Raw genomic sequence first — 72,089 nt, forward strand, 5'->3', positions numbered from 1 at the left:
TATGCTAAATCATAGTTCAACTTTCAATGGTGCCTCAAAGGTAGGTGCCAACTATCAGGAGTAAGAATATCGGGTTTTGGATGGCTCCCCACCACCTATTTACGAGGAAATTTCTAGTATTACGATAGTACGAAAAATTTTTCATACTACCTTAACTTATTGTTTATAGTTTGCCTCATAAGGAGCTTTTAAGAATCATGTGGGATCCATGCAATAAATATTTAATAAATTCATGAATTATTTAATGATGTATTAAATAATCATTAGATGTAGTATGTACTACGGTAGCACTAAAAATTTTCCTCTATTTTCTAATTGACTCCATACATGAAATCCATGCAACAAAAGTCATCAATAGTGTCAGAATTAATAAGTATCATCTTAAAACACCATATTTTTTTCTAATGAAAATTGTAAGATTTTGGCCCTACAAAAAATTTCTAAAGTAAACTTAATTCAACGGTTTTAACTCAAAAAATTGCAAGATTTTAACCCAAAAAAATTGGATTTTTTTTTCTAGGGTTTAGAGTTTAAAAATGCTGTTAACTTTTGATCGTGAACTCAACAAATATCATTTGTATTCTTAACGAGTCATTCTGTCGATTTGTATGAATCAAGTACATGGTGGTTATCATTATTGAGATTGGCCATCGTGTTAGTGCATTATATATATTTTTTTAAGCATTAATGTAATTTTTTCTCTCACTCTCTAGCACATATTGTTATTATTTTTATTGGTCCCTTGGTTCCTTCCTTTGAGAATGGTCATTTTGTCTATTCGGAGTCTAATTACTTTAGTTGGTATTCTCGGTTTTGAATGAGGACCTTGTTAGTAACTAGCTTTTAAAAAAAAAAAATTATTTATTTTATTTTATTTTATTTTTAATTTTAAGTTTAATGAATTTCCTTTTCAAAAAAAACAAAAAAACAAAAAACATTGAATATAAGGTCAAAGTTGAAATACTTGCAAAAAATCTAACATTTTTTCCTTAAAAACAACACTTATAAATTTCATTTAAATAAACAAATTATAAAGTTATTTAAAAAAATATAAAGTTGTTACTCATTAGTTTAATAGCATTTTTAGGACCTGCTTGGTAGAGAATCTGAATTTTGTTTTATGTTTACAAATTCACATAAATATCTGTTTGGAAGACAATCTGAATTCTGTTTTCTAATACTATTTTCAGATTCTATGATCCAAACAATGCAAATTTTGAAAAAACATTTTTATGTTTTTCATTATATCTAACTTTTGATTTTAAATTTTAAAATGCATAACTATATTAAATAAAGATAAAAATATTTAGAAATACAATATGTTAGGTTAGAAACTCAATTCTTTTTTTTTTAATATAATATGTATTATGTAATATATTATAAATTATATAATATTGTAAAATATAATTTCACTATTTTTTTTAACATAAATCATATTCATAAATTAATTAATAACAATTTATTATCAACTAAATCAATGAGTAACTATAGCTAGTTTTATGATTTATAAATATATAGTATCAGACATATTTTAAACAATTGTTTAAATTAGAATCCAATTTTTAAATCTGCTACCAAACACATATCTAAAAACACGAAATACAATCCTGTTTTCATTGCACTCCTTGTTTTCAGATTTCTGTTTTCAAATTCTCTATCAAACAAACTCTTAATTTGTCTATTTTCTCTTAAAGTATGTTGTGCCAAGTCAAGTAAGATGCATTCATATTACAAGCATCTTATGAATTTAGATGGCTTGTCAATCTTATAGAAGTTCATATTTGAAAGTTAAAAAATCTATTAGAAACTTTTTAAAATTCCAGATGATAGTTATAAGGCTAAAAGTTCAAATACTAAACTTGTAATTTAACCAAAAATATCATGGCTTAAATCCGTTCACTATGGGCATTTGTTAGTTAACGAATCCCTTAACATTATTCTACGACATAAACCAATTTAAACTAATTTGATATGGTTATCTAATTTTAACTTTACTTCTATGTGAAATATTAGGTCGAGTCTGACTGCTTGAAAGTGATCCATCTTCTTTTTGATATTTTCTCGGATATCTCTGAGTTTCCTTCTTCATTATGGAAGCTAAGTTGGCAGTATTGAAGTTGGGTGTCATCTTTCTTCCACACGAGCCATGTCACAATTTCTTGGCGCACTCTCTTGTGACCCAGACATTGTTTGAGTATGATTCTATCTCTTTTGCTTTCTCCTTACCTAGAGAGGTTTGATTTAATGGTGTCTAAGAATGTTGTTTTGTTATTTGTTGTTCGTTTGTTTGCTAAAGAAAATGAATGAACACTCATCTTTCTTTTCTTCATTCGTTTGTATTTTATCATAATTTCTTGAAAGTAATTGATTCGACTACTCAATATATAACTTTTATTTAGTGAATTACAAGACTGAACACATTGCTTACAATTTTGTACACCCAATAAAACAAATCTTGTTCAAAGAACGCATTTCTCTTGCAACGAAAAGACAAAAGTATATGAATCTTCTCAAATAAATTTTATTGATATATTCATAACCCTATTATTTCATTACACTCATCCTAGAATGGCTAAGATAACCAAACGAACTCAATTTAAATATAATCAATATGAATATTACTTTGTACACAAAATACCAATAGCCTTCCTTGAGATAAAATACCTGTAACCTTCTTGAGGTTAAAGGTTTAAATCTCTCCATATTTATGGTTGATTATTAAATCCACAACCATCATTTAGATTGGTCAAATTTATCACCGAACAAACTCAACGCGTAACAAAAGTATTCATCCTAATATGTATCTATTTGAGAGAACTGGTTCTAGTTAAGTTTCTATGTCAATATAGAAAAACAAAAACTCAAAAAATTCAAGCAATTAAAGGAATGGAATGATATCTCAGTAAATTGAAGATGGTTGGGGTTTGGCCTCTATGGTTTTAGATGTCCTTATTCATGTATGCTTCAGATTGATATTAGCTTAGCTGATCTATAACAGAGTGCCTAACACTGCGTTTGCAATTTCTCTCAAACTTGTAGAAAGAAAATTAGAAAGACAATAGCATGAAGTGAGCATACCTTTCCACCGTCTCCCATTTTGTACTCGAGCACCGAGATCTGAAGCCCCCTCACATGAAGATAAAGATTTTGAGCATGATTTGTCACACCCCCTCTTGAGCTGACCACTCTAATCTAAAAGGAATTGTGAGGACTACAGATATTAGGAACTTCTACTGTCTAGGATTTTTTTTTTTTAGATTATAAAACATAACTGTGCTACTTCAGTTAAGAGTATTTTATACAATACATTATCGTTTATCAATGATGAAGTTATATTGCTACCATGTGTCTAAACCCTCATAATACAGCTGTCAAGATAGGATGCTTTCTGCAATCACTCCGTCGACTAGTCCTAAGCCAATTCTATCACCCTCTTTCTGATACCTGGGGAGAATTTAGAAAAACATTTGGAAAACATGAGTGAGAGTGCTCAATGAGTGGTAAGTTCAAATTAAAATATTATTTGCTTTCAAAACATTTTTGAGAAAGCAATATCACAGCATGTATAACCATTTAATATATATATATACACACACATTCAGTTAATAAATGAGACAAAGTTGGCATGATCACATAATCCTCCAATTACATAGCAAATCACCATAAATCGGTTTGACGAAACAATTTTCAGTACCCTAAACAACTCATCGAATGTGCACATGTCGACAATTCCTGCTAGACATACTGGAGCATGTGGATAACCCCAGCCAAATATATTGACAATTCTAGTCCAACGTCCACAAAGCATGCTAATAATATTTAGGTACAATTTCTAGTTTCCAGTCAAACAGATAGGAACAAACATCCAAGTCAAGCCTCACAAAGAAACATAACAATCATAATAATCCAAGAAAATATGTATTTTTATATCATGCCAAATTTACCAAACTGGTATAAATATATAATACATCTAACCATTCAAAAATATAAACCACTCACAGTCAATTTGTTTTCCTTTCGAACTCCCATCCTACAGGTTTTTGATAAATCCTGAAATTTAGTTAATATTCTCCTATTTATTCTCCGCATAGTCACAAACCAATCAATTTTGCTTAAAATGACTTAATTTTTCCCAAACCCTAATACCATCCAATTTTAAAGTTCTACTTTACACTTTCATACTCAAATTATCTTAAAATCAACTTAAGATTCCAAACTAATTCAATTCTAAGATTAAAACATTTTATTGATATCCATTAGAACTTAAATTAAGGTTGGGGGCACCTTAGTTAATATTAATCTTGTCCAATTCTGCAAAATTTTCCTATTAACCCAAATTACGGTTTTCTTTAAATTAACCCCTTAATCAACTTCAAAATTGACTTAGGATCCCAATTTCTTCTCATTGCATACTTAAAGCATCCTATTAATACCAATTTGACTCCTAATTATGATTAGAAGTACCTTAATTAACTTAATTTGAATTTTTCAACTTTTAATGATGGACAAATGATGACAAACAGAAGTCAAACCTAATAGGTCCACTCTTTCTTCAATCCACAACCCAAAATTTTCCAGATTTCGGCCAGCTTCTTCGTCGACCAAATTTTCTTAATTCAACCATACCCACACTAATGAACCAATACTATTCCCTTATTCATCATCTAAATTATCTTACCTTAAAGTTTGAACGTCTGATTTGTCCTAAAACGTCTGAAATCGACCAAACTTCCCACGGGTACCTATTTTTTAGTGAGAAATTTCAGAATTTAATTTCTTCAATTCTAGCTTAAAATAATTGAATTCAAAGCCACATAACATCCTACCTTTGAATTTGGAGTCTCAAATCACTCTTTAAGTCCACGAATTTACCCAAAAGTTGCATAACACCATGAATTTTGTGCGACCTCTGACCAGCGGTGTTTTCCTTTGTTTTCTTGCTCATTCCGCCACAATTTCTTCTCCCAATTTCTTTCCTACTAACTCCCCAGAGGTTTAACTTACTTTTCCCTCAAGGAAATGCTCTAATTGAGCATGTTTCAACTCATTTCCCTTCTTCCCCTTTTATAGGCCGAGAACCTCAACTCTTTCCATTCCACACTTCAATTTTCAGCTAACAGCTCCTAATTTCGATCAGTCCAACACCTAGCTGGTGCATATCCCACCTTTTGTCCCTCAAATCACAAATTAACAGCCCAATTCCTTGGATTTCTCAAGCTTTATAAAAAACTCAGTTCTATCTTATCCTTCTTGAATTTCCCCATTTCCCCTAATTCTGTTTAAATCCCTCAATTTCTCAAAAATTTTTAAAAAGTAACCAAGCGCTTCCTCGCTCGTGCCTGGCCCTTACTTGATGTATGATGACATTTACTCGATGCACGGTAGCCTTTACCTGATGCATGATAGCCCTTACTCAACGCTTGACAGCCTTTACTCGATGCACGATAGCCTTTACTCGATATACGATAGCCTTTACTCGATGTACGATGGTCACGATGGCCTTTACTCGATGCACGATGGTCTTTACTCGATGCACGATAGCCTTTACTTAAATATTAAATCCCTCATTTTACTAATCTCAACAATTAAATAAGGAAAGTAGGGTTCGGGTTTCACAATTACTTCCCCCTTATGAAATTTCGTCATCGAAATTTCCTAAAATTCTTAATCAACCAATCTATAAATTAAGCATGGAAATGATGTTTTACTTCAAGCATTTGGAAAGTACATACAGTTTCATATTTCTGGAGCCTTCCCTTTGTCCTCCAGCTCAAGTTCCTTCTGAGTGAAGGCGTACATCCTTCCCGAACGTCGGGTTAGTTCACTTGTTTCCCTTCCTTTCCATTCCCTTGGTCGTCCTTTACCTTCTATCATTGGTCTAACTTCTCGATTAACTGTGTGGGAGGTTGTCTTCCCATCGCTTGTCACTAATTGAGGACATTCTCTCCCAAAGTGTCCAATTTATCCACAGTTAAAACAAACATTTGTGTTTTCTGGACACTGATTACCCCAATGATACTGATTACATCTTGAACCTCAAGGCCTCCTAGTATAGCTAGTGACTAATTCGGAGTTGTGTTGGTTTGTACTTCTTATTCCAGGCTTTAAAGTACCCTTCTTTTTAAAGATTTACCACTCTTAGAGTAGACCTCCCGTCTCCTTCTTTCTTTAGTTGTTTTTTTATCCTACCATCTTCCTCCTTACTCTTTCCCATTTCTAGACCCATTTCTACTTGCATAGCTGTTTCTATAAGTTTGGAAAATTCTTCTCAGGCAACGCATGCTATTACCAGAGTCTGGATTTCTTGTTCGGAATCTGGATTTCTTGTCGTAGTCCTTCTTCAAACCTCTTGCAACATTCAACTTCATCATCTATAATACTTAGTGCATAACAGGACAATTTAGTGTATTTCTGCTCATATTCCGCTATAGTTGTGTTCCCTTGGATAAGTTGTAGAAATTCATTCTGTTTCATATCACGAAATGAATGCGGGTAAAATTTTTCATAAAAAGCTTCTCGAAACTCCATCCATGTAGGTTTGTTATTTCCTTTTCTTCGATTTTCAATCATCCTCCACCGATTTCTACTCGTCTTTACAATAAAAAGGTTGCTAAAGTGACCTTTCGGTCTCTAGGACAACCCATGACTCTGAAATATTTTTCAATTTGAGTAATCCACGCTTCAACATCTGCGGGATCTGTAGTTACTTCAGAAGTACCAGCTCCTAAGGATCTAAGTCATTCAATTCCAAATCTCTTTTCAGAGTTTAACTGCATTGCCCCTAGATTCTCTGTCAATCGTTGTGCAAACCTATACAAATACTGTTCCTCCAACATAACTTGTTCCTGAGAGTAACTAGCTTCACTTTCATCATTTCCACCTGTTTCATAGGCTCTAGGTTGGGCTCTTTGACTTGTATTCCTCAATATGTTTTCCATACAAAATTTAGGAAAGCAAGATTAGATTCATGGGTTACATTCAACTATTTACATTATTTTATTCCTTCATATATCACATAATACATTACATCCTACTTTCCTTTCTAAGATTCCTTATCTTACTCTTCTCCTATTTTCTTTTTCCCTTTTCCTAACATTTCAAATTTTGCTTCTGGTTTCCACACGCTAAATTCTAAAGCATGACCTGATTGTACGCAAAAGAAACAGAAAGACTTATATAGGTATCAACATCTTTTTCAAACAAGTTTTCCGTGTCATCCTCGTCGCTACTATCTTTGTTAGTCATTAGCATACAATCCTTTGCAGGTTGACTAATCTCTCTCATAATATGAAGTTTTCTTAGTTGTAATCCAAATTCCTCGTCTAACTGAAGTTCATCATTTCGGTGACGTGGAGGTATATACTTTCTTTCCGATCGTATCTGCTATCCTTTTTTCCCAATATAAGGACAATGTTTCCGCACGTATCCCCTCTCCCTACATTCAAAACAAGTTCTGGTCGGAGTTAGACAGGGTCCAAAATGTTTTCCCTTACACTTCTAACATTTTGGCACGACAACCTGTCTAATCTGTTCCATTCTTCGAGTGCCATGTATGGAATTGGAGTTCGATAGTATCGTCGTTTTTCTTCTTATATGCTTATTTTATAACTTATTGGTCTATTTCTCCTAAAAGAAATGTAATTAATTTAGAGAATTCATGAGTTTCTAACCTTCATTTCCAGGTTTCAAGGCAATTTTAACTTTCCTAGTTTTCATAATTATAGGTGCACTTATTCCTTCCAAGTTTTACATAAACCTTTGGAATCTACATTCCTCAGGTTTTCCTGAACTTAAATCTCATGTTTCTCAGAAACTTATGCTTTGATACCAACTTGTCACACTCCCTCCCAAGCTAACCACTCTAATCCGAAAGAAAGTGTGAGGACTACAGATATTAGGAACTTATCTAGGATTTTTTTTCTTATTACAAAACATAACTGCACTACTTCCATTAAGAGTATTTTATAAAATACATTATCGTTTATCAATAATGAAGTTACATTGCTACCATGTGGCCAAACCTTCCTAATATAGCTGTGAAGACATGATGATTTCCGCAATCACTCTGTCGACTGGTCCTAAGCCAATTCCATCACCCTCTTTCTGATACCTGGGGGAATTTAGAAAAACATTTGGAAAACATGAGCGAGAGTGCTCGATGAGTGGTCAGTTCAAATTAAAATATTATTTGCTTTCAAAACATTTTTGGGAAATCAATATCACAATATATATGACCATTTAATATATATATATACACACACACATACATTCAATTAATAAATGAGACAAAGTTGGCATGATCATATAGTCCTCCAATTACGTAGTCAATCACCATAAACCAGTTTGACAAAACAATTTCCAGTACCCCAAACAACCCATCGAATGTGCACATGTCGACAATTCCTGCTAGACATACTCGGGCATGTGGATAACCCTAACTAGATATACTGACAATTCCAGTCCAACGTCCATGAAGTATGCTAATAATATCCAGGTATAATTTCCAATTTCTAGTCAAACCAATAGGAACAAACATCTAAACCAAGACTCACAGAGTAAAGTCATCCAAACAAAAGAACAATAATTATAATCCAAGAAAACATATATTTTTAGATCATGCCAAATTTTTCAAACCGGTACAAATATATAATACGTCCAACCATTTAAAAATATAAACCATTCACCATCAATTTGTTTTTCTTTTGAACTCCCGTCCCATAGGTTTTTGATAAATCTTGACATTTTGTTAAAATTCTCCTAATTATTCTCCGCATAGCCTCAAACCAATCAATTTTGCTTAAATGGACTTAATTTTCCCAAACCCTAATACCATTTAATTTTAGGGTTTTACTTTACACTTTCATACTCAAATTATCTTAAAATCAACTTAAGATTCCAAACTAATTCAATTCCAAGATTAAAACATTTTATTGATATCCATTAGAACTTAAATTAAGGTTGGGAACACCTTAGTTTGTTGAGGATCTGTCTCTTATACACATCTAGATGTGTATAAGAGACAGGTACAATTTCCAGTTTCCAGTCAAACTAATAGGAACAAGCATCCAAGCCAAGACTCACAGAGAAACAGAACAATAATAATAATCCAAGAAAATATATATTTTCAGATCATGCCAAATTTACCAAACTGGTACAAATATATAATACATCCAACCATTCAAAAATATAAACCACTCACCATTAATTTGTTTTCCTTTCAAACTCTCGTCCCACATGTTTTTGATAAATCTTGAAATTTAGTTAATATTCTCCTATTTATTTTTCGCATAATCACAAATCAATCAATTTTGCTTAAAAGGACTTAATTTTTTCCAAACCCTAATACCATCCAATTTTAGGGTTTTACTTTACACTTTCATACTCAAATTATCTTAAAATCAACTTAAGATTCCAAACTAATTTAATTCCAAGATTAAAACATTTTATTGATATCTATTAGAACTTAAATTAAGGTTGGGAACACCTTAGTTAATATTAATCTTGTCCAATTCTGCAAAATTTTCCTATTAACCCTAATTAGGGTTTTCTATAAATTAACCCCTTAATTAACTTCAAAATTGACTTATACTTAAAGCATCCTATTAATACCAATTTGACCCCTAATTATGATTAGAAGTACCTTAACTAACTTAATTTGAATGTTCCAGCTTTTAGTGACGGACAAAAGATGACAAACAGAAGTCAAACCTAATAGGTCTACTCTTTCTTCAACCTACAGTCCAAAATTTTCTAGATTTTGGCCAACTTTTCCGACGAGCCTCCGGCAACATAATTTTCTTAATTCAGCCATACCCACTCAAATGAATAAATACAATTCCCTTATTCATCATCTAAACTATATTACCTTAAAGTTTGAACGTCTGATTTGCCCCAAAACGCCTCGACCAAACTTCCCACGGGTACCTATTTTCCGACGAGAAATTTCAGAATTTAATTTCTTCAATTCCACCTTAAAATAATCGAATTAAAAGCCACATAATTACCAAGGAACCCTTTAAGTATCTTAACTTTGAATTTGGAGTCTCAAATCACTCTTTAAGTCCACGAATTTACCCAAAAGTTGCACAACACGATGAATTTCGTGTGGCCTCTGACCAGCAACGTTTTCCTCTGTTTTCTTGCTCGTTCTACCATAATTTCTTCTCCCAATTTCTTTCTTACTAACTCCCTAGAGGTTTAACTTACTTTTCCCTCAAGGAATTACTCCAATTGAGTCTGTTTCAACTCATTTCCCTTCTTCCCCTTTTATAGGCTGAGAACCTCAACTCTTTCCTAATTTCGATCAATCCAACACCTAGCTGATGCATCTCCCACTTTTTGTCCCTTAAATCATAAATTAACAGCCTAATTCCTTGGATTTCTCAAGCTTTATCAAAAACTCAGTTCTATCTTATCCTTCTTGAATTTCCCCCTTTCCCCCTAATTTCGTTTAAATCCCTCAATTTCTCAAAATTTTTAAAAAAGTAACCAAGTGTTTCCTCGCTGGCGTCTAGCCCTTATTCGATGCACGATGGCCTTTACTCGATGCACGACAGCATTTACTCGATGCATGATAGCCTTTACTCGATGCACGACAACCTTTACTCGATGCACAATAGCCTTTACTTGATGCATGATGATCCTTACTCAACGCACGATGGCCTTTACCCGATACACGATGGCCTTTACTCGATGCATGATGGCTTTTACTCGATGCACGTTTTACTAATCTCAATAATTAAATAAGGAAAGTGGGGTTCGGGTTTCACATGATTTGATTTCTCGTCTTTGCAATGTGGAGAAACAAATGCATGACAAGTATTGAAAGCTGCAAAGGCTGGTCAATCCAGAACCGAGTCCTAGGAGGAACAAGGTTGCAAACTTGCTACCTAGCCAATCCTAGTTTACTATTGCCTCCATGTAAAAATGAACACTGCCTCTGGAAATGGAGGTTGGTGGATGAGCACATACAATGAAATAAGTGAAATTTAAGAAATATGTATAAAGCACTTTTTCAACAGGCAAACATTTCATAGGAATATTCCGAAAATTTGGCATCCTTTCTTCTTGCTCTTCTCAATTCATTGACAAAGGACAGCATTTACCGAGTGGGATCTGGTAATCTTAAAACTCAGTGCAGAAAACATGAGATGCTCAGAAAGAAACAAAACCATTCTTTATAACAGAATAACAGTATCTTTAAGTCGAAGATTGCAGTTCAAAATCTATGGAATGGAAGCCAAGCTCCGGAGTGGCTCTTTAGGCCATAAACCAATTGCATAGCTTACGAATCAGCAACATTTTGACAAGAAAGTGTCATTACCCTAGATTGTGATATCTCAGAAACTACTGAAGTAGACAATGGGATTAACATACCTGGAAAAGTTCTTGGATTTATCCTCACTTGCTCATCTTATCAATCCTGCAGTAGTTTAAAGAGTAGGCTTGAATGATACGAATAATTTTGGTTGCATGAATGGAACTTGGAAGCATAGTGTTCAGTGCTCTAAAGAACTCACTTCTGAGGACTAACATGTCAACAAGCTCATGTTATGGTCCTGATACAGCCCGACCATCTCATGTCATGGTCCCAGTACAGCCCGATCGAAAGGAAACTAGCAGTACAGGTCAATCTTCAATGGTGACTTTGGATGACCAAATGCATTGAGGTTGAGACTGTCGGAGAGAGGTAGTTTCTACTTAAACTTACCAAGTCCTTATAACTGGCTTGCACATTTGATTAAATAAACAAGAATATCACTTCAAAAGAAAACCAATATTCACCAAAAATCCCCACAAGAACAACACCCATTCTTAAAATGGTGGAATCGGTTGGTGTCCCTGACTATGACATCCCTACGAACAAATTTTGAGGCAAGCTTCATAAAAGAGTGGCAGTCTCCACAGATTCTAAGGTTTTTCATAATCCTAATAGGTGCATTGGGAGGTAAAAACAATAATCCCATAGTAAAAGCGAGCTTCTCGCTGTGGTGCCTCAAAAGTTCTTGTTTTCCACTCTCTCCCACTTGATGAAGATCATGCTGAGTCTCCGTCTTGTAACCAAGCATCTGTAACTCTCCCATTAACTCATTCAATTTCGAGTAAATTTCATAAATCTTAGGATGATTTATCTCTCCGGCCATAAATGAGTGAACCTTGTCCTTAATCTCAATCCAACTCTTGCCCCTCTCTTTCTTCACATCACTTTCTTTAAGGAGCTTCCTCGCCTTTACGACATCATCCCACTTACCTTTTGCTGCATACATGTTGGACAGCAACACATAGTTACCTGCATTGCATGGTTCGATGTCAAATAAATTTTTAGCGGCAACCTCAGCAAGTTCAAGATTCCCATGGGTCCTACAAGAAGCCAAAAGGGAGCCCCACATAGAGACAGAAGCATTAAAGGGCATTTTACTAATCAAATCGTAAGCCTCAAAAGTCTGCCCTGCCCGGCTTAGAGTGTCTACCATGCAAGCATAGTGAAAGACATTTGGTGCCAAATGATGCTCTTTTATCATCAGGTCAAAATATTTCTGTCCTTTTTCAACCAAACCCATACGACCACAAGCAGACAAGACAGAAACAAAAGTAACATCATTTGGACTCAAGCCCATCTGCTGCATTTTCTCAAATAAAATCATCACTTCAAGTGAACGAGCGTGTCTAGATAGGCCAGATATCATAGCATTCCACAAAACAACATTTCTCTCTTCTACATCACGAAATACTTTGTAAGCTTCTTCAATGCCACCGCATTTTGCATACATGTCAATAAGAGACGAAGCAACAAATATATTTGAACAAAAACCAGATTTAGATAGCAAGGCATTCACCTGATTCCCTTCAATCATGGCTGCTAATCCAGCACAAGCACAAATCACCGATGACATTAAAAACTGGTCATGTTTCAACCCAGTTTCCAAAGCTTTGCAAAACAATGCCAAAGCTTCCTCATACATCTCATTTTGCACGTACCCTGCCACCATTGAACTCCATGTGACAACACTCCTCTCAGGCATGGACTCAAAAACACAAGCCGCATCCTTCATCAAACCACATTTTGCATAAACATCAAGCAATGCAGTTGCAACAAAAACGTTCAAATCCATTGCAGCCTTAACAGCAAAGGCATGAAGCAGCTGACATTCAGAAAGAGCACATTTAGCAGCACATGCACAAAGGACACTCGAAATAGTGAATTCACTAAAAGGGCTTCCTTCTCTTTGCATCTGCAATAAAAGACCAAGAGCCTCATTCTCCTCACCATTCTGAGTAAGCGACCCAATCATGGTGTTCCACGACACCAAACTTCGGCTGGGCATTTCATCGAACATTTGGCGTGCAAAATCAACTGAACCACATTTTGAGTACATGTTGATGAGAATATTTGACGTTAAAACGTCTGTTTTTAACCCCATTACCAGAATTTGGGCATGACAAGCCTTCCCTTGCAAGAACAACCTTCTTTTTGCACATAATTTCAGTATTTCAAGCACATACGAGACATGGGTAGTATAGAAATCCTTTGGAATTGCTTTTTCACATTCAACAATGCATGATGATGATGATGATGATGATGATGATGATGATGCAAAAAATTGGGTGGTGCAAACACCAGGACTAAGAAACTGAAAGATCCCTTTCCCTTTCTCTCTGTATCTTCCTGAATTTGATGCAAAATGCCAAACTTGGAGAAATCCCATTAAATTGTCCCGACGAACATCTCAAGCAGCTTCATCGAGAGAGATTATAATCTATTTCTACTTCAATTTAGAAACAATAAGTAAAAATCGACCTTTGATTTTTCGGTCTGCCTGATAAACTTATGAATGAAGATGCTTCATACGGAAACCCACATTATATTTTCGTTTTGTCAATGGTTTGGAGATTTGATCTTGAGAATTTGTGATTATTCAGGTGATAAATTTGAAAATAAGGAATTAGATGACAGTAGAGTTTATGGATTCTATTTTAAGTAATTATTTAAAATGTGTTTCATATTATATTTATAAACCATAAAGTTAGTCGTAGTTACCAATCATTACTATTTGACTATTCGATAATAAATTAGTATTAATTTATTTATAAACATATTTTATATTAAAAAGGTTTGTATAATTATTATTTTATAATATTATGTATTTTTTGATATATTACTTAATACATATTTTAATGTTAAAAAATAATTGAGTTTTATAACATGACTTGTTTTTATATTTATTTAATACAAATTCTGCATTTTAAATTTTAGAATTTAAAATCTAAATCAAATGAAAATATAAAATATGGTTGAATTTGCACCATTTGGATCACATAATCCAAAAACAGTTTTCAAAAACAAAATTTGAATGGTCTACTAAACATATATTTGCTAAATTTAGTGAATCTAAAAAACACAAAACAAAATCTAGGTCATCAACCAAAATATACTCGAATGTCAATTCAATTATGCTCGCTTTGGCTTAAATTTTCTTTTAATTTAAATATCCACCAAATTTAACATCAAAATATTGCTTTTATCAAATGGAAAAAAATGTTTTTAAAAAAACAATGATATTTTATTAATAAATGTTATAAAAATAAATAGATGCTCATTGCTCAGTGTCCTAAAAGTCATGTGTCATCTTCATGTTGTCCATGTGGCTTGTAGTTATTCATGTTTGGTGTCCATGTAAGACTATATCCTATTTGTCACTTTGCCTATACATAGTGGTATTTGGTGGATTTTAAAATCACACACATTGGTGAGAAATCCACTTCAAATTTCTACTAGATTTTCATATTATTAAATTTTCACAATTTTATTTATTATTATATTATATTTTCTCTATATCCGTTATGCTCCACAGTTTCACAACACGTTATCAGCACGAGCTCCTGTTGCTTTCATTCTGAAGGTAGGTCCTAAAGGTAGATAGGTTTTTTCTTCTTTATTATAATCAATAAATTAAATGTTATTTTGCATATTTAATACATATTAAATTTACAATATAAATACAATAGTTTGTAATATTGTTGCCATGACAAATCTTACAAAATTAGAATTCACAACCCTTGACATTAATGACAATAATAATTTGTCATGGGTGCTCGATGTCGAAATTCACCTGGATGCTATGAACTTAGAAGAAACAATTAAAAAAGAAAATACGATATCCAGTCAGGACAAAGCAAATGCTATGATTTTCTTTCGTCGCCATCTCCATAAGGGATTAAAAATGGAGTATTTTATGATATAAGATCCTCGTATCTTGTGAAAAATTTTGAAAGAAATGTATGATCATAAAAAAATAGTTATTCTTCCTAAAGCTTGTTATGAGTGGATGCATTTAAGGCTACAAGATTTTAAATCAATAAGTGATTACAATTATACATAATTTAAAATCAGTTCAAAATTGTTGTTATGCGGAGAGAAAATTACTGATGATGATATGTTAGAAAAAACATTTTCTACATTTCATGTCTCGAATATGCTCCTACAGCAGCAATATCGAGCGAAAGGTTTTAAACAATATTTTGAATTAATTTCATGCCTTCTCGTGGTCGAACAAAATAACGAGTTATTGACGAAGAACCACGAATCTCGACCGATTGAAACAACACCATTTCCTAAAGTGAATGCTGTGAAAGTCAATAATCGTGGTCGATACCGTGGTCTTGGTCAAGGTTGTGACCGTGACAGGGGAATAAATAATTATTATTTTTGTGGTGGTCGTTCTAATCATTCAAATTTCAAAAGAACCGCACAAAATGATGATCACAAAGGAAAAGCTCCATAGGATAAGAGTTCAAAGAGTGTTGAAAATAAATACTTCCGATGCGGAATGATTGGACATTGGTCACGTACCTGTCGTACGTCAAAATACTCAGTTGACCTCTATCAAACCTTCTTAAAGGAAAAAGAGAAAAATGTGGAAGCAAATTTTGGATACCAAGATAATGACATATTTGACTCATCCCACATGGCAAATTTGGATGTGGCGGACTTCTTTGAATCTCCTGAAGAGAATATTGGCACAGTTAATGGAACTTCAACTGTTTCTTTTGACTTTGAGAATATCTAGACTTAATATTTTTGTTTTCTTTTATCTATTTTCTTTTTTTTTTTTAGTAATTTTTGTATATTTTAAGTGTTGTTTTTCTTATTGTAATTATTTTCTTTTAATGAAGAAACATGAATCATTTCCATATGTTGGGTGATTAAAAAATGAGCAAAGAAGATCTATGTCTAGCAGATAGTGCAATTACACACATAATACTTAAAAATAAAAAATACTTTTCCAAATTGACAATGCTAAAAACAAAAGTAAATACAGTATCAAGTTCTGCAAACTTGACCGAAAGTTTTGGAAAAACAAATATTATTTTACTTAGAGGAACAAAATTTACAATTGATAGTGCATTTTTCTCTAGTCAATCAAAGAGAAATCTTCTAAGTTTTAAATATATACGTTGCAATGACTATCATATTGATACTGATGGTAAGAATAATGTAGAATATCTATATATTTTCTCTATTGTCTTAAATGAAAGACGTATATTGGAAAATTTGTTTGCTTTATCTTCTAGATTGTATTATACTCATATACAAGTAATTGAAACATATGCAACAATGAACCTAAAGTTTATGAATCTAGATATATTTGCTATTTGGCATGATAGATTGGGTCATCCAGGGTCTACAATGAAGAGAAGAATTATTGATAATTCAAGTGGACACCCATTAAAGAGCCAAAAGATTTTTCAATCTAATAAATTATCATGTGATGCTTGCTCTCAATGCAAATTAATAATTAGACTATCACCAATTAAAGTGGGAATTGAATCGCCTACATTTTTAGAATGTATTAATAGTGATATATGTGGACTTATTAACACACCAAGTGGACCATTTAGATATTTTATGGTATTAATAAATGTATCCAGTAGATGGTCACACGTGTGCTTATTATTCAGTCAAAATTTTGCATTTGCAAGATTACTCGCTCAAATAATTAAATTAAGAGCACAATTTCCTGATTATACAAGTAAGACCATTTGTCTTAATAATGCTGGTGAATTTACATCCCAAACTTTTGATAATTATTGTATGTCAATTGGGATAAGTAGAACATCATGTTGCTCATGTTCATACACAAACTGGTTTAGCATAATCATTTATAAAACGTTTGCAATTAATTGCAAGACCATTACTTATAAGAACTAAGTTTCCTTCATCTGTATGGGGACATACTATTTTACATGCAACTTCACTTGTACGCATTAGGCCAGTAGCTTATCATAAGTACTCGCCAACAATTAGCTTATGGTCATGAGTCAAATATTTCTCATCTGAGAATTTTTGGATGTGCAGTATATGTTCTAATTGCTCCATCACAACACATTAAGATGGGTCCTCAAAGAAGGTTAAGAATATATGTTGGACATGATTTTCTATCAATTATTAAATATCTTGAACCCTTGACGAGTGATGTATTTACTACACATTTGCTGATTGTCATTTTAATGAGACAAATTTTCCAACATTGGAAAAAGAAATTACATGGAAAGCATTGTTATTATCTCATTTAAATCCCCATACAGATCAATGTGAACTTGAAGTTTAGAAAATAATTCATTTACAAAATATAACAAATCAATTATTATATGCATTTATAGATGCAAAGAAAATAACTCAGTCACATATACTAGCTGCAAATATTCCATAAAAAATTGATATCCCAACACAACAAGTTGTCACTAATGAGTCTGGAACACGCTAGAAGTATGGTAGACCAATGAGTTCCAAAAATAAAAATCATAAAAAAAATTAATAGTAAAAAATACTTGGTTGATGATGTAAATACCCATGAAAAAATATTCGACATGACTAGCGAGGAAGGTGAAATACCTAATGAAAATAATGAGATTTTAATAAATTATGTCATGATAGGAAAAGAATGGAATCAAACTAATGTAATTATTGACAATATTTTTGTGTATAATATTGCTCTATATGTTATTTCTGAAAATGAGGATCCTGAACCAAAATTTGTTGAATAATGTCGACATAGAAAAGATTGTCTTTAGTGAAAAGAAGCAATCGAGGCAGAATTAAATTCACTTTCAAAACGGCAGGTTTTTAGACCAATAGTCCGAACACCAGATGGTGTCAAACCTGTGGGATATAAATGAGTATTTGTGAGAAAAATAAATGAAAATAATGAGGTCACGAGATACAAAGCAAGACTAGTTGCACAAGGTTTTTTTCACAAAGATCTGGTATTGATTATGAAGAGACATATTATCTAGTGGTGGATGTAATTACACTAAGATATTTAATTGGTTTGGTAGTGTATGAAAGTCTGGATATGTATCTTATGGATGTAGTCGTAGCATATTTATATGGATCTCTTAATAAGGATATTTATATGAGAATCTCATAAAGATTTAAGGTACCTGAAACATATACATCAAATTCTCGAGAATTGTATTCAACAAAGTTACAAAGATCACTATATCGATTGAAAAAATCAGGAAAAATGTGGTACAATTGTTGAGTGGATATTTATTGAAAGAATGATATCAAAATAATCCAATATGTCTGTGTGTTTTTATAAAGAAATCACAATCAGGATTTGCTATTATAATTGTATATGTTGATGACTTGAATATAATTGGAATTTATGAAAAGTTTTCAAAGGCAATAGAATATCTCAAGAAAGAATTTAAGATGAAAGATCTTGGAAAAATAAAATTTTACCTTGGTTTGCAAAGTAAGCATTTAACAGATGGAATATTTATACATCAATCAACTTATACAGGAAAAATTTTGAAAAAATTTTATATAGACAAGGCACATCCATTAAATATTCCAATGGAAGTTCATTCATTGGACATAAAATATATATATAGTTATATGATATATGTAATATTAGTACATTGAGTCGGATAATGAAGAACTTCTTGGTCCTGAAGTACCATATCTTAGTGCAATTGGTGCATTTATATATCCTATTAATAATACAATACCAGATATTGCATTTTCAATAAATTTATTAGCTAGATATAATTTTTCTCCTACTAAAAAGACATTAGAACGAAATTAAGCATATACTCCATTATCTTTGAGGAACAATCGATATGGGTTCATTTTATTCAAGTAAATAAAATTTTGACCTAGTTGGTTATGCAGATTCTGGATATTTATCTGATCCACACAAAGTTAGATCTAAAAAAGATTATCTGTTCAGATGTGGATGAACTGTTATATCATGGTGTTCGATGAAATAGACGACCATTTCCTCAAATCATGCCGAAATTCTTACAATTCACGAGGCTAATCGAGAATGTGTATGGCTAAGATTAATGACTCGGCATATTCATGAAACGTGTGGCTTGTCTTCTAATAAAAATCTTCCAACAATATTATACAAAGACAACATAGCTTACATAACCCAAATCAAAGGAGAATATATTAAAGATAAAACAAAGCATATTTCACTAAAGCTATTCTACAGTTATGATCTTGAAGAAAATGACAACATCATTGTACAAAAAAATTGTTTGAAGGATAACCTAACAGACTTATTTACAAAAGCATTACAATGAAAGTCCGTTAAATATTCCAATGGTTCATTAAATAGTATACGGGAGAAATTTTGAAAAAAGTTTTATATGGACAAAGCACATCCATTAAATATTCCAATGGAAGTCTGTTCGTTGGATATAAAGAAAGATATATTTTGATCTTGAGACGATAATGAAGAACTTCTTTGTCCTGAAGTACCATATCTTAGTGCAATTTGTGTACTTATGTATCTTGTTAATAATACAAGACCAGATATTGCATTTTCAGTAAATTTATTAGCTAGATATAATTCTTCTCCTACAAAAAGATATTGGAATGGAATTAAGCATATACTCCGTTATCTCCGAGAAACAATCGATATAGGTTCATTTTATTCAAATAAGTCAAATTTTGACCTAGTTGGTTATGCAGATTCTGGATATTTATCTGATCCACACAAAGCTAGATTTCAAACAAGTTATATGTTCACATGTGGAGAAACTGCTATATCATGGTGATCGATGAAACAGACCATAACGGCCACTTTCTCAAATCATGCTGAAATTCTTGCAGTTCACGAGGCTAATCGAGAATATGTATGGCTAAGATTAATGACTCAACACATTCGTGAAACGTGTGCTTGTCTTCTAATAAAAATCTTTCAATAATATTATACGAAGACAACAAAGCTTACATAACCTAAATCAAAGGAGGATATATTAAAGAAGATAGAACAAAACATATTTCACCAAAGTTTTTCCACACTCATGATCTTGAAGAAAATGACAACATCAATGTACAACAAATTTGTTTGAAGGGTAACCTGACAGACTTATTTACAAAAGCATTACCAACCAAAACTTTTAAAAAATTAGTGCACAACATTGAAATAACGACTTAGAGATCTTAAATGATGTTTTCATGAGAAGTAAATATATTGTATCCTTTTAGGAGTATATATTATATGAAATATATATTATTTTTCCTTCACTAGGGTTTTTTTCATTGGGTTTTTCCTAATAAGATTTTAATGAGGCATATTTCACATATATATGGGCATCTAAGGGGGAGTATTATAAATATTATATAAATAGATAGATGTCCATTGTTTAGTGTCCTAAAAGCCATGTGTCTTAAAGTTATTCATGCTTGGTGGCATGTAAGACCACATCCTATTTACCACTTTGTTTGTACATAGTGACATTTTGTAGATTTTAAAATCACACACATTAGTGAGAAATCCACTTCAAATTTCAACTAATTTTTCTATTTTTAAATTTTCATAATTTTTTATAATTTTAGTTATTTTATTATTATATTGTATTTTATTTACTTATTTATTTATTATTATATTATTTTTTCTCCATATTCGTTGTGCTCCGTTATGCTTCTCAATTTCACAACACATTTTGTCTTTATAGAGCTCTTCCACAAATATTTTTTTACTCATTAAAAACAAACATAATAAATAATCTGCAAGTGAAGGCTATAACTTGTCAACCCTAGCATTACCTTGTTCTCGTCTCTAGAGTCAATAGTTCAATCTTTCACTTTCACTTGTATATTTGTTGAACGTTGTAATAATAATAATAATATTATTATTATTATTTTTTTTATTATAAATACCATGATAATAGATGTCCATTAGATGCTCATGCTTAGTGTCTATTGACCATGTGTCATGCCTCCATTTTCTAAAGTATTGTCCATGTGTCTCAACATTACACATTATTAGTGTCCATGTAATCCACTTCTTACTTGTCAAATTGCCGTAAATAGTGGCATTTGGTGGGTTTTGAAAGACACACATTGTGCAAAATTCAAAATGATCGAGAAAATGGAGAAATTCATCCTTTTTGTTTTATTTACTTTTGTTATTTATTTATTTCATATATTTAAATACTATGCTTATTTTATTCCAAAATTTATTTATTTTATTATTATATTTTATTTATTTATTTTAATATTATATTTTATCAGTATCTGTGTTCCTGTTATGCTCATCAAGCTCACAACACGCTATCAGCACGAGTTCCTATCGTTTTCCTTGCTGAAGATAGATCCTAAAGGTATGCCGATTTTCCCTCTTCATTATAATTAATATATTAAATGTTGTTTTACATATTTGATATTTATTAAATTTCTAATATAATTATAATATTTTGTAATAGTATTACTATGAAAATATTATAAAATTAGAATTTGTTGCATTCGATATTAATAGTAATAATTATTTATCATTAGTGCTTGATGCCAAAATATAACTGGATGCCATAAAAATGTGATCATTGGAAAACAATTTTTCTTCCTAAAGCTCGTTGTAAATGAATGCACTTGAGGTTCCACTATTTTAAATCAATATGTTAGAGAAGACAATTTTCTACATTTTGGATATGCTCTTGCAGTAGCAATATCGAGAGAAATGTTCTAAACAGTATTATGAACTAATTTCATGTCTTCTCGTGGCCAAACAAAATAACGAGTTATTGATGAAAAATCATGAATCTCGACCAACTGGAAAAATATCCTTTCCTGAAGTGAATGCTATGAATATTAATAATCGTGGTCGAGGTCGTGACTGAGGCAGAGAAAGAAATAATTATTATTTTCGTGGTAGTTGTTCTAATCATTCAAATTTCAAAAGAACCATACAAAATGATGATCACAAAGGAAAAACTCCACAAAAGTGTTGAAAATAAATGCTTCCGATGTGGAATGACTGGACAGTGGTCACGTACCTATCGTACGTCAAAACACCTAGTTGATCTTTTATCAAGCCTCTTTGAAGGAAAAAGGAAAAAATATGGAAGCAAATTTTGCATATCAAGATAATGAAATATTTTACCCATCCAATATAATAGATTTGGATGTGACACATTTTTTCAAATCCCCTGAAGAGAAAATCAGATGAATTGATGGAACATCAAGTGTTTCCATTGACTTTGAAAATATCTAGACTTAATGTTGTCTTTTTTTTTATTATTATTATTATTTCCATGTTTTTTTCCTCTTAGTAGATTTTAACCTTTGTATATTCCAAGTGTTGTTTTTCTAATTATAATTATTTTCTTTTAGTGAAGAAATCCAGATCATTTTCTTATGTTAAGTGACTTAAAAATGAGTAAACAAGATCTTAGCAGACAATACAATTACACATACAATACTTACAAGTAGAAAATATTTTTTCAAACTGACAATGCTGGAAGCAAAAGTCAATGCGATATCAGGTTCTACAAACCTAATTGAAGGCTATGGAAAAATAAATATTATTTTGTCTAGAGGAAAACTTACAATTGACAATGCATTGTTCTCTAATCAATCAAAGATAAATCTACTTAGTTTTAAAGATATACGTTACAATGGTTCATATTTTGACTGATAGAAAGAATAATATGGAGTATCTTTATATCATATCTACCCTCTCATATGAAAAAACGTATATTGAAAAAGTTTCTTATTTTATCTTCTGGATTATATTATACTCATTACGAGTAATTGAAACATATGCAACAATGTGAAAGAACCGTGAGGTTGGCAGCGGAAGCGAGATCGTTCCCAATGTTCAAATTTCACATAATTAAATTTACAAAGAATAAGAATTATGCATAACAATAGGAAATTAATCCATTCTTTAAAGAGGGAATTAGGGAAGAGAAAACAACTTACCCTTAAAGAACAACATCTTCGTGAAATCCCTCGAACTGATCGCGAACTCTCCTCGTACTAGAATCCCAAAAAGAATGGAAAAAAAATAAATGGTCACCACCACAATAAAACCTACTGTATTTTATGTAGGGGTTGAGAATTAATAGGAATGTGTGGACTCTGCTATATTTTGGGAAAAGGGAGAGAATTTCTTTTGAAAGGAAAGCAATTTTATGAAAGCATGCTTCTTCAAAATCACACAAATACCCTGTGATCACCCTTCTATGAATAAAGTAAAGAAGATGATGAAACTACTCCCACTACGACGATAAAACCAGTAGAGAGGAAAGAGGGGGAGTGAGTAAATTAATTTCAAAAAAATAATTTTATAAAATAAAAAATAATTTAATAAATAAAAAATTATTTAATAAATTATATAATATTAATATATATATATATATATATAATATATATGACAACCACGTCAATAATTTTCCTAGTTTTGTATGTAGATGATATCCTACTCATTGGGAATGATATAGACTTACTGACTACAGTTAAGAACTGGCTAGCGACCCAATTCCAAATGAAAGATTTGGGAGAGGCTTAGTTTGTTCTTGAAATTCAGATCTTTCGGGATCGAAAGAACAAAATATTAGCACTATCTCAGACATTGTATATTGACAAGATGTTGCTATTGGTATGTTATTTTATGAAGTGAAATTATGGATGAAATGTGATGGTGAAAATGCGTTGAGCACTCAAGTTTCCTCAGCGGAAATCCAAGTGTAAACTCTACTGAGTTTCCTGGTAAGTCCAAGGTCGAACTCAGGGACTTGGGAAAACAGGTTGCGGTGGTAATTTTTAGGAAAACTTTGCGGTAACCAAATAAATCAATAGTTGTTGAGGTTTGTTGATTGCGGTAATGAAAAATAAACAAATGCGGGGGAGTTCGAAAAGAGAGTTGACAAACGGAAAATGCGATGAGTATGCGGTGAACGGGTTGAGAAGGATTTCGACTAACACTCCCTAGAATGCATTCATGCTATGCGATCATGCAACACACATACAATAATAAACCATCTCTCGATACGAATGCTACGGCTTCTAATGCTAGAATGCATGCGATATATGCGATAAGTCTATAGGACCTACACATAAGCCTCTATTATTATTTATGTGATGAGAGAATGACACACACAAATAAGGAAACTACATAATATCATACCTATCTCTAGGGTGCATGCGATACAGGTTGGCAAACAAAGCTTATCTTTAAGTCCCTATCTCTTGTTTATCCAGTTCTAACCTAGCTCTCTCAAGTCTTAGGTTATTTCTTTAGTCTCTCTCTCGAGTAGCTCTAAAGGTATGTTTGGCACAACATAAAACAAGACAATCGCAAGTAATGAAAATCCTAGGTCATGTTAGCTTGGTTCTTCTCAACCCATTCGACTAGTTTAGCTACTCATACGTACTAAGAGAGTGAACAGATGTAGAATAAGAACTTCCATTGTATAAATATAAAGATGAAGTACAAAACAACAATGCAAGAATAGAATAAAGAGCCTGGTAGCAATCTCTTGCGTCCCAAGCTTTTACACTATCTTTCTACTCGTGTTCAAAAGATAATCTCGCTCTCGTGAGAGTCAGCCCGCTCTTTGATTCTACACCTCAAAGTTCTCTCTCGAGTTGCCCTAAGCGATCTTTGGCGTTTCTTCTCTTCTCTTGCTCCACCTTAAAATAAAAGAGAAAACTATAGATAAAGACGTGCTGAGTTCTTAAAATCGTGAACAGGTGAACCCCATTTCTAAAGGATGTCTTTGGTATTTATAGTGCTTTCGAGGTGAAAGGCGACTTCTCTTTCATGCTTGCACATATGGGACGGCTTTAATTCCCTGACTGATGCATCGAATATTTGTCATCAAAAAGCAGAGTGTACTTGTTATCGTTATCGGCTGTCAACTTAATTCGGATTCGGTCGTCATCAGCTTTCTGTCCCATCGTGATTAATTATGCCTTTCACTCAGATGCACCCATCAAGTTACGACAATCTTTCTTGAGCAAATGTTTGTAAACACAATCACCGCAAAGCCTTGCAGTAATACTGCGCTCGACCAATGATTTCCTATGATCGCAATTTTCGCCTTGTGTTAACGCATATTCTGCATAAAAAATACAAAAATCAACCATTCCTATGCGATGAATGCATGCGATCACAATGTAATAAACTTAATGCTTTTTGGACGCAATCTAACACATTTTATCAACACAAGCTAACATTGTTTAAGAACTTAGCACTATGATAACGTGCATTTCTACCCGTTATCAGCTATGCAGTAGGAATAGTCAATAGATATTAATCTAATCCCGGATATTATCACTAGACAGCTGTAAAAATCATCCTCAAGTATCTATGGAGAACGAGGGACTACATGCTTGTGTATGGTTCTAAGGATTTGATCCTTACAAGATACACAAACTTTGATTTTCAGACTGATTGGGATTCTCGAAAATCCACTTCAGGATCAGTGTTTACTCTTAATGAAGGAGCTGTAGTATGGTGAAGCACCAAGCAAGGATGCATTGTGGACTCCACCATGGAGGCTGAGTGTGTAGCGACTTGTGAAGCTGCTAAGGAGGTCGTTTGGCTCAGAAAACTCCTGACTTATCTGGAAGTTGTTCCAAATATGTTAAAGTCTATCACACTTTATTGTGATAATTGTAGTGTTGTGGCTAATTCCAATGAACCTAGGAGTCATAAGCACGACAAGCACATTGAGCGGAAATACCATCTCATCCGAGAGATTATGCATCGAGGGGACGTGATTGTCACAAAGATAGCTTCGGAGCATAACGTTGCTAAATTTACGAAGGTCCTCACGGATACAGTGTTTGAGGGTCACCTGCAGAATATGGGTCTATGGGACAGACCACGGCTGGACTAGGACAAGTGGGAGACCTTGTACAGGGCGTTATGCCTTAATTTATTGTTTTGTGTACTTGTAATTTGATTATCGTGTACACCCCACTAGCTTTAGGACAAATGGGAGGTTGTTGGGGTTGATGCCCTAAATCTCGTATGGTTCTATAGTTTGCAAACCGTGTATGAACAAACATTTTAGTGATTAATAATACTTGATATTTTATTCACTTCAGTCTATGAAATATATGATATTTTAGTTGCATTAACCACAAACCAAAAAACTAACATCCAAGGTAATCGTTATAACTTAGATATGTATATGGAGACATACAGGTGGATCATGTGATAACCTAAATGGTTTGTAGTATATGGATAAGGTTCGGTACCTTATCCTGGTGACACTACGAGTATTGCCCGCTTTGTAGGTGTTACAAATATTGTAAAGTGCTACAAATGATCTGATTCTGATCATTCATGTATTAAACATACGAGTGGGATATTCTATACAAAGGAGTTTGTATAAGACCAAACCACGAAAAGTTTAGTCTCATTATATAACGTCATTCATAATAGAGACTTTCATTTCACTAGGATGACCATATGTAACATAACCTTAATCCTGAATGAGTTATGAACTTCTGCCTACGAGGGCGGTCCTTTGATTTGTATGGGTGAGAGTGGCCAGATCGCTGACTCAACAAGCCTACCATTTTAAGGATTCGTCTGATTGGGGATCTGGGAATTCAACTACACAAGGTGGAATTCACTCTTTCCCTGAAGCAGGGGTAAATAGATAAATTTCTCCCTTAAGGCCTGATTCTGGGTCTTGAACAATGTGGTACCATACCCTCTTTTGGCCAGAGAGGGGTTTAGTCATAGTGGGACTATGATCTATTGTTCATTAGAGGGATCGGTGGTACTTAAAAAGTTAGATGTAACTATAGGGAAAACGGTAATTTGGCCCTTACGAGCAATTTTTGAAGGGTCATCGTACTGTTGATTGATTATATCCAATGGACACAGAAATATATCTGTAGTGCGAAGAATGTAGCTGTCAGTCTTTAGTGGAGTGTCTGGTAGTTAACAGATGGTGGATAATGTGATTAAAGAGTTTAATATGTTGTTCACATATCATTGGAGCTTCAAGCTATAGGTCCACAAGGTCCCTTTGGTAACTCAAAGGATTTAGTTGAGAATAAGTTTTTGGGTTAATTTGAAATATTTAGATTAATAAGAGGGAATTGAATTATATAAGATATAATTAAATTAATTCGATTATATATGATATAATTGATGTAATGTATATGATACCTTATAGTTTAATTGGAGGAATAAATATTTGATTATAATTCAAATATATTTTCTATGAAGAAGATTCATAGTTGTTAAATTTAATACAAATATGATTTATATTAAATGCCATAAAATAGAGAAAAAGAACTAAGGTTTATATATTGTACATGATGCAATATTAAAACTATAGATTATAATTATTAATTATTTGATAATTAAACCATTTTTCTCTTTAACCACCTTAGTAAGGAGTTATTCAGTTTTATGGCAAAATGGAATAAAATAAATTTTGATTTTATTATTCAACACTTGAGTGTTACACGATTTGTGAGATACTACACGTTTTTTTATAGTCTATGGGGTAGCCTAACTTTCTCTAAACGATTGAGAGATTTTGCTATGCAATAGCTTTGCCTTCCTCGATCGTCTTCTTCCTCCAACTCCAAAACACCTTCTAACCAAAATAGCCAGAGCCCACCACTTCTGGGTTTTCACGCCGAGAATACTAAGGTAGCTAAGTGGTAGTGTCCTCCTTTGGTTCAAGAGTTGCGTTGCTGTTTGCTGCTGTTTGGAGTGTTCGTGCTGTTCGAAGTGTTCGTGGAAGTACGAGGTATTTACTTGAAGAAAAGTTCTTCAAATGTATAATCTCTAAAACCTTGTTTCTTATTTCAAAAGCATACTGTAATTTATCTTTTATGCATAATCTGTTTATTTTACTGTAAATGTATGCATTCAATCTAAATGCGATTTGAACGATTTGCTTCCGCTCAAAGGTTCTCTGTAAAACGAGTTCCTTCAATTAGTATCTGAGCCAAGTTGTGTTTTGATTTCCAAATTCCATTTGTTTTATTGAATTCGTTTACAGTTTGGTGGGTTTTACTTCAACATTGAGTTTAACTGTTAAATGTATGTGGATGTTGTTGATGGATGTCTCAGGATAGTTGTCTCTATTAAATGTAAGAGGAAGGTACCTGCTAACCCATAACCTACTGCCCCAAGGGGTAGGCAACCAATGAGGGTTGACAAAGGAAAGTTTTTCCATTGCAACTAGGATGGACACTGGAAGCGGAACTGCCCAAGATATTTGGCTGAGAAGATGAAGGCCAAATAAGGTAAATGTGATTTACTAGTTTTGGAAACTTGTTTAGTGGAGAATAATGGTTCTGCCTGAATTATTGATTCTAGGGCCACTAACCATATTTCTTCATTTAAGGGAATAAGTTCCTGGCAGCAGCTTGGTGCTGGTGAGATAACGATGTGAGTTGAAACCGGACACGTCGTCTCAGTTGTGGTAATGAGAGGTCTCTAGATTACTTTACAGAATAGATTTATCATTCTGAATGATGTATATGTAGTTCCCAAGTTAAAAAGGAACTTAATTTCTATAAAGTCTTTGCTTGAATGTAATTATCAACTAAAATTTTCTGTTAATAAAGTGTTTATTTCAAAAAAATGGTGTTGATATTTGTTATGCACAACTGGAAAGTAATTTGTTGGGATCGGTGTCCAAATTCTCTCGGAGTCTCGTTGTTTTGTAAAGATACACATTGTTTAATGAAAAATAAGTGTTATTTAATTCTGGCATTTACTCATATCCAATAAACAAAGCTTTGGTTATCTTATGTGAACTTAAGCATGTATATGTGATATACAATTGGATCATGCCTTAAGTGACAACCTAAATAGGTCTGTAATATAAGGATTAAGGTGGGATACCTGATCCTAGTGACACTACAGATACGACTCGCTTTGTAGAGATTTGCAAGTGTTGTAAACTATTACAGATGGTTAATTCTTACCATTCATGTGGAGATGTGTGAGCGGGGGTGTCCTATACAAAGAGTTTGTTTAAGACTTAGACCACGAGATGACTAGACTCTGTATATAACACCGTTGATACTAAAGACTTACATCTCACCTAAACGACCATAGGTGACACAACCTCAATCCTGAATGTTTTGGGAGCTTAAGGGCAATCCTTTTATTAGTATGGGTGAGAGTGGCCAGATTGTCAACTTAACATGCCTACCTTTTTGGGGACTTGTCTGATCTAGGAGCTGGGAATTCAATCCACAAGATGAAATTCACTCCTTTCCCGAAGTAGGGATAAGTAGAGAGATTGTTCCCTTAAGGGCTGATTCTGGGGCTTGAACATAGTGGCCACAGTCTCTCTTTGGAAAAGAAGACTTAGTCATAGTAGAACTATGACTTACGTTCATTAGTGGGATCAGTGGTACTTAAGAAGACAGATGCAACTACAGAGACATAACGGTTATTGGCTCAGCTATACTTACGAGCGATTTATGAAGGGTTGTCGCACTACTAATTGGTTAAGATGGACACATAATATATCTGTGGTAAGAAGAGTTCAGCTGTCGGTCTTTAGTGGAGTGCTTGGCAGTTAATGGATGGTGGATCCCGTGACTAAAGAGTTTAGTCAATTATTCACATACCGTTGGAGCTTCAAGCTACAGGTCCATGAGATCCCCTTGGTAGTTCAATGGATTCAGTTGAGGATCAGTTCTTGGTGTTGATTTGAAATGTTTCAAATTGACAAGAGGTATTTTGATTATATGATATAATCGATATGATGTATGAGATACATCTAGTGGAGGATTGATGTAAATGAGATTTACTTTAAGTACCATGGAATAGAAAAAGAACTATGGTTTATATGTTTCATGAGATGAAATATTAAAACTATAGGTTTTAAATATAATATTGATAAGTTGGTTATCATTTATATTTATAACAATATTAATTACTGGATAATTAGTTCTTTTTCTTTAATAAACAATATAGTGGATGGTTATTTAATTCACGGTAATCGTGAGTTTAAAAGGAAAAAGGTTTTCCCATTTTGAAAAGAAAATTTACAAATGATAGAAAAAGTTTTTTGAGTTTTTTTCTCTCCACGCAAAAGAAAACTAATGTAGTCGTCAAGTAAATACAGACTTACTAAACAACGGCTGGGCGAGCTAAATAATCGTGCAGTATTTACCAAACGATCGCATAGTTTTGCTAGACGATCGCTTGCCCTAAGTAAACAATCGTGTAGTGTCTGTAGGCGACAGACCGAGCTAAACGATGAGCTAAACGTTCGTATAGCTTTTACTAGACGATCGCTTAGTTTTATCTAAACGATTGGGCATCGATCTATATGATAGATCTCCGCCATCTCCCACTTGCCCAGTCGTGTACACGATCGGTGTTTCCGTCTTCGTCTGCCTCATACCAAGTCCAAACAACGCCCACCCTTTGGATTCTCACACCGAGAATACCAAGGTAAACTTGTTGGTGGTGTCAAACTCAATTCGACACCATCGAGGTTTTCTGGAGGCCGCTTGTGGTGTTGTGGAGGCTGTTCGTGTTGCAGACGTGGCTGTGTTGCGGCCGTGTAGATTGATCATTCTAGGTTGTTATTGTTCGAGCGTTCGTGTGCAAGGAAGCGTGGAGACACTTCTGCACATGTTCGTACAGTTTTCCCCTTGTTCATTTGTTGTTCATGCTGTAATTTCTGCATTTTAATTGTATAACTGTTTGTTTGAAGTCGACTGTAAATGTATTGTTCATTCATGATTGTGATTTGGATATTTTTCTTCCGTTGCTCATGGAAATCTAAAATCCAATTTCCTTTGGTATGTGCTAAGGTTGTTAGCAACAAATACCCTCCATAACATAAAGATGTTTAAAACTTCCGTAACTAAAAAAAAATTATCCAAAAGAAAATGCCCAACTTTGACACCTAAGGTTAGGACACATTAATCTCAATAGGATTGAGAGATTGGTGAAGAATGGACTTCTAAGCGAGTTAGAAGAAAATTCTTTACTTGTGTGCGAGTCATGCCTTGAAGGCAAAATTGTTGGGATCTGTGTCCTAAATCTCATTGTAATCTTGTAATTTGTAAACTATGTATAAACATATTGTTATTAATAAAATAAGTGTTATTTTATAAGCATATACCAAATCCAATAAACTAAGATCCGAGGTTATTTTATGTAAATTTAAACAAGTATGTAGAGACATACATGGGGATCTTGTTTAAATGATAATCTAAATGGTCTATAGTAGATGGATAAGGTTGGGTACTTTATCCCGGTGACACTACGGATACGACTCGCTTTGTAAGTGTTACAAATGCTGTAAAGTGCTAAAAATGATATGATTTTGATCATTCATGTGGAGACATGTGAGGGGGGGTATCCTATACAAAGAGTTTGTATAAGACTGGACCACGAAATGATTAGTCTCTTTATATAACACCGTTGATAATAGAGACTTATATTTCACTGGATGACCATAAGTGACATGACCTGAATCCTGAGTGAACTCCTGCTCATGAAGGCGGTCCTTTGATTTGTATGGGTGAAATTGGCTAGATGTCCAAATCAACAAGCCTACAATTTTGGGGATTCGTCTAATTGGGGAGCTGGGAACTCACCTACACAAGACGGAATTCACTCCTTCACCGATGCAGAGGTAAGTAAATAAATTGTTCCCTTAAGGACTAATTCCGTGTCTTGAACATAGTGGTCACACCCTCTCTTGGCTAGAGAGGACTCAGTCATAGTGGGTCTATGATTTATTGTTTATTAGAGGAATCAGTGGTACTTAAGGAGTTAGATGTAACTATAGGGGAAAAACGGTAATTTGGTCCAGCTGTACTTAGGAGTAATTTGTGAAGGGTCATCACACTGTTAATTGGTTATATCTAATGGACACAAAAATATATTTATAGTACGAAAATTGATAGATGGTGGATAATGTAACTAAAGAATTTAATTAATTATTCAAATACCGTTGGAGCTTCAAGCTAAGGTCCTCTTGGTAGCTCAAAAGGATTATGTTGAGAATCAATTTTTGGGTTAATTTGAATTGTTCAAATTAATAAGAGGGAATTTAATTATATATGATGTAATTAAATTAATTCAATTATATATGATATAATTGATATAATGTATTTGATACATTAATTGGAGGAATAAATATTTCAATGAGATTCAAATAGTTGTTAATTTAATATAAATATGATTTATATTAAATGCCATAAAATAGAGAAAAAGAATTATAGTTTATATTGTATGTGATGCAATATTTAAGCTAAAAGTTATAAAATAATATGATAAGTTGGTTATCATATTTATTTATATATTTATTATTTTGAATGATAATTCTTTTTCTCAAAAACTACCTTAGTGGGTGGTTATGGAAGATTTTTGGCAATTGGAATAAAAGAAAATTTTATTTTTTTCTTTTCTTTTAAGATTTTCAAGAAAAAAAACTTAATTACAACAAGAACGCAAAGAGAGACTATACGATAGTCTATGAAGGAACTCTTATTCAAGTGAACCAATGAGCGGAAGCAAGATCTTTTCAAGCCCATTGTGCAAGAATAAATGTATTCACAAACATACAAGAACAGCTATGCATCTTTAAGAAAATTACATCATGCTTTCTTATTCAAATACAAAAGGAATTGAGAGACATATCCTTGAAAAACTCTTATTCTGAAAATCTCTCACTCTTGTGAGAATCGTCCCACAATATCTCACTTTCGTGAGCAACGGCTAGCAACCTCTCGTTGTCGTCACAGTCACGAACAGTCTGATCCTCAAACAACAACCTTTTGACACTACCACTCGGCAACCATGGTATTCTTGGAGTGAAAATCCAGGAGGTGTGGACTCTGTGTGAATTTTGTAGAGAGAAGGAGGAAGAAAACGATCGAACTACGTGATCAAGTAAGTGGGAGAAAGGTTTTGTCTATCGCATAGACTGAAAGTGCTTGATCGTTTAGTAATATCTCACTCTCGTGAGAATCGTCTAGCCAATCATCTAGTAATATCTCGTTCTCGTGAGCAATCGTCTAACCGATCGTTTAGTCTCCCGTTCAATCGTTTAAAGCCGATCATCTAGCAAATCTTGTTCGATCGTTTAGTCTCTCGCTCAATCGTTTAGAGCCGATCGTCTAGCAAATCTCGCTCGATCATTTTGACGATCGTTTAAAGCCTCTCTAGATCATTTAGCCTCTCGTGAGCAAACGATTAGTCATGCTATAATGAAGTGATCGTCCAAAAATGATAACTCTTTTCATTTTTATTCTTCAGTTATTCAAAACTGAAATTAACCTCCCACTTGCACGGTTAAAGGAGAAAATAAATAACTAACCAAACAATTATCTCATAATTGTTTTTATTATACATAAATATAAAAACTAATTTATCATATTATATTTATAACCTATAGTTTTAATATCACATCATATGCAATATTTAAACCATAGTTCTTTTCTCCTTATTTAATATAAATCATATTTATATCAATTTCTCTGATTAATGTATCTAATACATCAAATCAATTATATCACATATAATTGAACCAATTTAATTATATCATATATAATCAAATTCCTTCTTGTCAAAGTAACCCAAAAACTATTTTCAACTTGAATCCATTGAGCTATCAAGGGGGCCTTATGGATCTGTAGCTTGAAGGTCCAACGGTACGTGAATAACTGACTAAACTCTTTAATTACGATATTCACGATCTATTAACTGTCGGGCACTCCACTAAAGACCGACAACTGCACTCTTCGCACTACAAATATATTTCTGTGTCTATATGACCACTTAACAGTGCGATGACTCTTCACAAATCACTGTAAGTACAACTGGGCCAATTTACTGTTTTGCCCCTGTAGTTACATCTAACTCCTTAAGTACTACTGATTCCTCTAATGAACAATAATTCATAGTCCTACTATGACTAAGTTCTCTCTTCCAAAGAGAGGGTGTGGCCACTATGTTCAAGACCCGGAATCAGCCCTTAAGGGAACAATTTATCTACTTACCCCTACATCAGGGAAGAAGTGAATTCCGTCTTGTGTAGCTGAGTTCCCAGCTCCCCAACCAGACGAATCCCCAAAAAGGTAGATTTGTTGAGTTGGCAATCTGGCCACTCTCACCCATACTAATCAAAGGATCGCCCTCATAGGCAGGAGTTCCCAACTCACTTAGGATTAAGGTCATGTCACCTATGGTCATTTTAGTGAAATGTAAGTCTCAATTATCAACGACGTTATATAAAGAAACTAATCATCTTGTGGTCCAATCTTATACAAATTCTTTGTATATGACACCCCCGCTCGCATGTCTCTACATGAATGGTCAGGATCAAACCATTTGTAGCACTTTACAACACTTGTAACATTTATAAAGCGGGTCGTTTCCGTAATGTCACCAGGATAAGGTATCCCTCCTTTATCCATCTACGACAAACTATTTAGGTTATTACTTAAGCATGATCCACTCGTATGTCTCATATATATATATTTAAGTTACATCAAATAACCATGAATCTTAGTTTATTGGATTTGAGTAAATGCAAATAAAATAACATTTATTTTATTAATAACAATGTATACAAAAAGTTTACAAACTACGAGATCATCGGAATAATTAGGACACCAATCCCAATAGTCTACATGACAAACACAGAGCATATATGATAGGCTCTTTGTCTATGTGATAATGGAGAGGCTATACAATAGTCTACATGATTGGAAGACTTTTGTTATGCGATAGCCTAAACGATTGAAGTAATTCCTATGTGATAATGCTTCTTCGATCGTCTTCCTCCTCTAAACTCACAAATATCCTCTTAACCAAAATAGTCAGAGCCCACAACTCATGGGTTCTCACCCTGAGCATACTGAGGAATTCGAGTGGTAGTGTCTTTGTTGGTTCGAGGATCGAGTTGTTGTTTGCTGCTTTCGAGAGGGGTGTTCGTGACTTGTTCGAAGCGTTCGTGAACAAGTTTGATCGAGGGATAACTTGAAGAACGGTTCTTCAAAGGTATAATCTCTCAACTTTTTTTTACTTTAGAAGCATGTTGTAATTTAGTTTCTGATGCATAATGTGTTCTGTATGACTGTAAATGTATGGTTCAATCACAATGGAATTTGGACAATCCACTTCTATTCAAGGAACTCCTCATGTTGTGTTTCCCTTCAAAAATGACTAAAAGACCTTTTACTAGAAAAGGTCATAGGCCAAAGAGCCTTTAGAGCTAGGGCATTCAGACTTTTGTGGTCCGATGAATGTACGAGTCTAGGGAGGTTATGGATATTTCATCACTTTCACTGATAATTATTCTAGGTATAGGTACGTTTATTTAATGCAACATAAGTCTGAGTCTTTTGAAAAGTTCAAAGAGTTCAAGGCTGAAGTTGAAAATGTATTAAATAGAACAATTAAAACACTTCGATCTGATCGAGGTGGAGATTTTTTAGATTCTGATTTCCAAAACAATATGATAGAACATGGAAAAGTTTCCCAACTCTTAGCACCTAGTACACCTCAGCAAAATGGTATATGAGAGAGGAGAAATCGAACTTTGTTGAACATAGTTCGATCTATGATGAGTTACATTTCTTTACCTGACTCGTTTTGGAGGTTTGCAGTGGAGACTGCATCTTATATCCTAAACTGTGTTCCCTCCAAGAGTGTTGCCAGGACACCTTTGGAGTTATGGAATGGTCGTAATGCTATTTTACATCATTTCAATATCTAGGGTTTCCCGGCACATGTGCTTGAGGCTAATCCTAAGAAATTGGAACCACGTTCAAGGTTATGCTTATTTGTAGGCTACCCCAAGGGAATGAGAGGAGGTTATTTTTATGATCCTAAAGAAAACAAAGTGTTTGTATCGAAAAATGCTACTTTTCTTGAGAAAGATCATATAAGGGAACACATGCCTAGAAGAAAAATCGTGTTGAATGAGCTTTCCAAAGAAACTACCCAAACTTCAACAAGAGTTGTTAAAGTAGGTTCATCTAATAGGTCAAATCCACCTCAAGTGTTGAAGGAACCTCGACGTAGTGGAAGGGTTGTGAACCCACCCATGCGTTATATGGGTTTAACTGAAATCCTGGCTATGGTAGCTGATGGCGAGGTTGAGGATCCATTGTCTTACAAGAAGACAATGGAGGATATTGATAGAGATGATAGATCAAAACCATGGATCTCGAAATGGAGTCTATGTACTTTAATTCAGTTTGGGATCTTGTAGATCAACCTGATGGGGTTAAACCTATAGGTTGTAAATGGATCTACAAGAGGAAACGAGGTGCTGATGGGAAGGTACAAAACCTTCAAGGCTAGACTGGCGGCAAAAGGGTTATACCCAGGTAGAGGGAGTTGACTATGAGGAGACTTTCTTGCTTGTTGCCATGCTGAAGTCTATTCGGATCCTTCTATCCATTGCCTCATATTATGACTATGAGATATGGTAAATGGATATCAAGACTACTTTTCTGAATGGCAATATTGAGAAGACCATTTATATGGTGCAGTCGAAAGATTCATAGTCCAAAGCCAAGAGCAAAAGGTTTACAAGCTGAATTGGTCCATTTATGGACTAAAACAGACATCTCGATCTTGGAATATAAGGTTTGATACTGCGATCAAATCTGATGGCTTTTATCAGAACGTTGTTGAGCCTTGTGTATACAAGAAGATCATCAACAGTTCAATAGTTTTTCTAGTGTTATATGTAGATGATATCCTACTCATTGGGAATGATGTGGGTTTACTGACTATAGTTAAGAACTGGCTAGCGACTCAATTCCAAATGAAAGATTTGGGAGAAGCTCAGTTTGTTCTTGGAATTCAGATCTTCCGGGAACGAAAGAACAAAATGCTAGCATTATCTCAGACATCGTAAATTAACAAGATGTTGATCAAATATTCAATGCACTCCAAGAGGTGCCTTTTGCCTTTCAGGCACGGAATTATTTTCTCTAAGGAACAGTGTCCTAAGACACCTCAAGAGGTTGATGAAAGGAGACGGTCCCCTATGCATCTGCCGTGGGCAGTTTGATGTACGCGATGTTATGTACTAAAACTGACATCTGCTATGCAGTGGGAATAGTCAATAGATATCAATCTAATCCAGGATATGATCACTGGACAGCCGTAAAAAAATCCTCAAGTATCTACAGAGAACGAGGGACTACATGCTTGTATATGGTCCTAAGAATTTAGTCCTTATGGGATATACGGACTCTGATTTTCAGACTGATTGGGATTCTCGTAAATCCACTTCAGGATCAGTGTTCACTCTTAACGAATGGGTTGTAGTATGGTGAAGCACCAAGCAGAGGTGCATCGCAGACTCTACTATGGAGGTTGAGTATGTAGTGGCTTGTGAAGCTGCTAAGGAGGCCGTTTGGCTCAGAACATTTCTGACTGATCTGGAAGTTGTTCGAGACATGTCAAAGCCCATCACACTTTATTATGATAATTATGATGTTGTGGTTAATTCCCGTGAGCCTAGGAGTCATAAGCACGACAAGCACGTTGAGCGGAAATATCATCTCATTTGAGAGATTGTGCATCGAGGGGACGTGATTGTCACGAAGATTGCTTCGGAGCATAATGTTGCGGATCCGTTTACGAAGGCCCTACCGGCTACAGTGTTTGAGGGTCAGCTACAAAGTATAGGTCTATGGGACAGACCGCGATTGGACTAGGGCAAGTGGAAGATCTTGTACCAGGCGTTGTGCCCTAGTTTATTATTTTGTGTACTTGTAGTTTGATTATCGTGTACACCCCACTAGCTTTGGGACAAGTGGGAGATTATTCGAGTTGATGTCCTAAATCTTGTAGGGTTCTATAGTTTGCAAACCTTGTATGAACAAACATTTTAGTGATTAATAATATTTGAAATTTTATTCACTTCAATCTATGAAATATATGATATTTTAGTTGCATTAACCACAAACCAATAAACTAACATCCAAGGTTATCGTTGTAACTTAAATATGTATGTGGAGACATACAGGTGGATCATGTTTAAGTGATAACCTAAATGGTCTGTAGTATATGGATAAGGTTCAGTACCTTATCCTGGTGACACTACGAGTATGACTCGCTTTGTAGGTGTTACAAATGTTGTAAAGTGCTATAAATGATCTGATCCTAATCATTCATGTATTAGACATGCAAGCGGGGATATTCTATACAAAGAAGTTTGTATAAGACCGAACCACGAGACTTTCATTTCATTAGAATGACCATATATAACGACCTTAATCCTGAGTGAGTTGTGAACACCTACCTATGAGGGCAGTCCTTTGGTTTGTATGGGTGAGAGTGGCTAGATCGCCGACTGAACAAGCCTACCACTTTTGGGAATTCGTATGATTTAGTTGAGCATAAGTTTTTGGATTAATTTGAAATGTTCAGATTAATAAGAGGGAATTGAATTATATAAGATATAATTCAATTAATTCAATTATATGTGATATAATTGATGAATGTATATGATACCTTATAGTTTAATTGGAGGAATAAACATTTGATTATGATTCAAATATATTTTCTATGAAGAAGATTCATAGTTGTTAAATTTAATATAAATATGATTTATATTAAATGCCATAAAATAGAGAATACCAAGGTAACTAAGTGGTAGTGTCCTCCTTTGGTTCGAGAGTTGTGTTGTTGTTTGCTGCTGTTTGGAGTGTTCGTGTTGTTCGATGTGTTTGTGGAAGTACGAGGGATTTACTTGAAGAAAAGTTCTTCAAAGGTACAATCTCTAAAACCTTGTTTCTTATTTCAAAAGTGTATTGTAATTTATCTTTTATACATAATTTGTTTATTTTACTGTAAATGTATGCGTTCAATCTAAATGGGATTTGAACGATTTGCTTCCGCTCAAAGGTTCTCTGTAAATCGAGTTCCTTCAATTGGTATCTGAGCAAAGTTATGTTTTGATTTTTAAATTCCATTTGTTGTATTGAATTCGTTTACAGTTTGGTGGGTTTTACTTCAGCATTACATTTAATTGTTAAATATATGTGGATGTTGTTGATGGATGTTTCGGGATAGTTGTCTCTATTAAATGTAAGAGGAAGGCGCCTCCTAACCCACAACCTGCTACTCTAAGGGGGTAGGCAACCAATGAGGGTTGACAAAGGAAATTATTTCCATTGCAACTAGGATGGACACTGAAAGCGGAACTACCCAATGGTTGAGAAGAAGAAGGCCAAACAAGGTAAATGTGATTTACTAGTTTTGGAAACTTGTTTAGTGGAGAATGATGATTCTGCCTAGATTATTGATTATGGGGCCATTAACCATATTTCTTCATTTAAGGGAATAAGTTCTTGGCGGCAGCTTAGTGCTGGTGAGATGACGATGCAAGTTGGAACTGGACACGTCGTCTCAGTTGTGGCAGTGGGAGGTCTCTGGTTGACTTTACAAAATAGATTTATCATTCTAAATGATGTATATGTAGTTCCCGAGCTAAAAAGGAACTTAATTTCTATAAAGCCTTTGCTTAAATGTAATTATCAACTATGCAATGAGTTACTTGCTATTATTGGTTTATATTTGTGGATACAAAAGTATATCTGTAGTGAGAAGAGTGCAGTTGTGGGTCGTTAGTGGAGTGTACCCATAGTTAACAAATATTGATTAACTTGGTTAATGAGTTTAGCCAATTAATCTTATATCATTGGAGCTTCTGATCTATAGATCCACCAGGTCCCCTTGTTAGCTCATTAGAGAATATTTAAGAGGGATGATTTGAATTGTTCAAATTAATTTGAAGAAACCATATATTAATGTGATTAATATATAATTAATTATGGATATGATCTATAATTCAAATAAAATTGGAAAGTAATATTTGAATAAGATTCAACTAATTAATTCAAGTGAATTAAATTCACAAAAAATTAATTAATAAAGAGGTATTGCACATATACATACAATGTTTATGATAATTAAATATATATACATTAAATTAGATTTAATAATTTAATTAATGTGCAAATTAAATTAAATAAGTGTTATTTAATTATGCTAATTAATTAAATAAGTATTATTTAATTAATTAATTGTGGAAAAGGGAAATAGGAAAATGATTAGGAAAAGAATTTGGCCCTTCTCTATATAAAGGTTTTCCTATGACCCCTTTGGGAGACACTGACACTAACACAAACAATACACAACACAAAAGTATTTTTGTGCAAAATTTTCCTAGGTCACAAAGAGAATCCTCTCTTCTCTCCAAAATCCTTTTCTTCTCTCTCCCAATAGTTGAATATCATCTATCCCTTTATTGGAATTCTAGAGAATAACGAAGTTACTCTCGTGGTAGTGTTCGAGATTGTTCAAGAAATTGTTCGTGATCAAGATCGTTGAAGGAGTCGTTCGTTGGAACTTAAAGAGGTTTGTTCGTGAAGCTTGAGAATCTACAAAGGTAACAATGGTTCTAATCTTTTTCCCTAAAGCATGCTATATTACATGTTTATATTCTATTTTAGTATACTGAATTTGTTTTTGTAAAAATCGAATTGCGAGATGCGAGGCATTCACAAAACACTTTCGCTGCAGGATTCGATCCTTTCATAAGTCACATATACCAACTGCAAATGCTTCATTAAATGCAGTAAGTTATCACTAATGAGTCTGAGACACAACAGAAGCGTGATAGACTATTCAGTTCCAAAGATAAAAATCCTAAAAAAAAAATAGTCAATAAATGACTTAGTTAAGAATATATATTTTCTAGAAGAAATCCTAGATATGAGTACTCATAAGGATATTGAAGTAAATAAGGATAATAATGAGATCTCAATAAATTATGGAACCATATAAGTTGGCAACATTTTTTCATATAATGTCACTCACGATATTATGAAAAATATCGACATAGAAATTATTGACTTATGTGGAAATAAAAATCCAATATAAATAAACTCATTTTTCAAATCGTGAGAACTAGTAGTCCAAACATCATAAAATGTCAAACATGTAGGTTACAAGTGGAGTATTTGTAAAACAAATAGAGTGAAGTCACAAGATATAAAGCGAGATAGATCTCACAATAATTCTCGCATAAACTAGTATTAATTATGAGAAAACATATTCTCTAATGGTCGATATACAATACCATGAGATATTCAATTTATCTGATTGCGTATGAAAAGTTTAATATACATCGTATGGATGCAGTCATATCACATTTATATAAATCTCTTAATAATGATATTTATTTATGAAAATTTCTGAATAATTATAGGTATCATAATCTTATAATTCAAATATTAGATAATCATATATATATCAAAAGATTCTTATAAAATATTTCTGATGAATGTGATATAATCATCTTATTTAATATTTGTTGGTATGAGGGTACAAAAATAACTCTATTTGTCCATATCTTGTTATAAAGAAATCACGACCTGAGATTTACTATATGTTGTTGTGATTTGAGCAGAAACTCCTGAAGATATCTCAAAGACAATGGACTTTCTGAAGAAAGAAATTGAGATGATAAATTTTGCCTTAGCTTATAAATAATGTATAGAGCAAATGAAATTGCATCAATTTATATATTATCTTTTATGGATTATGTACATCATGGAATACTCCTATGGTGATTCATTCACTTGATGTAAAAAGGATATATCATCTGATCTCAGAAAGATGATGAAGAATGTTAGGTCCCGAAGAACCATAAATTTTGAGAAATGAGTGCACTTATATAGGTTGACTAGTTTATATATTGTACTTTGTAGTATTTTTCAGCAATTTTGTTAGATATATATGATATTCCTCCAAAAGAAAGATATTGGAGTAAAAGACATATGGTACACTTTATTTGAGAATTAATTTACATTGATTTATTTTATTTTAATAAATCTAATTTTGATTTAGTTGGTTGTGAAGATCCAGGTTAGTTATCTAACCTAAACAAGCTAGATCATAAACATGTTACTTAGTACATGGAGAATTTTTATACATGACGATCAGTGAAACAGACCATAACGGCTACTTTCTCAAATCATGCTGAAATTCTTGTAATTCACGAGGCTAGTCGAGAATGTGTATGGCTAAGATCAATGACTTAGCACATTCGTGGAGTATGTGGTTTGTCTTCTAATAAAAATCTTCCAACAATATTATACAAAGATAACATAGCATGCATATCCTAAATCAAAAGGGGATATATTAAAGGAGATATAACAAAACATATTTCACTAATGCTTTTCTACACTCATGATCTTGAAGAAAATGATGATAGCACTGTATAACAAATTTATTCAAAGGATAACGTAGCAAACTTATTTACAAAATCATTACTAACCGCAACCTTTAAAAAATTGGTGCACAATATTTGAACACCGCGACTCAGAGATCTCAAGTGATTTTCAATAAGGGAGAGTAAATATACCATATTCTTTTTAAGAGTATTAGATTAGATGAAATATGTACTCTTTTTCCTTCACTAGGATTTTTTTTTTCAATGGATTTTTTTTCTAATAAGGTTTTAATGAGGCATATTTCATATATATAATGGACATCTAAAGGATGTATTATAAATATTATAATAATAGATGTTCATTAGATGTTCATGCTTAGTGTCCATTAACCATGTGTCATACCCTCATTTCCCAAAGTATTGTCCATGTATCTCAATACTACACATTATTAGTGTCCATGTAATCCACCTCCTACTTGACAAATTGCTTATAAATAGTAGCATTTGGTAGGTTTTGGAAGACACACACATTAGACAAAATCCAAAAAGATTGGAGAAATCGGAGAAATCCATCATTTTTATTTTATTTACTTTTATTAATATATTTAGATATATATTTAATTTATTTTAATATTATATTTTATTGGTATCCGTGTTCTCGTTGTGCTTCTCAAGTTCACAACAAATGATATATTGTTGCTAATTGAATCAATTAAAAACTTAAGAAAGCATTAGAATTAACATTTCTAGATTATTAGGTGTTGTTATCTTAAAGAATTTTAACGGGAAAGGAGAGATCTCATACATTTTCTTGTAGTTGTTTGTTGAAATTATCGACTTTTTTATATTAATTTTTCTTGCAACCAACCAATTTCAAACCCCCCTTTAGTTACCTAGAATTGCTAACCACTTAGTTTGGAAACTCTTCAGTTCCTTATGTTCAACCCGTGCTACCCTAAGAGATCGTAGTCCTTATATCTCCTCAAGCGCTTTCCTCGCCTCGCATTGCATGTAAGCATTTTGACATTGGACATCAAAGCTTATGATAGATAGACTTAGATGTTTTTATGAGTTAAAAACAAGAATGTTATCTAACAAAATCTAATGCTTTTATTTTATATTTTAACCTAAACTAATTTAGCTTTTCAACTCTATATTTGAACTAAAAATTCTTACTACTTAGAGTCAATTTGACTCTCTCTCCATTCAATAAATTTAATTTTTTTACGTCCATAACTTAACTGATTAACACATAATTGACTTCTTTTTATTAATCAAATATTCGAATCCCGAACATCACATCAATGATATTATACTTAAAAAAAATTAAAATAAAATAAAAAGTAAGGTTCCTTTTCAACCCCCCACTTGCAAATACTCTTCCCCAACATATATTCTCCCATACCCCACTTTCACACAAAATGGCTTTAGATATATGCTTTCACAAGTTGGGTTTTGATTTTGTAAAGGATCAAATCACCTCTTTTGAGCCAAAACCGAAAGTTATTATTATTATTAAAAAAAAAAAATACAAACATGTGAATATGTTTTTAAAATTTGTAGTAAAAATTCTAATAGACGACAAAAAAAAATTAAATCAACAATAAACTAGTCGTGAGAATTAAATTTAAAATTTATCAAAAGTAAATAGATTAAAACTGAATAGACGTCAAAGTTCAGGAACGAAAATGATATTTTAATCCAAATGAAAAATGATAATAAATAAATCCAAAAATAAGAACATTTTGGTATAATAAACAAATCCTTCTCTTTGCCCCTTCTCTCATCATTTTGGTGTCCTCATCTTTCTTTTAAATAATTCCTTCACTTTTTAGTCTTGTACTTTATTTTTATTTTTTTCATTTCATTAACAAACCAAAGTCAGATAGGGTTTGAGAATGGAGAAGAAGAGGGGGAAAAAAAAGGATGAAAGATTGATTGATTACAAGTTGTGGTGGGAAAAATCTCAATTGGCTTTTAGTGGGTTTTTGGGTTTTGTGATGAGGAAGAGAACATTTTCATATGGACCCTACTTTCAATTTTTTTTGACAAAGACATCCCACTTTGGTCCATAGAGAAAAGGGTTTAGCCAAGTAGATAAATTTATAACAATTTCCTTTTGAAAATTGTAAAAGAGGAAGGTGAATATAAATATACAATTTTCCCTCATTGGTTTGTATATTGAAAAAAGCTAAATCAATCTACCACTTAACGTTAGATTTCAGGGTTTTATGTGATTCCTAATCATACCTATGTCACGCACATTTTTCTTGTGTAAAAATACTAATAACTCGTTATGTCAAAATCAATCAATGATAAAGTAATACAAGTAAAATTTTAAATTAAGAATGACATACATTATGAATTAGAGATATCATAGGTAACTGTTCTAATAGCTTTATGTATGTTGACAAATGACAACAACTTTTGAACATCAGACAAGATTTGAGACATTAATCATATTTTAAGGTACATTTAATGGTTGGAAATATTATATAATAATTTTGCTCATCAAGATGTCAATTCATTGGATAACTATAATGTAACATCATATACTATAGGTGAAGTTAATAAGAGTGGAGAAAAGGCATGCTAAAAGCAAAGGTTTTTTAGTAGCCTTTCTTCTCTAAAATCACTAACAATAAAGTGAAAGCAATAGCTATGGTATCCTTTTTTTCTTCTTTTTTTTTTTTTTTTTTTTTTTTTTTGGGAAAACAAAATGCTAATCACAAATCTAATCTTGATTATCTCTCTTAATCAAAGGACAAAATGATAAAAGGGACTTAGAAAAGACTAAATTAAAAGGGAAACAAAGACTAATTATTCTTTTACACGTTACTAATTTCCATTTCTCTAAATGGGTTTTGATAAAACCTTATTGAAGATTTTGGTGTCAATAGCACTTAATGAAAAGACAATTAGGATTTTCTTTTTTAAATTATTGATTATGAAATATTAAACTATTGTGGTTAAAATTTGTTAAAAATGGTAATGTGTTTGCTTCCTTGATTTACCTAGAAAAAATCATATACAAAATAATATATTAAAAATATGAGAAATGAAAATTATTTTATATGACAAAACTGCGAAAAATATTTACAAATAATAATAAAATATTATCATCTATATGTGATAGATCGTGATAGACTGCGATAGATTACTATATGTGTTTATCATGACATAGATAGATCTAGATAATAGTCTATCGCGGTCTATCGCAGATAAACAGTAAAATTTTACTATATTTGTAAATATTTTTATTCATTTTCCTATATTTGAAATCATTCATGAGAGAAAAATACTTTTTTGTCCTTAAATTTTGGGTTTGGTTTTTATTTGGTTCCTAAGTTTCAAAAAGTTACGGTTTTAGTCCTTACGTTTCGAATTTGATTTTAATTTAATTTATAGGTTTAAAAAAATGTTAGAATTTTACCTTGAGGTTTGAGTTTTGTTTCCAATTGGTCCCTAACTTAAAAAATTTACACTTTTAATTTCGATTTTTTACTAAATGTTCATTTTCCATCTTTCGTGTTAATGCAAATTAATTACTATGAAGAATTTAAAGAACTTAAATTAATTAAGTTTCACTATTTCTCATCGCTATTAAAATAACTATGAAGTGAATTTTAAAATTAATTAATAGATTGGTGTGAGTATTAGTGAAAATCAAGATTAAAAGTGTACCATTTAAAAACGTAAGAATCAAATTGAAAAAAAAAAAACTCAAACCTCAAGAATAAAATTGTAGCATTTTAAAACATAGGAACTAAATTTAAATCAAATAAAAACTTATAGAATAAAACCTTAACATATCCTAAAATCTAGGGACAAAATTAGACACAAAAGTTAAAAGACCAAAAAAATATTTCTCCCTAGAAATAAAGTTAAATTACATGAAATATCTCTAAATTTTAAAATAGGTTTCAATTATGGTTATAGACTTTGAACAGATTTCGTTTTTATCCTTAGATTTTGAAATTTGCTCCAAAAAATTCTTTTAACTTTGAATTATAAACCAAAAATATATTTTTTTTCATTAAATAAAGGAGAAAATGTAACATGACAGCTAAAGTGTAAAAATTAGAATGTTTATAAAGATATTATTTACAACTAGAAGACAAAGATCATTATTATCATTTATTTCATCTCAAAAGATATTTAAAATCATGTACATAATCAATTTTCACACATCAACTGTCACGTCAATTTACATGAATGATGTTATAAATTATGTTTGTATGTACACTTTCAAAACATTACTCGCATGAATTTCATTCTTATTTTAACAGGAAAAAAAAAGCTCTCTAAAAAATTAAGGATAAATATAAACGTTTCTATGTCTTAGACATGATTGAAAGCTACCTAGAAATTCAAGAATATTTGGTATAATTTAATTATAAAAAAAAATCATATTATTCCTACCAAAGACATGATATGACTTGATCCAAACTCAAAGTTATAATTTGAGTGATAATTATTCCCAAATAGACATTTTTAGATGAAAACAAAGATTAAAGAAAAAGGTAAAGTTATTTGTTCCAATTAATGTTTTTAATTAAAAAAAAAATGTGATTTATGACCTTAATTAATTCTCTGACTTGGAATCCAATGGTGCCATCAGTTGAAGTCCACTTGTACTGAAGCATCAGAGCATCAATCTTTTCAAGTGTGCTTTTTTAGTATAATTTTATCTAATTTTCTCTATAAAAATAAATAAATAAATAAAATCAGTCTCATATTCTAAAATTCACCTCTAAAATTATCACATTCTCATATTCTAAGAATATGTTAAAAAAACCCACTTCACTATTTATTTGTTCAAACTAATTCCTTTGCCTAAAGTTATCAAAACATAAAGTCAAAAGAGATACCAAGATTCAATAAGAACAAAATCCAAGAAGTTCTTAAAATCTAATAAAGAAAAAATAAATAAATTTTAGAGTCAATTACAAAAACCATTTTTTTTTACTTTCAAGAAGACTACGGATATATAATCAAGAAGAAGAATCAAAGAACCAACTAATTATATATATATATAGAACAATAAATTATTCAAAAATCAAAAGATAAGATTTTTTTTTCCTTTTACGGTCTAATCTATTTCAAAAGAACACGTGATACACATTCATTTTAGAATAAGAGTTTAAAACAAACATAAAATAATGACATTTAATTATAAATGATCCTTAAAAGAATATATTATCGAATCGAATCTTAAAATTCAATCGCAAGTTTATCTATCAAACATGAAAGGTGTGGAAAGAGAGGGTCAAAATTCCCCAATTTGATTAGAATTTTGTGAATTAGAAGCTAAGTATGGCAACCCATTTTTGTAGATTCAATGTGGAGAAGATTTTGTGATTTTTTTTTTTTTACCAATTATCTTTCATTTTTTTTTTTTTTTTTTTGACAATATGTGAGATGGGAATCGAACCTTTGACGTCAAGATTGATAATACAAATAGTATGTCAATTAAGCTATGCTTATTTTGGTTGACCAAATAAGGGTACTCAAATGATCCAACAATTCAAACAACCTAGATTATCTAACCTAAACCATGAGGGTTGAGTTGGGTTGAAACTTTTTTATTTTAGTTAGGTTAGGTTGGATCCCGAGTTGAACCGAACTTTTTTCAAGTCGACCCAACTCAACCTGAACCCCACACACACACAACACATGCACATGCGCACACACACAGCACATGCACATGCACGCGCGCACATATATATTATATATATATTATAATATATATATATATATATTATTATATACTTGTCATTTTTTGTAGTTAACATTTGAATTTTATGAGATTTTAGCTATTAGGTATATATTTATTTATTTTTTCTTTTTTTTAAATCGTTATGATGTTTGCCTTTGTTTAAAACTTGTTATAGATATCATGAATGTTTGGTATTTAACATTTGAATTTTATGAAATTTTAGTTATTTAGGTATGTGTTACAGATAAATTTAAATACTTTAACTTAATAAAATAATAATAATAATAACTTGATAACCCATCCCAATCCAAATTTTAAGGGATGGATTTAAGACTCTATTTGGATCTTTTAGGTAGCAACTCGACTAACCCGAGATAAAAAATTCTTCCCGTCCAATCTAATCCAACCTGTGTATACTCTTTGTGGAGGGATAAGAGAGGAGGATGGGAACATTAAAGGCAAATTTTGAGTGGGTAAGAGAGAGAAAGGAAAAGGGTTGATTAGATGCAGAAAAGAGAGAAATAGGGGCAAATTAAATTGAATGGTACAAGGGACAAAAAGGATTAAAATGGGATATGGAACCAAAACAAGATACCAACATCATGGCCCCATTATGCTTTGTTTTCTTTTATTTAGTTTTGTCACATACAAAGGAAAAAAAAAAAACTATATTTTCTTTCCATCTAAGCCCCCCCCTTTTTTTTTTCTCTTTTAGGTATTAGTGACTATTTTAAAATTTCACTATGGTCCTTCCCTTTTCAAATCAAATATGATGTTATTAGATGTTAGTAGTCGTTTTATTAATATATGTGTTTTTGAACGTTTTGCACATCTCAACTATTTTAACACAACCTCTTACTCTACGTTTAGTAGTTAAGGTAATCAACGTAACTCTCTCTCTCATAGGTTTTTAATTAGGATATTTGAAGACGTGCAGTTAGACAACTTTTTTTTTCTATTAAAAAATGATTTCTTTTTTCCCTAATAACTTACAAAAGATTCTCCAACTTTCTACCCACCTCAAACCCTAATTTAATCGAATACAATTCAACAACATTCACACTGAATTCCGTCTTTTTTTGGTCTCTTTTCATATGCCCAACAAAATATAAAATCAAAATGCTATTGGCATATGATAAAAAGATGACTATTTTAAAATATTAGACCAAATCATAGGGACTATAACTTTTTAAACCATGCTTATTAAAATAATGTATAATTTAACCAAAAAGAGAGAATAGAATAGAATAGAAGAAACCAAAGCCAAAGTATGAAATTGCAAAAATGGGTCTACTTCAACACTTGCCCAATGGTCAACATCCACTCTCTTCTCTTTACATATAAATAGGCTTTACTTTTTGTCACTTTTAGTAAATGCTTACTATCCCCCTTCTTAGTGTTTGTAAAAAGTCACCAACCAATGTAAACCCTGTGGAGTCTCAATTGTATAATCAAACTTCATCCACCTACCTTTTTTTTTTCAATGTGCACAAATCCAAACATACCTTAGCAAGATTAAGCATACGCCCTCATCAAGAAGGTTTGAAAAACCTGAATATAACTCAACTGGTTTAAACATACATCATCGATCAAAAAAATTGGAGGTTCAAATCTCCCACAGGTTGATGTAAAAAATATCATCAAATGGGACTCCACAATCCAATAAACCATTTCAGCTTACCAACCATATTTACAACTTTAGTTTCCACTTTTTGAAAACTTACTGTTTCTTTCCTTTTCACCCTTTTTCATACAAGGTTTTAATTTGTGTGAAGAGAAAAGAAACTGTGTCTACATATGGTTACTTCGACATTTTCTATACTTTGAAGCTGTTGTCTAATTCTGGAATCTCCCTGTTCTTTACACATAGGGAGTCGGTTCCTTCGGCATCGGAACTCGAATGGATGCTGTATAGCACGTATATGAGCACCATGAGGATCGAAAAGAACACAAATCGTATATAGGATGTGCCATCGAGGGACCCCAACAAGAATATGTTTAGGAAGATTGATGCACAGGGTATCCATGGCATCAAGGGGACACCCCAGGACTCGGGTTTCCGTACTTGAGGTATCACACAATGGAAAATTAGTGAGATAACAATGGCGATGACGGCAGTGCCGCTAAGTAAGGCGATTTTGGCCTTCCCTGGAGTTACAAAATGCCACATGAGAGTGAATATGATGGCAGTGAGGGAGAATAAGCAGAGGAAGGATAACGTTGGACGAGGATTCGTGCTCCCTATCTCGACGTAACGTTGATAAATGACAGCATTGGCAACCATGTAGAAGACAAAGAGTGTACCAATGCATACAAAGTTGAGTAGAACATCAAGGTCAGCGAAAAGAGCAATCGCAGCCGTGAAAACCCCTGAATCAAAACAACAAAATCTGATTAAAAACAACACCAAAACAAACAACAATTTGTGCAGAGTTCCAATAATTGCAAAGGGATAAAGTGAACATCTCACAAATGAAGAAACTTATAAAATGATATGATCCTTTCAAAATATAGTACTGCTTTATAGGTCATTTTCAAAATTGACTCAAACCAAAGAGAATTTTATCTTTGTAGCTGAGTTGGGCCAATCTAGACCACCCATCCCTCACCATTAAATCAGTTGATCAAGATATATGATGAACACAAACAAAATACCAAGAGCTTATCTTGTGTAAAGCACAAATAAATCAAAGGGAAAGAAACTGCACAAAAAGATCAACATGCCCTCGACGCGACACAAGACATCGAGGGAACTTAACCATGGTTAAAAGTGGAATGGATTAAGAAAACAAAGCAAGGGTTAAAAGATAAGGTGAGGAGGAGTTATTAAGAAAGATGGTTGCAGGCAAGAAAGTAAAGGCAGGGACCCACTTAGTCTTTTTTTCCCTTTGGAACCAAACACAAGAAAAGTGCAAGAAAAACAGTTAGAGAAATCTCTTTCTTTCATTTTCCATGGTGTTGAAACAACAAGACCCCCAAGTATTATGTATAAATTCCTTTGCTTTTTTCTTGAAACACAGAAAATGCACTTGAAGCCAAGACAAAAGTGTTCCTATCCCATAAAAGTTTAAACTCTCTCCTCCACTATTCTTAACAATATCTTAATCCTTTCAACCATTATGAATCACAAACTAAGGCTATTTTTTACTGAAAAATACTTATGTGCATCTCGAGCTGCACCATCTTTACGGAGTCCACCCAAGTACCTAATAATAAGTTGGACATGTGACAAACTTTTCTTTTTTTAAAAAATATTGTATATATACTTTTCTCCTTTGTGATTAAAATGGAAATGATGCATGAAGAAAGGTGCAAGTACAACCATGTATTCCTCTATTTACTTCATCAAAACTTCCTCTCTCTATCTTGGGTTTTTGCCAATGATGTAATACTAAAACTGATGGGGTCCCACATTTGTTTTTCAAATAATTATCATAATAAATCAACTATACTTTTTTCAAGGAAGAAAAAAAGGGAGCTAGAGAAAAGGTCTTCTTCTCCTTCAACCAAAACCATGGCCCCAAAAGATTTCTTTTCCCCCTATCCAAACACTCCCATTTGGAACAGCAGATTCTCAAGGCCCCCTTCAACATTCATTTCCCAAACTCTTATTAAAAGTATTTTTCCAATATTGATTGATTCTAATTGGTAATAAGTTTTAGAAATATCCATTCTTTAAATTAATGTAACCGAGGAATAACACATGGAAAAAGAATAACCACCTCAATAAATCATTAATTTACATTAATTTTTCTATGTAGCTAGGTTCAATATTGTCCTCAATATTCTTTTAGCTTTTGCTCCAATATTTTAATATATATAACTTTTTTTAAATATTTTCCTAAAAAACAATCTTTTATCTAATTAGAGACAAAATTTGAACCATGTACGTACGTTCCAACAGAACCAAAACCAAATAAATTATACAAAAACATGCCCCTTGTTTGATTTTTTTTTTTTTAGCTAAGCTAAGTAATAATTAACATGCACTTATTCTAATAAATAGGTAAGAATAATTTGTCCTATACAAATTATAATTAAATAATTTGATGGGACCTATAAAAATAGGGTAACTTCAATCGACTAACTATTTTCCTTTTTTGTGATACTAGTAATTGAATGACATTGTCAACTAAAATATAATTCAAATGGTCAGATTAAGACATTAGAAGTTCGAATTCTCCTCCACATTTGTTAGGGTAACTCGAATCGACTAACTATTTTCCTTTGTTGTGATACTAGTAATTGAATGAGATTGTCACCTAAAATATAGTTTAAATGGTCAGATTAAGACATTAGAAATTCGAATTCCCCTCCCTATTTGTTAGGTCAACTCAAGTTTGAAGTTCGAGATTCGAATCCGACCCCACAAATTTTTGAACAGAGAGAGAGAGTGGAATGAGTTACCAAGAAAGGCGGAGGCGTTGAGAGGAGTGGAGGTTTTGGGATGGACTTCGGCGAACCAAGCGGGGACCACTCTGGACCGTCCGATGACGCACATGTACCGAGCCTGTCCCATCATCGCCACCAAAAGTGACGTCAATATTCCGAAGCTTGCGCCGCCGCCAATCACGTTCGACACCCATTTCCACCTAGCAAACGCCGCTGCGAACGGCGCCTCCGCCTTGATCTGCCGCCAACAACAGAAACACACACAAAATTATTTCAATGTAATCAAACACCGATTTCGTTTACACTGTAAATCAGACCGTACGATTTACTGTACCATATCGTAGGGAAGGAGCTTGGTCATTGAAGCCGCCATTAAGCAGTAGAGGACGGTGACGAGCACGACGGAGCCAGAGACGCCGACGGGGATATCCTTCGCCGGATACCGAACCTCCTCCGCCATCGTCGATACAGCGTCGTAGCCGATGTAGCTGAGGTAAACCAGAGACGCGCCTTTGAAAACGCCGGTCGCTCCGTGAGGGAAGAATCCGGATTCGTTCTTCCGATCTCCTGGTTCTGTGAAGTTCTTCCAATCGCCTTTCCAGAATCCGAATACAATCACAAAAGCTATGAATAGAATGTGTATTGCCGTCAACGTCATGTTCACTACCGAGCTCTGTTTTGTACTGAAAAACAGAACATCCACAACAAAAATTGAAAAACTAACCCTATTTAGTTTCAGAACGAATTCGATCACGGTTCATGATTTTCGATTTCTTACAAACCTATAACAGATGATGACTGTGATAATTAGAACAACGGCGACGGCGATCAAATCGATTTGATCAAATCCTTTAGGGAGTCCAGGGACGATGAGTCTCCATTTAGCAGTGGAGATACCGATTGCGGCGCCTAGGTATTGACTGAAACTCCTCGCAACGGCGGCGTTAGACATCACATAGTCCATTATCAGATTCGCACCAGTCAAAAACGCAGCGAATTCCCCTGCGCAGAAAAGAACAAAAATATCTCCCGAGTTAGACGAAGCACGGAAATCAACGAATTCAAATGTACGCATTGGGAAATTGATAGGGAATGAAGAAACCCCACCGAACGTGACGCGGAGATAACTGAAGGCCCCACCGGCGACAGGCATATCGACGGCGAACTCGGTGTAGCAGAAAGCCGATAAAAGCGCACAGAGACCAGCAATGGCGTAAGAGAGAACAATGGCGGGTCCAGCTTGCTGTGTGGCCGGGCCAGTGGTAACGAATACGCCGGCACCGATCATCCCACCGAGGCCAAAACCGACGAGGTCGAACCAGCGAAGAGTCCTCTGCATGCTGACGCCGGAAGTGGATCGAGTAGTGGTCATTTCGTCGAAAGAGGTGGAAACAGAGAAAGCCCGGCGAGAAAAACGAGAAGGGGTTAAAGATAGAGCTCGAAGGTAAGTAGAAAAGCTTGAAAAGGAAGAGGAATGGGCGTCCATGGCGGAAGAAGAAGAAGAAAGTGAAAAAAAAACAGAGTGAAAATGGCGAAGAAAGTGAGAGTGGGACTGACAAATGGGGATTTGTAATGGAGGTGGTGAATTTAAAGCCACGGTTCGCATCGCCGAAAATCTGTTTTTTTTTTTTTTTTTTTCCAATTTTAATTCCTAAGGTTAAAATTCCCTTCTCTTTTAAGGCACTTTCAATACAACTTTGACGTCTTAAGCCGATTAAATTCGATATAGAATTTAGGAAATCTATATTTAGAATAATTGAATTTGATATGTTGATTTAGAAAGTTGGGAGTAAGAGTTAGAGTAATAAGTTATCATTAGGTTTGTTCGGTTAGATATGTATCGAGTATTTTTCTGTTGGCAAAACGAACTCTGTTTAGTCCAACTCACATCCCGATTATCGTTTTGAATTTATCTAATGAGTTTGGGACGAATTTTTGACAAAAATACTCTCAATAAAAAGCACTTATTCTATGAGTACTTTAATGGTAGTTTAGAATTATTAAGACGAGTTTTGATTGGCGAAAAAAAAGTGTTTTTTTAATACTATCAATGTTACAAAAGTATAGAGTTGTCAATTGGAAACTAAAATTTGCATTTAATAATTATATGATTTTAGTTTTTAGTATGCAAACTAAAAAATAATTTTTGAAATTAGACAAAGAATTCAAATATTTTATTAAGAAATAAAATTCACAATAAAAAAAAATCGTAAAAAAACAAGTACAAATTTAATAACTAAAAGGTTACCAAACAAATCCGATTAAATGTTTAAAATTTTTTCAAAATAAGAACATAAATTAAATAAATATCATCGGAAGATTTAAGAAATCTAGATCAATTTTTCTAATTATATGTACTATAAGGATACAAATTTAAAATTTCTAAATTTACTATCACTTTTTATAGTGTATTATTACGATGATTTGAACTTTAGACCTCGTATAACTTGACATATAAATTACCATCTTTATACAATACTTTGATGAGATGGGCATATCTTAAAAGAGTACTTTCATTTCTTTATATACTTTAAAAACAAATTATTTATTCACAACAATTAAATAATAATAAATTTTATATAAATGGTAAGTTACTTGGAATCTGTTCATCACTTGCCTTCCATCTGAATTCTTTTGTTTTTATCTGTATATAAAATTAAGTTAAATTTCCCAAGTTTTTGTCTTGTCCATTTTATATTTATATTTTTCAAAATATTGGTTTCATATCCAATAAATCTTACAATTTCATTAATTTAATCCTTAAACAAATAAGTGTATGTTCTTTTAGTTTTTAATCTATTAGATTCGTAATAAATTCAAAATTTTTAAGAAATAATTGAAACCTAAATTTGTATTTATGAATTCGAAAAGATTCGAAAGTTCAAAGATAAAATTTATAATTTTAAAAATTTATAGAATAAAATAGATATAAATAGTAAAATTCATTGACTAAGTTTGTAGTTTAAACCAAAATTAATTAAAATTTACAAAGTTTAGTATCAATATATTCAACAACATACATAAGTTTCATTTTGTAATATTGCTAAATTTGTTTAGCTCAATTCAATAAAGTTTATCGTTTCGATTATTCGATCATCGAGATAAATATTGCGCGTGATCCTCTTTTTTTCTTTTTAAATAAGATAAGTTAAAACTTAACCATCATGTATCGGTCTAGCGGTAAAAAAGAGACATAGTCTCAATAAAATAACTAAGAGGTTTTAAGGGTTCAATTAATGGTAGTCATCTACATAAGAATTAATTTTCTACGAGAGTTTTTTTTAACACCTAAATGTTGTAGAGACATGTGAGTTGTCCCGTGAGATTAGTTAAGATGTGCATAAGCTGACTCGAATACTCACGATATAAAAAATAATAATAATAAGATAAGCTAAAACTTTTTTTTGAATATTTTTTTAAAGAAAACTTCCAACATTTATAACATCCTTAAATTCTTGCATGAATAAAGGAAAAACTGAAGAAAATAAAGGGGAAAAATCATTATTAAGTTGTTTGATTAAATTAATTAGATATTTAAAAATAGTTATATAATAAATATAAAAAAAGGAAAAAAATCGTGTTCACATCGTAAAACTAAAATTTTAAATTTTAATTTCCAACAGACCGTTTATTTTATAGAAAAAAGGGATAAGAAAATGGAAAGAGTTTTGAGTTAATTATTTTATAATTAAAATATTTATTTTATATTTAGATTTCAGACAAGTTTCTTCTTTCCTACTCAAAGCTTATTACCATTTCAACATTTTTTTAAAAAAAATATTTTTTTTATGTGAATTAGTGTCAAATGAACTGTGGTAACGGCTTGGGGGTAGATTAGTCATTTTCCGAAGTCCTTCGTTCACAAGTCACGCGAAAATGGTTACTTTATTACTAACGTCTAACGTAAGTTCTTGCCCTCACACGTGTCTTATGAAAAAGTGGTTCGGTTCGAGTCTGTTTTTTGTCCAAAATTAATGATGAAATATTATTTTTTTGCTTACTAGACAACCAAAGTAGAGTTTAACTTTTTAAAATACCATATCTTTGATCAAGTTAAAGGTTCATATGTCAACAAGAGTTTAACTCAATTAGTATATATATGTGTTGAGAATCAAGAGGTTCGAGATTTAAATTTTCTAACTTTAATTTCTCTCACATGGTCTCAGAATTATAACCCATCCACAGTAATTTCGTATAATAGCCCTCAAACCCAAACCTTGAGAAAGTGTCAAAGCCTCGACATTGAATTTGCACATATGAGATTCGTCACATGTGCATACTTGGTGTGAAGGAGACTTGTTATATTTGTTCACTTGCAAATGACATTGTTCACTCACTAGTAAATTATGCTTGGGTCGCTTCATCGACCATTTGATTAAGGAGATCCCAATTTGAGTCTATCGAACTTTTCGCAGCGACTGTCCTCAGGATCAACGGTCTTTTCCAATGTCTTAGTCGGTTAAAAAGTTTATTCTCCATGTATTTGTTGAATTAAAAAATAAAAAAAATAAACCGCATCAAATTAAAACTAACTCAACTAGTTAAAACATTATGTATTTGATTAAAATGTTGATTTGATTTGGTTCAGTCAATTTGTCAAATGTTCTTTCATTTCAATTTGCATCTATATCTCTTTTGTCGATTTTAAATTTTAAATTTTTTCTATTAGAATATAATTTTAATCCTTTTACTTTCAAGTGTCCAAATCAAAGTTGTTTCATATGCTTTTAATAAATCTTAAATTTTGTTATTTAAAGTTAATTTTGATCAAAATTGGATCATACATAATAAAAAAATGTGATTTTCAAAAATAGAAAAATAAGAAAAACTATTTACAGAAATAACAAAATTTAATCTTCTTTGATAAAGGTTGATAAAAGTCTATCAATGTCTGTCAGCGATAGAAATTATTAGAAGTCTATCATTGATACTATGTGATAAACGTTGATAAAAGTCTATCAATGTCTATCCTTTTTTTTTTTTTTGTTATTTCTGTAAATAGTTTGACATTGTCTGTGAAAAAGAAAAGTTGTTTTCAAATATAGTAAAATGGGTCAACTTATTTGCAAATGTAGTAAAATGTAACCATGTCACTGGTGATAAATACTAATAGTCAATCATTAGTGCCAATTATAGTTATTCATGATGTCTATCGGTATCTATTACTGATAAACAGTGATATTTTGCTATATTTAAATATATTTTCTGTAATTTTCCCATTTAAAATAATTACCATTTGTTAAGTGAATAATAAAACTTAACGTTACAAATTAAATTCACTCTTTTTTGTTATTTTCTCATTGGGTCGAGGCTGAGGGTTTTATTGATACTATCAGGTCAGTGTGGAGAAGGCCTGAGGATGTGCCCCAGATGGTTAGCTTTGTACGAAATTTGAAGGCAGTGAAAAGAGTTTTACGTGCTTCGTTTGGGAGGCATATCTCTGTGTTAACTGATGAGGTGATGGTAGCTAGGCAGGTTATGGAGGTTGCTCAGGCAAAGGTAGAAAAGGGATCTTACTTCAGAGTTGGTGTGTGCAGAGGCGGCTCGGGCCACTGAGGTGTTCTGGTTAGTGGCGAGATTGGAGGAGGCGTCACTCCGACAGAAGGCCAAGGTGAGGTGGCTGGAGTTAGGTGATATGAACACAGCTTTCTTTCATCGTTCAGACAGTGCATGACAGGGTGGCAGTAGATTTCTTTCGGGGTTGTTTAGGGTCTCAGCCAGTGGGGTATAGGGATCTTACTGTCCGAATTGGGGATATTGTGCAATTCAGCTGGTCCGAGGAGGGGGTGGAAGCGCTTGGTTACCCAGTGAGTCGGGATGAGAATAAGAAGGCTTTATTCTCGATGAAGTCTAGAAAAGCTCCTGGGCCTGATGGATTTTCGGTTGATTTTTACAGAGCTACTTAGAATGTGGTTGGGGATGATTTCTGTGATGGTGTGCTAAATTTTTTTGAGTCCTGTTACCTATCTGGTGGAGTTAATTCTACTACTATCACTCTTATCCCAAAGAGGCGGGGAGCAGAACGTATAGAGGAGTTTCGTCCTATTTCTTGTTGCAATGTTATGTATAAGTGTATCTCGAGGATCTTAGCTGAGAGATTGCGGTTGTGGTTGTTTGCTTTCATCAGTGGTAACCAGTTTGCTTTTGTTCCGGGTAGGTCGATTTTCGAAAACATATTATTGTGTCAGGAGTTTGTGGGGGGCTATAAGGAGGGCAGAAGGAAGCCGCATTGTGTGTTGAAGGTAAACCTTCAAAAGGCGTATGATTCGGTCAATTGGGATTTTCTGTTTGGTGTGTTACTGGTTATAGGTACACCCCTTCAGTTTGTTAGTTGGGTGAGGGTTTGTGTTACTTCGCCTATGTTCTCTGTGATGATTAATGGTTCCCTTGAGGGGTTTTTTCCTGGTAGGAAAGGGTTAAGACAAGGGGATCCGTTGTCTCCTTTTTTGTTTGTGATGGTGATGGAGTTCTTGTCTAATTTGTTGAATAAACCTCCTGTGTGGTTTAGGTTTCATGATCGATGTGAGCGTGTGGGCCTGACTCATTTGGTGTTTGCAGACGATTTGATGATTTTCTGTGCAACTGGGAGAGATTCTTTGGAGTTTGTGAGGCAGGTCCTAGCAGATTTTGCAGGGTTGTCTGGGTTAGTTGCTAATGTTGGAAAGAGTTCCAAGTTTGTTACGGGTGTGGAGTCTGGGGAGGCGGAGGAACTAGCTGCATTTATGGGTTTCTCTCTTGGTTCGCTGCCTGTTAGGTACTTGGGTTTACCTTTATTGGGGGGTCGGTTGAGGGTTAGGGATTGTGCTCTTTTGATTCAGAAGATTACAGCTCGTATTAGAAGCTGGGCAGCACGGTCCCTCTCCTTTGCTAGGAGGTTACAGTTTATTAGGTCTGTCTTACAATCCTTTTAGGTGTTTTGGTGTAACATCTTCGTGTTGCCTGCATGTGTAACTCATGAGGTTGATCGCCCATTATGTAGTTATTTATGGAAGGGTATTGCAGTGAGTCGGGGTGGTGCACGAGTGGCATGGGATGAGGTGTGCTTGCCGTTGGGCGGGGGGGTTGGATGTGAAGCATGTGGCATCTTGGAACCAGGCTACTATTATGAAGCTGCTCTGGCTTCTCTTAATTAATTTGGGTTCATTATGGGTGGCGTGGATGGAGGCTTATGTTTTGCGTGGGCGGTTTTTGTGGGCTGTTCGGAGTGAGGTTGGGAGGTCTTGGTGTTTGAGGGCTATCTTGCGAAATAGAGATAGATTCAAGTATTTGGTTCGTTTGATGGTTGGTGATGGTCGGTCTTATTTTGTTTGATGGGATCCTTGGCTACCGAGGGGTGCGATTTTGGATTCATTTGGGTCTACAGTGGTTTATGATGCGGGGAGTAGTTTGAAAGCGTGGTTGTCGGATTTCATGGATGGTGAGGGAAGTTGGAGCTGGCCTACAGTGTTTTGGGAGCTTATTGAGATCTGGGGTCTTATTCAGGCAGTGAGGCCTAGGGTGAGGGGGGAAGATTATTGGGTGTGGGTGCCGGATGCAAGTGGTCGGTTTTCTATCGCTAGTGCGTGAGAGAATTTGCGTACCTCATTGTCCTAGGGTTGTCTTGGGCAGATATTTTGTGGGCGAGGCGTGATATTCTGCGTATCTCCTTCTGTGTGGTGGTTAGCTGTGAGGGACAGGTTAGGTAACGCGGGATTGATTGAGGAGTTGGTTGTATTGTCGGGGGGGGGGGGGGGTGGGGGCCTTCTGTGTGGGGGAGGTGTGGAGTCGCGAGATTTATTTTTTTTTAGTGTGGGTTTGGGATAGAGAGGTGTGGTCTGGTGTGTTGCGTCAATTAGGCTCGTCGCATCGAAGGTGGCAGGTTTGGGATGTGGAGTTGAGTTTGTTGTGTGAGTGGGGTCGGGTAAGGGGGTGGGTAGTAAGTTATTCCGTGTTTTTTGGTGTGCTTTCATATACTACATCTGGCAAGAACGTAATCGGCGACTGCATGGAAGTAAACCGAGGTTGGTGTCAGCTCTGATTCACCTTATGGTCTCTACGATTCGTACTCGTGTTTCTTCCTGGCAGATTGATCTTCTTGGTCTTATATAGTGTGTTTACGGATGTTTTTCTTGTTGTACTTCCCGTTGTTCTTTGTTTTTCTGTTGTCCTTTGTTAGTGGGATTTTTGTTTCTTTTCTCTGGCTTTCTCTCTAGTGGTCTGCGAGTTTTTTTTTTTTTTTGTTGGTTTTTTTTATCTTATCTTGTAAGCTTTGTTTTGGGTTTTATTACCCTGTCTTTGCATGTGCTTTGATGCCTTGATCCCAGGCTGTGGGATCCCCCTTGTTGTTGTATAATAATATCACCTATTCTAAAAAAAAAAAAAAACCATTCTTTAAACTTCATGATTAAAATAAAATAATTTCACATTTTCAAAATTATACCTAAAATATATACTATATATAAAAGAAAGAAACTTGAGTGCTCCCTTGGATGCAACTATCTTGATGCATTTCAAGTATGATTCAATAAAATACCGCCACGTGGTAGTTTTATTTTTCAAAAAAATTAATTTTGTTCTAATTTCTTTTTTGTGTGGTAAAGAAATGAGAGTATATAGGTTGCACCTAATTATTGCTCTCTTTCTATACATATATATAAAAGAGAAAAATCTTTACATCTCTATTTTACCCTTCCATTTTGGTTGAATATCTATTTTGTAAATGCACTAGTGGAATGCATTTACAAGTGTTTTCTTTAGTCTAATAGAAATTATTAAAGTGAAAATAGTTACACATCATGGTGCATCCATTCACATATGAGTGTGGTCTATATAATATATATAATCACTATCAACATATACATTTTCATTTTTCGGTTATGAAAATGTCAAGTAATAGCAAAATTTATTCATTTATAAAAATAAACTCAAAGATTTCAAAAAATGATGAAAATTAAAGTCTCGTTTGGTAACTATTTGATTTTTGAAATTTGTGTTCATTTTCTCTCAATTTCCTACTCATAGTTTTCATATCTCCAATATAAAAATTTGAATTCTTAACCAATTTTCATGGAAAAAAAACAACAACTTTAAAGAATTTCTTTTTTGTTTTTTTGTTTAGTTTTCAAGGTATGATTTTGAATTTAAAAATACTCATAAATTTAGACAATAGAAAATAGAAACTAACATATGGAAGTGATATGTTAGTTTTCAAAAACAAAAACAAAAACAAAATGTTTAGGTCCCGTTTGGTAACCATTTTGTTTTTTGTTGTTGTGTTTTAAAATTAAGCTTATGGACACTACTTCCACCTTCAAATTTCTTCCTTTGTTATCTACTTTTCACCAATGATTTAAAAAACCAAGCCAAATTTTGAGAATTAAAAAAAGTAGTTTTCAAAAAGTAATTTTTGGAATTTGGAATTTGGCTAAGAATTCAACCATTATACTTAATAAAGATACAAATCATTGTAAGAAATGTTATGAAATAAGCTTAATTTTCAAAAACAAAAACAATCAAATAGTTACCAAAGAGAACTTTACCAAACAGAGCTTAGAAGTTATTGAACCATGACATAATAAATGTTTAGGAATCCAAAAACTTATTTTACACGATGAAGAAGCATTGTTATTCATCCTTATTACTTAATTATGCGTCGTATTTATTATTATGTTACATATATACAATTTGAGAATTTTTAGTTCACATTAGTCACGTTTAAAAAGAAAGTAATCTAAATTCATATTCTTGCTTATATTTTATAAATGGAGCTATGAAATAAAACTCTTACTACTTTATTTTTGTTCTTAAATATTTCATATAGAATTACAAATTAACGTTGGATAGTAAAAGTAAAATGGTATAATTGAAAAACTACGAGAAATAATGTGGATGCCAAATATTAGATAAGTTAAATACGTATATAATTCTTACAAGACAGTGAATTTGAAATTTAAGTAAGACCACTACCTAAATTTGATAAAAAAAAAAAAATATATGCATACCGATGTGGTGTTTGCCACACAGATTCGATACCTAAGTCAGCAAAGAAATCTATGTAGCAAATAGGAGATTTTTATATGTAAGTGGATTTACTTCTCTTGGTGTCTCCTTCCTCTATTTATAGAGTCTTCTTGATCTAACTTCCTCATTTTCGAATTTTCGAGCTATCGTTTAAGTTATATTTCTTTATTTGGACTAGATTCTCCGAACGGCCCTGTTCAGGGGCATTTTCATTGGGTCAGCTCGTCTTGTGGCATGGACTAACTTCACACCCCTCATCCTGGTCTTGCTTTAGATTTGATCGTTTTGATCATTGTTCTATTATCGTTCTCATTCTTTTGACGCTTTTGCCCCTAGGTCTAAAATAGCCCCTAACTAATACTATAAAAGAAACAATTAAAAGAGAACAAAAAATGGAAATTACTTGAATCACACGTTGTGACCTTTAAAAGATTCTATTAATATGCATATCACATGGTTTCTCTACTTTTAATTAATTGGATAAACAAATCCAAATTATTTTAATTAATTTGACCATTCCAACTTCTCGAATTTTAAGAGAAAATCATATTCTATTCATTATATTTATATATAACCAAGGATAATTTTATGGAATCGAACTTAATCATCCAATCACATTTTATGTTTAGTTTTTTTCTTTTAAATAAACTTTACATTTTAATGGTATATTATTGCTCGGTGGCCCTTGTACTTTAGAAAATTTACCTTCAGCCCCTTAATAATTTTGAATAATTAAACACTTATTCTCATATGTTATATATTGTTTGACGTGTGATTTGAGCCATACGTTTGAAGTCTAATGCTAAGTATATAAATGAGTGGCATATGATGATTTAAATGAAGACTAAAATAAAATAATTATAAAAATTCAATGACGTAAAACATAGCTAATTAATCAAATAATTAGGAGACATATATAAATATATTTTCATTTTAAAATGTCAATATTTATTTAGGGTTTAATCTCCGAACTTTTAAAAATAGTCACCTAAAAAAAACCTATTTTAGTTCTTGTTGAAAATTGTCCTAGGTAGGCTCCAAACACACGGACGAACACAAGGTCAAGAAAACCTGAGAGGCAACATGGTAAGATGTGCATAAAAAAATAATAATAATAACTAAGTCGATGAATAATATATCAATCAGAAAATATCATGTAGTGCTAGTTTAGCATCTCACAACCACGAGTGTCACAAACTACCTTCATATCACCGAAGTCACACATAACCACATGTGAAGGTTAAAGGGAGGACGTTATAAATAGCCTCATTAGATGACCCCAAAGGAAAAGAGTAAGTAGTCTCTCAAATAGAGCGCTAACCTTACTTTTGCGTGCTTAACTAAACTATACACTCTCTGTTCTAACATAAGCATCAGAATATAGTAAGTTTGATAGTACAATAGTGCGAGGAACTTTCATGTAGGTCCGCTTAGAAAGTGAGACCAAACTAAGAGAAGTATGCCAACGGTCAAGTCCACAAGAGATCCACAACGACAATGAATGCATGTGAGCTTTCCACGCTAACCATTATGATATTATCTTTTTTAACAATTTAATATTTAATAGAAATTTATCCAAAACATGTATTTTATTCATTTAATTGATGGGGGATAATTTGAAAATAATAAAAAAGACCATCAAATCAACAAGTTAATGTTCAAGTTGGATTAAAACTACTTTGGAATTTGCTTAAGAAGCAAAATCCTCACCACCATATAAATTTAGGATTTGGTCCCCTTTTCAAAGAACACAAAGAGGTGGGTTTAATTAATTATAATTTCTTCTTAGTAAAAAAAGCAATCATACTTTGATAGCAAGAGGAAGACAAAGATTTTAGATCATGCCCACCATTATTATCTTCTTCATTCTTCTTATTTATATCTAATTTATACTTATAATAATTTATTTTGACCATAGCAAATCTCAATTCAAATCCATTCTCCTTGTGATAACCACAATGAACATTATAATGTCGATGTTCATTTTTTTTCTCTAAACAATATATTTTTTAATTGTATACTTTTAATTACAATGTAATTGTATTGTCAACTAATTCTCCCTTATGATTTAAAGATAGCTTTTTTATTGGCAAATTAAGCACTTAAAGTACCTTAATTTTGAAAGATGAAATAGAAGCATAATTCATTCCAAGTGTTTCTTACTATTTCTTGCCTTTCTATTATTTTTTCCTTGTTAAACTAATATAAGTATGCATTGGTTTCTTATTTCAAGCTCTATTATATTGTGCTTAAAAAAAATAGGTTATCTATATAATAGAAAATCTTAACGTATATGAGAGAGTGAACGAATGAATTACTATTTGAGAAGAAAGACTTAATATTATATGTTCGAAAGGAATCACTTTTAGAAAATGTGAACATATGGTCCAATTAGAAGGGAGAAAATTTGACAAGTTCATTATTGTTAAAAGTCCTGTTTTGTTAAATCAAAAGCAAAATGATGTAGGTTTAAAATAAGATAAAATTTCTCAATGTTTTAAATAACAATTTTAACAATTGCTAAAATTGTTTTTTAATACATGAACTTTAAAAGGCGTCAAAACGAACCTAGCTCAACTGAAATATAAATGTGTTAGTATTTAGTTATTAATTTTATATTCAGTCTTATGTCCAATAGATCTTGATATAGTCAATTTTTTTTATTATTATTAAATGATCTTTCTATATAAATATGAATTTTATTTCTAATGAAATTCTAGAATTTCCGTTTTGTATTTAATAGAACTATGCATTCAAAGATGATATAATACAAAATTGAAAGTTTGAGATATTTATTATGGAAACAACCCTAAAAGTTTGTATTTGACATAAAATTAAAAATTTAAGTATGATGTGTAATTTTTTTAATTAGTTTAATTTAATCCTTATTTTGGATCCTTGGTCTGCCACTAGCTTAGGAAGGTATTATTTATTTGGATATTACTCTTCTCTTCAAATTTTGTTTTATATGTATTCAACCAGTAAAATTGATAGTTTTTTACCAAATAGTTCCACATTTCTTTTTAGCCCCAACATTTATGAAAATTTTAAAAATACCCTCAAGCCCAGGCCCAGCAAGATAAATATGGATCAAAGCCATCTCTAAATTGATGTGGCCCTTTGGTCCTTATCAATTCATGTGAATGGGCCTTTGCCAATCTTTAGTGGGCTTCAATTTATTAACACAATATGCCCTAAATTAAATTTTAATTTTGATTTTTAATACTATTTTTGGATTGTTTTCAAATATAACAAAATGAACTTAAATATTTATTGATATAGCAAAATTTCACTATCCATCTGCAATAGACTACGATAAACTACTATCTGTATCATAATAGACGTAAATATTAGTCTATCGCGATCTATCGCAGATAAAATGTGATATTTTGCTATTATTTGTAAATATTTTCACCAATTTTTTTATTTAAAATAAATTTTCATTATTTTTCAGTTCTAGCAAATTTGAAAATTTTGAAATTTGTTTTATTTTTAAAATTTTAATTTTTAATTTCCATATAAAATGTTGGTATTGGTTCTCCATTAATATTAAATTATAAGTTTTGTTTCTAAACTTTTAAATTTATGTCTAATATGCCATTAATTTATGATGTATAGTTATTAAAAAAAATTATTGAATTTTAAGAAGTGTATTATTGTTATAAGGAATTGTTTAATAAGTAACTAAAGTTTTAGATTTCTTTATTTAATAAATTTAAGGCTTTCAACCATGTTTAATAAATCATCTTCAAAGCAAGTATAGATTAACTAGGATCCGATCGTGTTAGCAACCACTAGGTTTGTAGTATATTCTAAAAAAACTAATAAATCATAATTCTATGATGCATTTTCTCCAACGTTTTTAACATATTAAACACAATTAAAATTTTAAGCATCTAACAAAAACATTCTACTATCTAAATTTTAAAACGCCTAACATTAAAATTTCTTAAACTTATTTAATACGTTTTTTTAGAATATACTCACTTATTATATTTAACCTTTACTAATAAAACTAACTTAACCTTCACATGCCACAAACGGTAGATTTGTATTTTTTTAGAGAAGACACGTACAAAATAAATTTAAAAAAAATGTTAAATGATATAATATTAAATTTACTACTCATAAATTTAAACTTTGATGTCAAAGTCAGATTAATGGACAAAATGTAGAATTAAGAAGAAGTCATTATTTAAGTACATCACAAATTGAATTATAATAGTGTATATATAGCGAAATTAACTTAAATTCGTCTTAATCTTATCCCAAATTTTTTCTAGTCTAAAATAAGATAGGATTAAATCTAACTGACTCAATGATTAATTGACTCTACACTTATTATCTAATTTCAAATCGAACTTATTTTTTCTAATTTCTTTTGACCTATTTTGTCACATACGAATTTACTTATTACATTATTAATTTATTTATTTAAAACAAACTTTAAAAGATCATTAATCAAACTATTAATTTAAATTATATAAAGATTACACGATCTAAATCAAAGGAGTTGGAACTTTTTAGATTTTGGTGGTAGTACACCTTTCACATAAATCCAAATTTGTAAGATTGGATGATGATGATAATAAAAATTAAAATAAAAATTAAAATAAATAAATAATTAAAAAAATTAAAAATTAANATTTGTAAGATTGGATGATGATGATAATAAAAATTAAAATAAAAATTAAAATAAATAAATAATTAAAAAAATTAAAAATTAAAAATTGAAATCAAGCATATATTTTGTAAAATCCTGCCTACAAAATCATCTTTTCTTTTATATTTATACGTCTGAAAAATATAGTTTTTATCTGGTAAGATTTTATCACAACATTTTATGCTTTCAAAGTTTGTCGCTTTAGTTATAATAATATTTTGAGTTTGAAATTTTTATTAAAAAAAAAATCAATATTATTTTGTTGTGGTCGGTAAATACAATGTTGTGAATTTTTTAGTTTTATTTAATTTAGGTTCTTCGATTTTGATAATAAATAAACAACTATTTTAGATCAATGTCGTTGTCTTGTAAAATAGATGACGTGGTTTGAAATATTATATAAATATTTTAATACAAGTATATATATCAATAAAGACCTATCATCAATATATTACATATGAAAGTTTACTACGTATTAAGAATGGAGCTGAACTAGTTATTTTGTGAAATTTAGAGATGAAGAATGCTGAAAAACTAAATGATAAATAAATCAAATTGTTGTATGGTTGAATTTATATATCTTATGTTTGATACTATAAAATTTTTAGACAATTTGTTTCAACGTTTCTAAATAATTGAGTGAGAGCAAGAAAGTGAGAGAAATAATTGAAGTTTTTCGTTCGGAAGGGTTGAAGTATTTCTTTGAGGTTTAATGGTTTTGAATTTGATGCTTTAATTTAGTTTGTCATTGCAACGTTTTTAAGATTATAAATTAGATAAATTTGAACGAGCTTTCGAGAACACAATATTTATTATATCTTTTTTAAAACTCTATTTTATGAATACTTATGTGTATCACGGGTTATATCTATTTTTATGCATCATGCCAAATTATTTAATCATAATCGTCACATGGTTTACATCTTATTAAAAATATTTTATTTCTTTTATTATTTTTTTTTTTTTGTATGATGAAGATGACTACATCCAAGTATTCTCTTTTATTTCAAGGGAAGTAAAATCAATGAAATGAATTGCAAATTTTGATTTATATTTACGAAGATGCTAACTGAAATGCAAATCAATTAATAGAATCCATCAACCAAAATATACATTTAATCTTTAAAAAAATAAAAATGTTTATTTAATTAGTTAAATATTTGACTTTTTTTTTCTTTTACGTACTACCTCGTTGTTATACTTTTGATTTTGGTTTATTTTGATCTATATACTTTTAAAATGTTCATTTTGATCTTTAAACTTTCAAATTTAGTTCATTTTATTCTCTATGTTTACTAAATGTTTATTATGGTAATTGTACTTTTAACTTTGGTTATTTTTTTATATAAACCTTTTAAAAAACTTGTCATTTTGATCTCTTAAAAATGAAATAGAAATAAGAATGAAGGGACCAAAATAGTCACTATTTAAAAGTACGAGGACTATAGTGAACTTTTTGAAAATATATAGATCAAAATGAACCAAAACTAAAAACACATTGACCAAAGTAGTATTTAAATCAAAAGAAAGCATTTATATTAGACAACGTATACCAACAATTAGTTTATACATTTTGATACAAAATATATATAAATATAAATAGACATTATACTTTATACTTTATTATTTTTATTTGTAATTAAGGCAAATTACAAAAATCACCTCTAAAGTATGATGGTAGTTGCAATTACACACTCAAACTTTCAATGGTAAAAATTGGGCCCTCGAACTTCTACATATGTTAAAATTGGACCATTGAACTTAAAATAATTACAGAAATTAAACATGTAAAAAATAAAAATTGAACCCTTAAATTCATACTATTGCTGTAATTTCTATAACTACACAAGTTATCCTTTTATATTGACACATTATTCGTAATCCATTTTAATGAGTTAAAAATGTAAGAACAATATCTTATTGCTTATTCTGAGTCTCAATAGACAGTAAACAATATTAATTGGCTTATGATTTTGATTTTAAACAACTACCAGAAGTTAGAATTGCAAATAAAGTCTCACATTGGTTACAAAAATGAATAATATCAATAAGTATATGAGTGAGAACAACAATTTCTATTGATATAAGGCGTTCTGAGTAGTATCAAAAGTAAAATCATGAAAGTTATGCCTAACATGACGTTTTGGTTGTCATTATACACTTTCTATCCGATAATATTGCAATATGTGATTCAAAAATTAAATCTATTGACCAAATAATTATGAATAGAAACTCACACTTGTTAATATGAACTCCGTCCATGTATATTCCTCTAAAAATATAATCTAGTAATTCGAAGAAAGTAAGTCCAATTTGATTATGTTTGTTATTGTTTATCTATGTTTTGTAATTATAATGAAATGTAAGGTCATAACACATTTGTAATCAACAAACGCAATCTGATTGTAGAGTTATAGGTGATCAATTTGATTGTGTATGGAATTTACCTAGAGACTTACTAGCTTTACCATTATCATTACTATTACAGATACTATTACTGTTATGATAAGAGCATTATGAATTTGTCATAGTATAGTTACTTTTATAGATATCGTTACCGAATTGACCCTAAATGGTAATGGTAAGGGTAAGAAAATAATGATGCTAAACATTGCAAAATAAATAGCTTCGTAATCAAATTAAATGCGTAAGTAAACATGATAAAAAACAATTCAATTATGTTTATGATTGAAACTCATTACATGATTGATCCATCACAAAAATTTATTATAATTATACAAATTATAGTTACAAATTGATAAACATGATGACTAAATTAATTAAATTATGTATTTTTTGTTAAGAGATAAAAAAACTCGAAATATTCACTTCCTATTATAAATATTATGATAATAGATGCCTATGAGATGCTCATGTTTAGTGTCCATTGATCATGTGTCATGCTCCCATTTCTCAAAGTGTCATGCACGTGTTTCAACATTACACATTATTAGTATAATTCATCTCCTACTTGCCAAATTGTCTATAAATAGTGGTATTTGGTGGGTTCTGGAAGGGCAAATGCCATAAAAATTGGAGAAAGTGAAGAATTTAGAGAAATTTCTTATTTTATATCTTGCTAATTCATTTTATTTTGTTTATTTATATATTTTGTTTATTTTATTTTAATATTTATTTATTTTATTATATATTGTATTATATTTATTTTAATATTATATTTTATCGGTATCCCATGTTCCCCTTATGCTCCTTAAGTTCACAACATGTTCTCAGCCCTCGTCGCTAAAGGTAGGTCCTAAAGGTATGTCAGTTTTTTCCTCTTCGTTATAATTAATAAATTTAATGTTATTTTACATATTTAATATCTATTAAATTTCTAATATAAATACAATATTTTATGATAGTGTTATCATGACAAATAAAAAAAATAGAATTTATCGCCCTTGATATTAAAAACAATAATTATTTGTCATGGATGTTTGATGCCAAAATCTACCTGGATGCTATGAATCTTGGATTCTATTAAAGAAGGAAACACAACATCCAATCAAGACAAAGAAAAAGCTACGATTTTCCTTTGTCATCATTTCCACGAGGGATTGAAAATGGAATATCTTAAAATAAAATATCCCCGTATCTTGTGAAAAAATTTGAAAGAGAGATATGATCGTTAAAAAAAAAAAAAACAGTTATTCTTCCTAAAGCTCGTTATGAGTAGATGCACTTGACGCTATAAGATTTCAAATTAGTAATTGATTATAACTCCGCATTATTTAAAATTAGTTCGAAAGTGTTGTTATGCGGAGAGAAAATTACCAATGCTGATATGTTAGAGAAGACATTTTCTACATTTCATGTCTCGAATATGCTCCTGCGGCAGCACTATCGAGAGAGAGGTTTTAAAAAAATATTCTAAACTAATTTCAAGTCTGCTCGTGGCTGAATGAAATAACAAGTTATTGATTAAAAAAATATGAATCTCAGCCAACTAGAGCAACAACATTCCTTGAAGTGAATGTTGTAATTTTAGTAATCGTTGATGAAAAATCATAAATCTCGATCAAGTGAAATGACACCATTCCCTTAATTGAATGCTGTGAATTTTAATAATAATCGTGGTCGTGGTTGAGGTCGTGATCGTGGCAGAGGAATAAATAATTATTATTTTCGTGGTGGTCATTATAATCATTCAAATTTCAAAAGAACCACACAAAATGATGATCACAAAAGAAAAACTCTACAAGATAAGAGTTCAAAAAGTGTTAATAATAAATGTTTCTGATGCGGAATGACTAGGCATTGGTCATGTACTTGTCGTACGTCAAAACACTTAGTTTATCTCGATCAAGCATCCCTTAAGGAAAAAGAGAAAAATGTATAAGCAAATTTTGCATACCAGGATAATGACATATTTGACCCATCCCATATGACAAATTTGAATGTGGCGGACTTCTTTGAATCTTCTAAAAAGAAAATCGGCAGAATTGATGGAACATCAAGTGTTTCCTTTGACTTTGAAAATATCAAGACTTAATGTTGTTGTTTCTATTCATCTTCATGTTTTTCTCCTTTTAGTAGACGTTAACATCTGTATATTCCAAATGTAGTTTTTCTTATTATAATTATTTACTTTTAATGAAGAAACCGGGACCATTTTCATATGTTGGGTGATAAAAAATGAATAAAGAAGATCTATGTCTGGCAGACAATGCAACTACACATACAATACTTACAAGTAAAAAATATCTTTCCAAATTGACAATGCTAGAAGCAAAAATCAATACAATATCAGGTTCTGCAAACTCGATTGAAGAATTTGGAAAAACAAGTATTATTTTTCCTAAAGGAACAAAATTTACAATTGACAATGCACTATTCTCTAGT

General features: G+C 32.2%; 2 protein-coding genes across 4 annotated transcripts; both read right to left on the bottom strand.

Annotated features, from left to right (window-relative positions):
- Window positions 1-3,315: 3,315 nt before the first annotated feature.
- LOC120075295 (pentatricopeptide repeat-containing protein At5g04780, mitochondrial) lies at window positions 3,316-13,959 on the bottom strand. Of its 3 annotated transcripts, none has more exons than XM_039028532.1 (3): window positions 11,377-13,959; window positions 8,022-8,110; window positions 3,316-3,444 (listed from the first exon to the last, which is right to left on the bottom strand). In XM_039028532.1, exon 1 carries the CDS (start codon window positions 13,704-13,706, stop codon window positions 11,781-11,783), a length of 1,926 nt encoding a protein of 641 aa, XP_038884460.1. In that variant the 5' UTR covers window positions 13,707-13,959; the 3' UTR covers window positions 3,316-3,444; window positions 8,022-8,110; window positions 11,377-11,780. The 3 variants fall into 3 exon arrangements, with proteins under 3 accessions (XP_038884460.1, XP_038884461.1, XP_038884459.1); XM_039028533.1 differs by lacking the exon at window positions 3,316-3,444 and having other exon boundaries at window positions 7,918-8,110; window positions 11,377-11,422; window positions 11,520-13,959; XM_039028531.1 differs by lacking the exon at window positions 3,316-3,444 and having other exon boundaries at window positions 7,918-8,110.
- Window positions 13,960-49,818: 35,859 nt separating this feature from the next.
- LOC120075137 (cationic amino acid transporter 7, chloroplastic-like) lies at window positions 49,819-54,159 on the bottom strand. The gene is made up of 5 exons (XM_039028311.1): window positions 53,690-54,159; window positions 53,365-53,584; window positions 52,917-53,265; window positions 52,598-52,820; window positions 49,819-50,560 (listed from the first exon to the last, which is right to left on the bottom strand). The coding sequence occupies exons 1-5, from the start codon at window positions 54,066-54,068 to the stop codon at window positions 50,007-50,009; spliced, it is 1,725 nt and encodes a 574-aa protein (XP_038884239.1). The 5' UTR covers window positions 54,069-54,159; the 3' UTR covers window positions 49,819-50,006.
- Window positions 54,160-72,089: the final 17,930 nt, after the last annotated feature.

This window comes from Benincasa hispida, chromosome 4, assembly GCF_009727055.1.
Source record: "Benincasa hispida cultivar B227 chromosome 4, ASM972705v1, whole genome shotgun sequence".
Classification (NCBI taxonomy): Eukaryota; Viridiplantae; Streptophyta; class Magnoliopsida; order Cucurbitales; family Cucurbitaceae; genus Benincasa; species Benincasa hispida.

Coding starts and splice junctions, on each gene's coding strand:
- LOC120075295 (XM_039028532.1), bottom strand. CDS start 13,706: ATGGGATTTCTCCAAGTTTGGCATTTTGCATCAAATTCAGGAAGATAC.
- LOC120075137 (XM_039028311.1), bottom strand. CDS start 54,068: ATGGACGCCCATTCCTCTTCCTTTTCAAGCTTTTCTACTTACCTTCGA. Junction 53,266..53,364: donor ACAGTCATCATCTGTTATAG/GTTTGTAAGAAA, acceptor TCTGTTTTTCAG/TACAAAACAGAGCTCGGTAG. Junction 50,561..52,597: donor CAACGCCTCCGCCTTTCTTG/GTAACTCATTCC, acceptor GTTTTGATTCAG/GGGTTTTCACGGCTGCGATT.